General features: G+C 44.9%; 2 protein-coding genes across 2 annotated transcripts; both read right to left on the bottom strand.

Moving 5' to 3' along the window:
- Positions 1-2,360: 2,360 nt before the first annotated feature.
- On the bottom strand, positions 2,361-18,196 carry LOC307086281 (Y+L amino acid transporter 2). Its single transcript, XM_079751439.1, has 10 exons — positions 18,077-18,196; positions 17,234-17,971; positions 16,481-16,606; positions 16,226-16,370; positions 15,284-15,407; positions 14,919-15,022; positions 14,649-14,745; positions 13,948-14,097; positions 3,076-3,259; positions 2,361-2,645 (listed from the first exon to the last, which is right to left on the bottom strand). The coding sequence occupies exons 2-10, from the start codon at positions 17,733-17,735 to the stop codon at positions 2,551-2,553; spliced, it is 1,527 nt and encodes a 508-aa protein (XP_079607565.1). The 5' UTR covers positions 17,736-17,971; positions 18,077-18,196; the 3' UTR covers positions 2,361-2,550.
- A 1,330-nt stretch (positions 18,197-19,526) lies between these two features.
- On the bottom strand, positions 19,527-36,622 carry ripk2 (receptor-interacting serine-threonine kinase 2). Its single transcript, XM_079751081.1, has 11 exons — positions 36,231-36,622; positions 35,942-36,095; positions 33,962-34,117; positions 33,318-33,475; positions 32,757-32,806; positions 32,422-32,583; positions 31,759-31,844; positions 31,228-31,323; positions 30,807-30,900; positions 22,135-22,359; positions 19,527-20,850 (listed from the first exon to the last, which is right to left on the bottom strand). Exons 1-11 carry the CDS (start codon positions 36,428-36,430, stop codon positions 20,453-20,455), a joined length of 1,779 nt encoding a protein of 592 aa, XP_079607207.1. The 5' UTR covers positions 36,431-36,622; the 3' UTR covers positions 19,527-20,452.
- Positions 36,623-72,089: the final 35,467 nt, after the last annotated feature.

Below are 72,089 nucleotides of genomic sequence, written 5' to 3' on the forward strand. Positions count from 1 at the left end.
CTTCCTCTCCCGCTCTGGGTGGGGGGAGTGAGTCGGCGGCCGGATGTGACCCCGGCCTGTGTCGGGCGATGGGGGCGTGTGGGGGGACGTGCGACCTGAAGGGGGAGTATGGGCAGGTTGGGAGCGCACGGGATTGGCCAGGGGGATTGGACATGATGGCGAGCAGGTGTCTGCACTCAGGCCAATCAGGGAGGGTGTACTTATATGCCTGCTTTGTGTTGTAGTAGGGGCAGGAAAAACCAGGAGCACAGACCCCCGAGATCCCGCACGAGGGAAACCCACCCGAGGCCGGAGAGAGACATTGTGGGAACGGACCCCTTTTTCGTTTTGTGAGTTTTTGTGTTCTCGTTAAAAACAATAAAAGAGATCTCCCGCTGAGGGACGACACCCCTGCCTGCTCGCCTTTGTGTGTGAACCCGCTACAGACGTATATCTAAATTAAATGGCTGAAGAAAAAGAGCCCAGCGCATTAACCGCTGGTTAGGGTTCTGAAGTGACTGTAAAAAGGCCCTTCAGAAGGTCAGAGGATTATGGTCAGAATAGACCACCAGAGAAACAGCACCCCCCACATAAATGTCAAAATCTTGAAGTGCCCAAATTAACCCCAATGCTTCTTTTTCAATCTCAGAGTAGCTGAACTGATAGGAGAAAACTTCCAAAAAAAAAAACTGATGCCTTGCTCATCCTCTTCGTCAGATGTAGGCCTATAGTCGGCTGCGGTAATCAGACCTTTCGCACACAATGCCAACTTCAACGAAAATTTGACATAACTTTTAAGTCGAGTGGAAGGAAGTTCGATTCTATAATGGGAAGCCAACTGTACAGCCCTGGAGGGTTCTTCAACAAACCTTTGAACTAGTTGATCATTCCTCTAGCGATTGCGCAACAAGTGATGTCTTTATTCAAGTGCTTGTGCGCACCTCACCCGCTGCACGAATCAGACACAATTCCACAAAACCAGACAATGAAAACTAAACAGGAAAATCCAGCAATAACATAAGCAAAGACCATTCCAATTTTAACCAAATTTAATTAACTAAACGCAGAGCTTCAAACAGGCCCATGGTGGGATGAATTAAGCACTAAGCCCGCTGGTATGGCAAAACAACCAGAAAATTGGCGATTCCATTAATGCCTTGGAGGGCCCACGAGACAAATGCTCTAGCCACAGGAACTGTTCAAAAATAATAAACCACACGTCCCACAAAATACGCAAGCCTGAAAGGAATATTTAAAGGCCCCGCAAATAGATCGCTGAATTCACCATCCCTCATTGCCCGACATTCCTATGCAGATAAACGTACCCCCGCAGCCTAATGCACCAAGAACAAAGGCGCAGGTAACACAGACCTCTGTTTCACGGCGGAATAACCAGTTTGGAACGAGCCCCCATTTTTTACGCGGCTAAGACGTAACAAAGAAACAAGGCAGGAGACAGCGCGACAATCCACGTTTCTTGTTTTAATTGCGTGAAAAGCATGAATTAAACAGATCTTGGAAATAATAGAGCAAAACACAAATCAAATCTCCCGCCACCTTCTTTCGGAGGCCAGGCCCACTTTTATCAAGTTCAAGGGGACACGCCCCGTATGCGGGCACACCCCCATCCTGGAACATGAGGAACCAGGCCTAGGAGAGCAAAGGCACACAAACAAGTAGCACACACACAATGACAACTAAAAAGCCAATGTGGCCGTAACAATGTCTAAGTACAAATAGAAGACAATGTTTACTTTGGAATCCATCAGTATTTAAGTATAAGTACAATAACCTCAATTGGACTTGATTAAAATACTTCAGTGAAACGTCTCTCCGGCTCCCTTGGTTTCTGCCATTCGGAGGGTTGGGCTGACATGGAGGGTCACTTTGTGACCGCTCATAGTGGCTGTGCTGTGGCACTCTCTAATGGCACCATGCCACTATTATATCAAAAATGAAATGTGTTTATTACCAATCCATAACTGTTTCATATAATTTGTGGTATGGTACTATATTACTGTGTTTCTATAAAACTTTTGTATTCACACTAAATCTTTTCACTACCAACATGGGCATTTTAAGTTTATTGATTCATCCTTGGTTAAAGAAAAGTGCTGTGTAACTGCTGAAGAAACCTTCAATTTGGGCTGTGTAAACATCCAAAAGTACTTTAGAGAAAAAACAAGCACATATTGCCCCATAAGGATTATTTTGTAGCTGGTTTAACGGATTTAGGCTGCAATGTTCTCGCTCAGTACTGGACGAATTAAAGAAATTGTGGTCTGCATTAGTCCTTTAAACCCAAAATGATGGGAAAATAGTGTCAAGGTAGAAATATCCCGATGGTATCCTTTAATGAAACAAAATCATGCTTTGCTCCTCCTTCTCCTCTTGATGGCAGTTTGTTTGTTTACGTTATCAGGTCACTGAACTGGCCAGACAGTATGCTGCCATCCCACATCCATGATGATGATGATAATGAGGATAGCACCCTCCGATCCGCTCTATGCTCTGGGAGTGTCCAGGCACAGTGGGTGTTTTGTGGGGTGCTGCCGACTGCCCCCCCCCCTCTCACTGTGTTTCATCAACGATTTGGGCCCCGGTCTCGGTGTCCAACTCAGTGAGGCAGCAGTAACAAAGCATCTGGGTGTACCTGGTGAAGGAGGCTGGGAAAACATACCAGAGGATTAGTTTTTGTGTTTTTCTATATTTCTTTGTCTATGTGTCTATGTGTGTGAGTGATATAAAAAAAACAAGAAACAGGATATATATAGAGAGCCAGACGGTCACAGGCAGACAGATAGACAGACAGACAATGACCAGGGGAATTATAGCTTGGTACTCCTTGCAGTGATTATGTTAGTGTGTCCTGTAACGACACCAGAAACTAACCCATGGTGGTCAAGTTAGGCTTGATAAACATCCTATTTATTCCATCTATTCAAACAACGCAGCAACTTGAATGCACTGTGATAACAAATTACTGTTGAACTGGATTCATCATGTATACGTAGAAATGCTTTCTTCTTGAGGATATCATCTTAAAAGAAACACACACACACACACACAAGGCTGTGTTATCCATTTAAAACAAACCGTTCATTGTGCCGATGAGTTTGGGTCTGTTGTCCTCAGGCAGGTAAATGGCCACGTAGTAGACAGGGACCCCAGAGAGAGCGATCCCTATCCCTATGAGGGAGTTAATGGTGTCGCTGTAGAGTGGAACCACCACCAGAAACAGGCTACATACACAGTAGAGGATGGGGAAGACCAGAGACAGCTGGGAGGGGGGATAGACAAAAAAGGCACTGGTAATACACTGGTTCATTTGTGTTGGTAATACACTGGTTCATTCATGTTTTTTCTGTCTGGTCCTAAATCACTTATGGTTTACCTATCTGGCCCTCCGTCCATCTGTTTTATGCCCTACTTTGACCAGTGTGTATTTACTCTGTCTGTCTGCCTTTCTTGATGGGAGACCAACCTTGATGGGTCTCTGTTTGTCTCTCTGTCCTTCCCTTGACATATCTTGGGAGAGACGCTGTGATCGTTTGTTGGCCTGTGGCATGTGCCCCCGCGACCACTGACATATCATGGCATATGCCGTTCAGGAACGGTAAATGCCGTTCCCAACAATGGTATAAGACACCAGCACGCCCCGCCTTCTCCCTATAATTTCACGACAAGTATTGCCGTAAATGTGAAGCTTTATATATTTGGTCTTTATTGACACTATGTCACAACTAGGGCTGTCAAGCGATAAAAAAAAAAAATCTAATTAATTACAGGCTCTGTGATTAATTAATCTAAATTAATCGCATACTTACATTTTTCCGAGAAAGTATTTCAAAATAATTTCATTCAAGTAAATTATGGCAGATGATATATTCAATGAATGATAGACATAATAAACTTTAGAGTTCAATGTCTCTTTTATTTAAAACATGTGTTTCATTAACATACGGTGCATTTTAAGATCAAATTAATAACATTTCCATCTCACTCAAGATTCAATGCATCTCAGTCGAGTGTGGCTTGACGAGGCTAGCTGCTAGCACCAGATTCAGGGGCTGTGGCAGCTCGTACCTGCAAGCTTGCTACCAAATGTTTTGCGTTGAGGTGATATACAATGGTTGATGAACTCCGGTGATAGGAAAATTCCTTACAACAGAAATTGCAGAAAACGGTGTTCCTATCTACTGTTCCGTCTGTTCACGGGGCCGGGCAGCGTCTTCTCGTCTGCCTCCATTTTGTTTCAACACAAATGACGCACCGAGTCAAAGGGCACTATAGAAGCTGGATTCATCTGCGTTCATTTTTTTAACGCGTTATTTTTTCTGTGATTAATTAATAGCAAATAATGCGTTAATTTGACAGCCCTAATCACAACATAATGCCGTAAAAAAAAGGGATTTATACGTTTCTCTGGTCCGTTCTGTTGTTAGGATATGTGCCATCTGTTTGTTGTTGCTTTTGTAATGACAGATGCTTTTGAAAACAGCCGGACTTGCCCCGGTGACGGTAGTTAGCCTAGCCACCTAAGCAGATCTGACTAATCGATAAGAGATTTAGAGCTATAATGTCTATGGCTGTTTCTCAATTCAGGGGATGAATCCTTTGAAGGACGCGGTCTATGAAGGTGTGGCCGTCGTAGACCGTGAAGGCCGGGCCGAAGGCCGAACAAACGTTTTTTGAGGCGGTCTGGCCTACGGAGCATTTCCAGTTTGCTTAACAAGCCGTTAACACACTTTACCTTGCGGGACGACGCGCCGCTGATGTCACCTAGCAACCCTGACAGCTGCGGTTCAAACCAGACGGCGGAGGAGAAATATGGAGCCGTTATATAATAATTATGGCTTGTGTTAATGTCATTGAACTTTGACAATAAAGTTACAAATTTAAAATAGTCCCAACTTTATTTTAACATAAAAAAAGTTTTGACATAGTTTGGTCATTATATATGTAATTTGCTGCAACTGCCGCTTCTGCTCTCTCCGAGGCCATTTCTGAAAAAAATCCAACGCGCAATGAATCTTGGGATATGTTGGGCCTTGAAGGATCCAGCCGGTGGACCCTTCAAATCCGGGAAAAGAAGGCTGCATTTCTCGGACGCTTTTGAGGCAGCCTTCGAATGGGACAGCCTAAACGCGCCGCTGTGACGCAAGCGGTCTTCAAATGCAGCCTTCGAAGGATGCGTCCCCTGAATTGAGACGCAGGCTATGACTACAGAGGCAGGTCCCTATATCTACCAGGGGGTGGCACTGTAGCCTATTGCTAGACATTCATCAATTATTTCACTCGTGTTTTATCAAGGTGTCCTAGCCTACTGTATGACTGCTTCAGCTCATAACTATTCAATAGGCCAAATTTAAAATTTTGCATTTGTTCTTATTGGTGTTTAAACAAAAAATAAAGTAGGCCTACAGGTTCCTATCATTTAACACTGATCCAGTGTCATAAACCTTTCTATACCGACATGATCCAGTGGTATCATTGCATATAGGCCAACCGTTTTTCCGCTGGCATGCCAATTATGTTAATGGAAATGGCACTACCGTTTTTCCACTGGCATGCCACTCATGTAAAAATGGTTATTACCATTTCCTACTGGCACCTACCTTTTTTCCACTGGCATGCCACTCATGTTAATGGTATGTAGGGGAGAGCCGGGTTGATTGAAATACGGGACGGTTGAAACAGCAATTACCTCGAAAACCACGCAAGTCTTTCACGTCAAATATCACTACGTTCAGCACGCAAGACTGACCAACCCCGGGAAATTTTGTGTAATGACGCCGTTCAAATGTTATCCCCACAAACCTATTTTTGAGTGCAGCAAGTAAAATCTTCTGTGCGGTAGTTTTTTTGTAATAAACAGTTGTGTTTTTTGTTTCATGGCATAATAATATGACAATACAACAAATGAATTAATACTTAAACCTGTCCTAAAGTGTGCAATGTCAGAGTTTTGAAGTTAAGAGGCAAAAAAGGTTTAAGTGCCAGTAGTCGCTGTCGGGACGATTGAAACACTTGTTTCAAACGTCCCACACGTCACCAGTTAATTTAAAATAAATAACAGGATGTTCACCTATGTATCCCTAAAAATAAGTAAATTAAATGAAAATGTAGTTGCCCAACTGGTATAAAAGAAGAAAGGTGAGTTTTAATCGAAATGTGCATCTTGACAATTACGCACAGGACAAAAATATTTTTTGACCTATTTCTATTATGAGAAATTATGTGAAATTTTAGCAATGACGAGTACACTAGTATGTTGTCCGGTATGTTGCATAAAAACAAGAGCAAGGTCAATAGGTTCTCTTTGAATTATGCTGTTTCATTCGTCCCGCATATGTGTTTCAAACATCCCAACTAGGCGGGGTGTTTGAAACAAATGTCAACTTACGTTCAAAGTTAAAAAACAGCGCGATCATCCAACATATGTATTAAATTAAACTTGTAACTAAGAGAATACACATGTGAGTTGTTGATCACATGATGAAATTATTTGTTTACGTAACGTCATCTTTGAAAAGACAATAAACTGAAAAGTGTTTCAATCGACCCAGCTCTCCCCTACCATTCCCTACTGGCACCTGCCATGCCACTCATGTCCTGTGGTATTTTTCAGTTCATACTGGCACCTACCATTTTTCCACTGACATGCCACTCATGTAAATGGTATGTACCATTTCCTACTGGCACCTACCGTTTTTCCACTGGCATGCCACTCATGTAAAATGGAGTACTAGGGATGTGCATTTCTGGCAAAAATACTATTCAATATTGGCTGAGAAGTATTCAAATAGTTTTTGAAAATCGTTCAATCAAGAACCCCCCACGCACACAAGCACCTCGGATACACGCACACACAATGACACAGGGAGAGGCTTTTATGATTTGTATGAAATCAATCTGTTTATTTCAACAACTGCGTCATCAACATTTAACATCAAAATTATTATGTAGTCCAACTCTCCAATAAGAAACTTCTCTCGTCCGTTTCTCATTTGAAAAAACGGCGAGACTGCTATACTGGCAGACAAATCCAACTCGTCAAATGGCGAGTCAATAGGAACCCCTCTAATCCATTTTTCATTTGAAAAACGGTGGGAGAGAAATACTGGCAGCCAAATCCAACTCGCCAGCCGGCAAGAGGATATTAACGATGCCGCTTAAAAGAACACACCTATATTCTTAATTCTTAGAAGGGGCCCCGGACTCCAACACAGAGTGGCCGAGTGAGCCCCTGGACATGTCTAACATGTAAAAACGGACAAAGGGGCCAGGGGAAGACCAAGACGCAGCCGCGCAGATGTCTTCCACCGAAAAGCCGTTGAAGCGGCCACGCCCCGTGTCGAGTGAGCTTTAACGCCCAACAGTGGCGCTAAGCCCTGCCGAGAGTAGGCTAAACACCCTCACATATCCAGCGAGAAAACCGCTGTTTAGAGAGAGCGCGGCCCCTGCCAGCGTCGCTATAACACACAAACAACTGTTGTGTGGAGCGGAACGCTGCTGAGCGTTTCACGTACATAGCCAGCGCCCGCACTGGGCACAGGGGATGTAACTCCGCCTCCGCCTCACTAGAATGAGGCGGGGGTGAAAAGCCTTAAGCACAATATCTCTTGACCGGAAAGAACTATTAATGTTCTTTGGGAGGAACGCAGGATTAGGTCTGAGCAGCGCAAAGGAACTGTCGTTAAGCAACAAGCAGCTCGGGCTGACAGACAGAGCGGTCAACTCAGCGGCCCATTTGGCAGAAACCAAAGCCAATAAGAGCGCCGTCTTAAAGGACAGGGCATCCAAAGGGGCCTGAGACAGAGGCTCGAAAGGGTCCCTGGACAACCTGCGCAACACGACGTGATGTAAACACGGCCTAACACGTCTAGCCCCACGCACTAATCTCTTGACCAGTGGATGGCTGAAGATCGGTCTACCATCACAGCCTGCATGGCCAGCCGAAACGGCTGCTGCATAGACCTTGATAGTGGAGAAGGCCAAACCTTTTTCCAATAAGTACTGCAGAAACACAAGCACGCTTCCCACCTCGCACTGAGATGGGACAGCGTGTGAAAGCGCATCTGATCTGAATGGTACCGGCCACGGCGCCGCCCGTGAGAGTGCGCTAGCTCTGGAAACCACAGAGCTGAGCGGTTCTCCGGAGCCACTATAATGAGGGACAATCTCTCCTGTCTGACCCGTTCAGAGGAAGGATCAGCTGGAGCAGGGGAAAACGTATACAATAAAGCCCGCGGCCAAGGTGTGTGTGCCAAAGCATCCACTCTTAACGGGGGAAGATCCCAAGGGTTGAGAGAGAACCACCACCTGCAGTGTGTGTTCTCCCTGGACACGAACAGGTCCACCTCAGCCGTCCCGAACCTCTGCCAGATCATTCTGACAATGTCGGGATGCAACCGCCACTCGTCTCGGTGGGTACCGCCGCGAGACATGAGGTAAGCCCCGAAGTTCTGGGCACCCGCGATATGCAGGGCTCTTAGACTGAGGAGATACTGATGAGCCCAAAGCTAGAGCTCGAATGCGGTGGAGAGCAGAGGAGGAGAGCTTTCGGTGGAGAGCAGAGGAGCACACTCCGCCCTCTCTGTTTATGTACGCCGCCGCCGACACGCTGTCTGTCCTGATCAGAACATGGCGACCACATACCAGGTGAAAGAAATGCAACAGCACTTTCCTCAAAGCAGCGAGTTCCAACACATTTATTTGTGCTGTGGGGGGTGTAAGCCACTCGCCTCCGACTGAGTGGGAGAGGCACGTTCCTCCTCAACCCGTCAACGATGCGTCCGTGAAGACCACTACGTAGGACGTCACTCTGCCCAGGGGAACACCCCTGAGAAGGGCGGGGAGGTTTCCCCAATATTCCGATCTGGTGACACCAAACGGGGTACGAGGAGCAACCTGAGCTTGTATCGCATGGGGTCCAACCGTTGGCGAGCAAACCACTGCTGGAGTCTGCGCAAAAAGAGCAGACCCAGGGGAACCACGGGATGGGCGGCTGCCATCAGCCCTAACAGGCGCATGGTGGACAGTGCGGTCACGTTTCTGCGATCGCAAAAGCGGGAGAGTGCCAGAGCATCACTGTCATGGTGGCTGAGTCTATGCAAAGCCCCAAGTAGATTATTTGCCGGCAGGGGAGCGGGGAGCTCTTCTCCCAGTTGATGGCAAAACCCAGGAAAGAAAGATGGTTTATCACCGTAATGGTGTCCCTTCTCGCAGCTTCCTCTGAGTTGCTCAGAATAAGTAGGTCGTCGAGGTAGAAGAGAACCCTCTTTCCCTGACGCCTGAGCGGTCCCAACGCCGTCTCCACACACTTTGAGAAGGTGCAAGGGGCCAGGGAGTAGCCGAATGGCAGGCACTGGTACTCGTACGCCACCCCCATGAAGGCAAAGCGGAGAAGCTTCCTGTGCGCCTGCCGAACAGGCACATGGAAGTTAGCATCCTTGAGATCCAGGGATGTGAACAGGTCGCCCTCTCTCACACATCGGAGCAGCGCTCTGATAGTGAGCATTCTGAATTTCCTCGCGGCAACAAATCTGTTGAACAAGCGAAGATCCAGAATATGTCTCTTCTCCCCTGACTTCTTGGAAACCAGGAAGTAGCAGGAGTAAAACCCTAGGTGTGACTCGTGGGGGGGAACGGTATTGATGGCCCCTTTCTCCAAGAGACGGTGCTGCCAGAGCCGTGCTTGCCGCTGGGTCCTGTAGCCTGGTCTCCACCAAACCCATAAAGGGTGGGGGACAGCCCTTGAACTGTATGGGATGGCCCCATCTCAACGTGTTGTCCAACCACGATGGTAGAACGCACCGCTCTTGTCAACACGCATAGCGGTCGGAGAGAGGGCGAGCTGACAGCTGAGGAACGCTGTCAAGGTAAATACCCCTCGGCCCCTACCACCCCTACATATTTCCTCGGCCCCTACCACCTCCACACTGTGTGTGAACCAAGGGGGGCATCCCATGAAAGGGAGGGAGCTCAGCGAGCGTGGTAGACGTTACAGAGTCAGTCGCTGTACAAACAGCGAGCTGTCCAGACGCCGCGCTCGTGTCCGGTGAACAGGCAGCGAGCCGTCCAGCCGCTGCACTCGTGCCCGATGAACGAGCAACGAGTTGTTCAGCCGCCATGCTAGGATCGCCGCGTTGTCCGCTAGCTGTCACCACAGCCCCGTGGTGACAGGTAGAGGGGGTAGAGGTAGAGGGGATAATGTGGGGAACTAGGAGACTGGTACAAGCACCCGTATCTACGGGCTGGTGTAACGAGTCTCCAGTGCGCCCACAAAGCTCAAAGGGACGCCGCTAATTTGAAGCAGGTGAACCAGAGGTTATGTAAACACGCCGTCCGGCTGCCGCCCTACAGCCACCAGACTGAGGGAGGGAAAGAGGCAGCCTAGAGGAATGCACAACAAGCGTAGGATGCAGTTGGCCTAAGGAATATCGCTCTTTAGGAAGTATGTACTGCCGTTCGGCCGAACGGTCTTTTGAATCTTTATTCAATGGTACAGAAAAACCGGGAGCCAGCTTGCGGTACTTCTGGCTCTGCTGTACTGCTCCCCCCACTGGTGCTGGGGCGGCTGCGGTGGCGACGGCGGCATCGGGGTAGAAGGCGGCCCCCTGGAACGCTAGGACCTGGCTGGACCCCGCTTCCTCCCGTCCTCCTGGTGGGAGGAGCCCATGAGAATCGCCCCGAATCGGGAACGATTCTCACGGACAGACTGCTGCTGCGCGAGCACTTCCGAGAACCGGGGCCCAAAAAGCCCACCCGGAGCTAATGGGCCCAGACGAAGCTGGCCTGCTCTCGCTCCGGCACCGCAGTGTGGGAGAGCCAAATGGCCCGCTGAACCATGGTGGACCAGGCCATATGTCGGCCGACCGAAACGGCTATCGGCTGGCATAGCTGGAGGATGGTGCTGGAGAACCGGGAAACTGCAAGCCATCTGGCAGCTTCCTCCGGGCCGTAAGCCTCCCTGCCAACCGACAAGGAGACCAGGGCAGAGAACAGGGCGATGTTGTTGACCGCCGCCGCAGATTGAGAGGCACAAACAAACTCTCTGTCCGGCAGGCCGACAATCTGCTCCTGGAGGCGGTCGGGGGGCAGCAGCTTCTCGTTAGGGCGCCATTCGGCGCCCGGACAGAGAAGCGCTGCCAGGGGAGGCTCCAGGCGAGGGATCCCCCTCGCCTGAGTATCAGCCCACCCCTCCACGTTAGTAAAGTCAGTGAAGGCCTTCAGTGTAGAAGGGTCTCCAAACCGCAGCGGTGAAGAAATGCTGAACAGGTGGGAACAGGGGACACTGGGTAGCACGCCAGGAGGAAGACTGGGTGCGAAAGCACTCGCCCTGCATGTCATCAGACATCAGGGCGGGAGGCGGGGCTGGCATAGCGATGCCCTTGATGGCTGCTGCCTCGCCCATGATCTCCCCGAATAATTAAGCCATCCGGCGTGGCTTCTCTCTCGGGGAGACCATGGAGGTGGAAGCCCTGGAGTGGGAGAGTCCGGACGCAGAGTCCGCAAAGAAGTCGTCAATGGAGGCAGAGTCATCCACCTCGATGAGGTCCTCGTCTTCGACGTCCGGAACTCCGGCTTTAAAAATGTTGATGGCCTCAGAGAGGGCCACCGACGGTGAAAAGAAAAGGTGCCTGGAGCCCCTCTTCAGCCAGGAAGAGCAAAGAGGCCCTGAAAAGGGAATCGCTCTTTAATGGCCCTGAAAAGGGCCGTTGGTCCGTCACCTCGCCCACGCCGCTGCCACAAGGTTCTTGAAGTTTTGAAGTCATAGCTGTTGATTAGTACAAAGCTGAAAGAAAAGGGAGGATGAGCGGCGGTATGTGCTGACTTATATACACGGTGCCGTGGGAAATGTGGGCCGTGCCCACGTTGATAGGTGCATAGTTGAAAATATCCGTGACAAGCCCATAAGGCGAAGCCAAGGCGGAGTAGCATACATGAAATAGAACTATAACTTCACACGGTGTGTCTTTTTGCAATGTATTTGTTACCGAGGACGCTGGGGTTGATAAGTTACCGGACTACTTTTTCTGTCGTATCACTCCGCAAGTAGTCCGGTAACTTATCAACCCCAGCGTCCTCGGTTGCTAAGCGAAGTCAACGTCTTTGGCAGACTATTTCTCTGCTGACCAACACTACAAATGCTGGTAACAAATACATTGTAAAAAGACACGCCGTGTAAAGTTATAGTTTCCATATGCTAAAGACGTGTCTAGTTCATGCAGGCTGTGTTCAGTAAAATAAATAAATAAATTGTGATTTGTTTTCGGCGAATGTAGGTATATCTGCCTAAGCCCACGTTGAAATAATTGTGATGTTAAATGTTGATGGCGCAGTTGTTGAAATAAACAGATTTATTTCATACAAATCATAAAAGCCTTTCCCTGTGTCATTGTGTATGCGTGTATCCGAGGTGCTTGTGTGCGTGCGTGCATGGTTGGCCGATTTTCTAATATTATTCGAATACTTCTCAGCGAATATTGAATAATATTTTTGCCAGAAATGCACATCCCTAGTACTTACAATTTTAAATGAGCGGCATGCCAGTGGATAAACGGTAGGTGCCAGTATGAACTGGCAAATACCACAGGACATGAGTGACATGCCAGTGGAAAAACGGTAGGTGCCAGTAGGGAATGGTACATACCATTTACATGAGTGGCATGCCAGTGGAAAAACGGTAGGTGCCAGTAGGAAATGGTACTAACCATTTAACATGAGTGGCATGCCAGTGGAAAAACGGTAGGTTCCAGTAGGAAATCGCACCTCAATTAACTTAATTTGCATGCCAGTGGAAAAACGGTTGCCCTATAGCCTATGCCATGATACCACTGGATCATTTCGGTATAGAAAGGTTCATGACACTGGATCGGTGTTAAATGATAGGAACCTGTAGGCCTACATTATTTTTTGTTTAAACACCAATACGAACAAATGCAAAACTTTAAATTTGGCCAACTGAATAGTTATGAGCTGAAGCAGTCATACAGTAGGCTATATTGGCTACTAGGACACCTTGATAAAACACAAGTTAAAGAATTGATTAATGTCTAGCCATAGGCTACAGTGCCACCCCCTGGTAGATATATAGGGACCTGCCTCTGTAGTCATAGACTGTTTAGCTATAAATCTCTGTTATCAATTCATAACAGACCTGCTTAGGTGGCTAGGCTAACTACTGTCACCAGGGCAATTCCGGCTGTTTTCAAAAGCATCTGTCTCTTCAAAAGCAACAACAAACAGATTGCACATATCCTAACAACAGAACGGACCAGAGAAACATATAAATCCCATTATGTGTGATATAGTGTCAATAAAGACCAAATATATATAGCTTTACATTTACGGCAATACTTTTCATGAAATTATAGGGAGGAGGCGGGGTGTGCTGGTGTCATATACCATTGTTAGGAACGGCATTTACCGTTCCTGAGCGGCATATGCCATGGTGTCAGTGGTCAGGGTGGCACATTCCACAGGCCAATAAACGATCTCGGCGCACCGGAATCTTAGACAGGGGACAGCAGGTGTCTGCGCTCCGCCGGTGTGTCTTACTCGTCTGTCCTTTCTTGACAAAGAACTGTCTGTCTGTCTACCTGCCTTCCTGCCTGTCTATCTGTTAGTCTGTATGACTTTCTGTCCTACTTTTATCTGTCTTATTATTTCTCTTTTTAAGGCAGGTAAATGGCCACATAGTAGACAGGGACCCCAGAGAGAGCAATCCCTATCCCTCTGAGGGAGTTAATGGTATCGCTGTAGAGAGGAACTAGCTCCAGAAACAGGCTACCCACACACTAGAGTATGGGGAAGACCATCCTCTACCTTGACACTTCTGTCTGTCTGTCTGTCTGTCTGTCTGTCTGTCTGTCTGTCTGTCTGTCTGTCTGTCTGTCTGTCTACCTGCATCCCTGTCTGTATCTCAATCTAGTAAGTCTGTATGTTGTCTGTCTGTCCTACCTTGATGGGTCTGTATCTGAGCGGCTGGGTGTAGCGCAGGTAGATGAGGCCGGCGACGGAGAGGCCCACGTAGAGCCAGTAGCTGAAGCTGAAGTAGTTGATGAGCTGGAAGACGTCCTCCACACAAAGGAAGATCAGGCCCATCAGGCCCTGAGACCCCAACAAGCTCCATTAGGTCCACACAAACACAGACATAATAACGCACTACTATACACGCACACGGAAGGTTTCCATATCCACCCCTGTACTTAATTTTAAGTTTCTTGACACACACACAGAAATTCCACCTTTTTATTCTAAGCTTATTTTATCTTCACCTAATTTGCCTCCACTTCTGTTCTCACACCTGAATGTGCCTATATGATCACATCTAGGTTGATTTTACATGAGTGACATGCAATAAATTAAAATTTACAGTAGTTATCATTGTTTGTGATATTCACATTTTTGATTACTGTATGTGCTTTTGCCATATCCTGCATGTACCAAATAAAAATCTGCGCAGTTCGCCACCTTGCAACTTCCTTAAACATTGCTTTAATTTAGTATTCATTATAGTTTATGAATTTATTATTTTGTAATTATTATGATGCATTATTTTTTACTTTTTGAAAATATATTTGAATCACATGCATGTCTTGTTGTGTAGCTATTCTGTAATAAAAACATTTCATCATTGGTAAAAATGCATCAATGCTCACATTAAACAGCAGTGCAGGAATGGGAGTGTATCGCTCCATGTGGATCAGACTGAGGCTGTTTGGAAGGTGGCCCTCTCTGGCCCCCACGAAAAACAACCTGGATGACAACATTAGTTTAGAGTCATCAGCGCAGAGTTAACACAGTTATAGATCCTCAAATGAACACATGAATACACATGTGTTTACTATGTTAAAGCCTAAAGACACATTGATTCTGTGTAAGATGTCAGAACAGATAAAGGCATCATTAAATATTGGCTTGGTGATCACCGTGAGGCAGCGATGATGGAGGCGTTGAGTCCTCCGTAGCAGGACATGGCCACCGCCACTGGGATGATCCAACTGAAAGGGCCCAAGACGGCGTTCCCAAAGGTCTGCCGGTCAGATACAAAAGAGTTATTACACTAAATATCAGAGTGACTCAGCATTTGTTCATGCTAGCAGAGACATTTGTGGAATATTTATTGGGCAATAATATATTTAAAAAAATTACGCATCTTTAATTTACTGGGTCGTCTATCTTCAAAGAGCCCAAGGCGTTGTTCTTATTATGTTCTTATTTTCAGGGTTGTATATGCTTTATGAAATTTAACTGTTCTAAAAAGAGCCATGCTAAATATAGCCTAGTAACATACCACAGCCACTGCATCGCTAGCCAACAGGGACGGCATGTCCAGCACCACATAATACGCCACGTTGGTCAACAGGTAGATTATGGTCACTATGGGCATAGAGACGGCAATGGCCAGCGGCAGGTTCCTGAAACCAAACAACCACTACTGAAAATAATTACTATTACCATTAACAGTTTCAAAAACAAATTGCAATATTTTACCCAGACAAAATATTTAATTTATTGGCCTTGTGTTCTGAATGTCATATGCTGGGAATGGGAAAAGGCTATACAAACAAAATATATTTCTGAAAGTGTCTTTTATGCATCAGTGTTTTTTTATATCAGTGTTAAAATGATCAGTCAAGTAAGCCATATATTACACTTAACAAAGCCTAATAATACTATGTGTTAAAATACTGTATATATAATAATTGTATTTATCATGTCATCACCTATTCAGTAGAACAGTTTTAGGTTTCATAACATACTTCAACATATATTACCAAACCCGCAGCTGACAGAGGGTCATTTGGAAATGACACATCTGTTTCCCTTTTAAAAACAGGAAGCCGTGAACAGGCCGCATGAAACATTTAGATCAGAGGTTAGGTTGGGTGTGTAAGTAAACTGTTAGTTTCAGAGTGAAACTGACCTACAAATTGAAACCATGAAGACTGCATGCTTCTGTGTGTGCTTTCGTGTGTGGTGTACGCACTTGTTTGTGTGCATATCTGCCTGCGAATGCAGCAGGACGTTTTAGTGTAGTAGCTATGGTGAATTCCCAACCAGAAGTTACTGGGTTTGATCCCAGATGTTGGTAGCTCCGCCTAGCCTGTAGGAGTCCATCTGTAAGAGGCCTGCCCCCTATACATTCTCCTCAATCCCTTGTATCTGAAGTCAATGGAAGTTGCTTCCTGAATAAATCGTAGCGTAAAACGTGTGAGGGGGGGCAATGTCCTACCTCTCTGGATTCTGAATTTCCTCTGTGACGAAGTTGAGCGTGTCCCAGCCCGAGTAGGAAAAGAGTGCAGAGTACAGAGCCAGGGCAATGGCTCCGGGCTCTGAAGAAGACCCTTCGAACGGAGCGTCAAAGTTCCTGGTCTCCCCTGGAAGGAGACAAGAAGACCACCGTGGCATTAACAGGATGTGCTTCAACAGACACCGGTGTCATACGCCGCAACGCACTCAGATCTCCGTGTCTCAATGTCGATCTCACCTGAAGAGATCTTGAGGATCCCCATGACGATGACCAGGATGAGCGCCATGAGCTTTGCGTACGTGAAGATGTCCTGGACAAGCGTTCCCCACTTCACATACGCACAGTTGATGAAGATCAGTACACCTGGACCAAGCAATAGAATGAGAACATTGAGACAGCAAGAGGGCAGCTGATGAGGTCAGCTGGTTTCTAAACCCACTCTCCGTTGAGCCATGAGAGTGGGCTCCACTGTGGAGGAGAGGGGCAAAGGACAAATGTACAGCACAACTATTAATACACATCAGTTTGTAGAAGTGTGTGGCTCTGCTCCACATTGTCCTGTGTGTGAGTTGTGTGCATGCTGTGTGCATAGATAGACAATAGATAGCAATAGATAGATAGTTAGATATCTTTGGGTGGGGGGGCTTGAATAGAAAGTTGGAACAGAAATGGTATCATATTCATTAGGGGTCGGTTCAACACTGCTTACTTAGTCAAATTTTTCACACTGGGGCCTTAGCTCTTTAAATGGCGGCCTATTTTACAACCACTGGTCCTAAACTTGTATGCAGGCAGTCTAAAAGAAACTTCACACATGGCTCAAAGGCTTGTTTCTGCTCACTGGAGTAAAAATACTTACGGCTCTTAGCAGAACACACAAGAACATAGTTACCCATGAAAAATAACACTAAAATACAGTTTGAATAATATCCAATGAAGCATATGCTTCTGTCTCTAATCAGAGACAATGGGGGGGGGGGGGGACCTTACATAGACAAGCAGCAGCGATGAGTCGGATGGCGTCGTAGGGGGGATGGCAGGTGGGGTACAGGGCCTCCACCAGGTAGTTTGCGAAGGTGAGCGAGATGACGGCCTGGCTGGCAGGCTCGATCAGCAGGATTGACGTCCACAGGCGGATGAATGCTGGAAAACCACCGAAGGACTCAAGGATGTAGACGTAGCTGGCGCCCGACTTGGTGATGGTGGTGCCGAGCTCGGCGTAGCACAGCGCGCCGAACACGGAGAAGATGCCACCAAGGCCCCAGATGACCAGCGACAGGCCGTAAGAGCCGCTGTGCATCAGAACCCCCTTGGGCGACACGAAGATGCCCGAGCCGATCATGTTGCCGACGATGAGGCATATGCCGTTGATCAGCGAGATCTCTCGCTTCATCTGCATCTTCTCAACCTTCCCACCCGTCGCCTTGAGATCCTCGTCTGAGGGAGCCTGACGGGTACATAGCGCCCCCGAACTCTGACCCCCTTCCCCCATACCCTGCACCAACACACACTGTTACCGAGACCACAGTGCCACAGGTCAGACGTTCAGTTCAATACTCAAGAGTGGAGTGGATTGTGTTGTCTTTCTTTTATGTGACGGTTTTCAAACGCAGATTGTTGTTGTTCCTCATTCAAGTGTATGCCTTTAAATTGTGATTGAACACTTAAGTGTGTGAAAGTCAACACAACAGTTGACCTATATACGCTCCATATACCTTCAAGAACCACCTACAATGGAGAGTCAGAAAATATGTTGATTTATTAACACTTAAACATTGCAATATCACTGACAGGAAACCAAAAACACGTGAATGAAAACAAGACGGAACTCACCTTGTGTGTTCAACATAAAAAAAGAGAACAAGGAATCCTCTCACGCCAGCGCTACACTGGAATGTTTTGAAGTCAAATTGAGCAAGGCACCACATGAATCACATCTGAGGGGGTAAGCAACAAGCCTGCCAGTGTTGCAATCGCTGCCTCCCGGGACCAGCCAGGAGGGTTTTTCCAACAGCATACACTACTCAACACTACTCACCACATCCCGTCCCCCAACCGTCTATTTTGAAAGGGAGTAAGGCCCCTCCTTTTCTGAGTGAAGCCTTAAAAGGAACTGGGACAAATTACAGGCCTGATGCCTCGTCATAATACATTATTAGTATTCCCAAATCTGCAGCACAGCATAACACAGTATCACCATGAAATACCCAGAGACAGTACTTTTGACCTACAAGAACTAGGTTAGTTTCAGGCATTGCAATGGCAGACCTGTATCCAAAATGTCCTCTAGGATGTGCACTGAAAGCCTTCTCCTGTAGTCCTAAACACAATGTGTGCTCTGACAACATGCAAATGACACACAGGCCAGCCCTAACATGGCTCCATGTGCATGTACTTGTAAAGTCAATGCATTGCATGACTGCAAAATAAAGCACACACACACACACACACACCACAGGTCAGAAAAAATAAGGTGTTGGATAAGGTGCAACATTTTATAACACTTCCCTGGAAATGAGCAGGTTACCTCGGATTAACTCCTCCCAAGTAATTGCAATTACAACATCTTTCTATCGTGTCATCGTTTTAGACAATGGTAACTAATGGACCGCTAACTTTAAATGATAGCGGTCCACGAGGGTGCGGTTATGACGGTCAAAGGATTATGGCATGTTGTTAAATGTTGTGGGTAAAGTGGGCATGGAACAGCTTTGTTCGGATGAGCCATCCCACATGCCCATCCCACCCCTCAGCCGTCGCCTGCCCCCAGTAAGCCCGGCAGCCACTGAAGGGGCTTTGGCGGAGATGCAAGCTGCTGGCGTCAGTTAGTCTGTGGGCCTTGCCTGTCTTCATGGTGCCAAAGAGAGACAGGACTTTCTTCTGTGTCGTTTCCATCATATTCCGCCTGAATCTGCAGAGCAACTTCCTGCATTCGGCTTCGCCCAGCAGGCATTAAAGACGATGGCTAAGAGAGACTGGTTAACCTGCACTTGACCTGCATGTGCAGTTTGATGGACATCAAACATTGTGCCATAATGACAGCCTTTCGTGCTTTCTTCACAGCGATTGAAAAAAGCGAACGCCATGCAGAGGTTTGACTTTTGAAAACTAGAGCCAATCAAAATGTGGACAATAGATAGAAATGGTGTGCAGTTGGCATAAAGCGGGTCCTGAACCCATCTGCACCACAGCCAGTCTGTTTTAAAGATGAAAGGTGAACAGTTAAGAGCACCCCAAATTCAACCCACATTTAAAGAAAAATATAAAATCATACAATAATACATACTATGAACATTTTTATTCATGTGTAAAAACTTTTTCTGCAAATGAAAAGAAAAAAAGCATTAAACACATAACAAAAGGTTGCTACGGAGTAGAGACAAAGCAAGTTGATCCTGTCTACAGTTCTACTCTAACTCAACTGTCTCATGAATGGAAGGTATGCTTACTATGTCACCTGTAATAAATATTGGATGCTCCAACGGTAATAACACAATTATCCAGTGAAATACAGTCCAGGTCAATTATTTAGCTTCTCAAAAACGGCGATGTTTGCAACATTATGCTGAACATGATATATTATATCAAAGACACCATATATCCTACTGAGTAGAATATGGTTGAGGTGCCTCCTGTTAAGTCCAACACAAGCCGTCCTTCAACTACTGTAAGTTATGCACCTCAGTGACAGCATTACCTTAGTGCCGCACTTAATAACAAATCACAAACCATGAAGACTATATTTTGAACTGCCATGAAATGCAGTGAAAGAAGACACAGCTACTCTTGTTCTTCCATTCATACCTTACACAACTTATATACGTATCTAATTTAGACCAACTGAAAATACTTAGCATTTTTATAAATAAATGGCCATACAAAAAGACTTGTACAGAGTTATACATAACTGAACCTCCACAAAACTTTTTTAAAAACAACATATAAGCAACAACGGAGGCAGTCAACAGTATTCAACGCCAATTCCAAAGAATTCCTCATCTTCCCTGCGACTATTTCATACCGCTGTGCAACTTTATAAATTATGTACTGTCTGTCTGTCTGTCTGTCTGTGTGTGTTGGAAACCAAGAAACCAAGATGTCCACCAGAATCCCAGAAGTCTCCTTATTCGACCCATTTGTGTGGAAGCTCCCTTCACGACCTGCCCCATCAGTCCACTTCAAGGCAGCCCTGATCATCTTCTTCTGCTGCTACCTCCTCTGGGGGCCAGTGTCACCAAGGGAGAGCAGCGGGGCGCTGGGCCCCGGCGTCACCGGGGACACGATCACGGCTGGGTATGGCTGCAGTCTATTCTGCTTGTTCCTGTACAAAGTGTGCACTACCAGGCGGCAGCAGTCCTCGCTGTGCCGGTGGGCGGTGTCCAGCAGCTGGCGTACCTTGGCCGTGCGTGTGGGCTGGTTCACCACCAGCTCATAGTCCTCGCGCATCAGGAGGCTGCGGGCCAGAAGGGCGTCAAGGCTCTGGTTCAGGCACGCCTCCGTCATGTTCTCCACGATCTCCTCACGGCGAGATGTGATCCAGCGGCCCACCGGGCCCTGCTGAGGCCCCGAGGGAGTTCCTTTGAGAACCAAGGCCGGATCTGGAGCCCCTGGGGGAAGGAGAGGGGACATTATTTTATTGACATACAAAATATTTAGTAAAGAAAGTGTGTGTAGGTCTGTGTTAGTGGGGCCTGATAATAGGACCCCCTTTCCACCGCCCCTCTGACAGATCTGGGCTAGAACACTAAGGAACGGTAACTATCAGTGAAATAGGCCACACACTAGAATCTGTTCAATGCCGTTTTTCACATAGCCCATTCATGGGATGTTTTCCTATTTTTATTGTGAAAACACATCCTTCAGCTCTACCGGATAAATCATTTAGTATCAAATAATGACGTCAGAGTAGTGCAGCTCTTGGTCAGCTGTTGGGGCGTGAAACAAAACCTGGGATATGTGGATTTAGCTTTCCTCAAAACACACTCAACACTGTGCCCCCCTACACTTTGACTTCTTACTTTGAGCAATCAACACAAAACTTTACACAATATCCCTGATGGGCCCACCAAGTAATCGGTCCCTGGAGTTCTCCGAAAAAGACCTGTGATTGATTGAATGATGACAGCTAATTTGCATAATCATATTTGTGCATAAAACTGTCATTACTGTTATTTTTTAACAGAATCAAGAAAATTATGATGAAATAAAGTAGGGCATTATCAAGGAGCACGTAGACGAAATTCTGGGTCATTTTATAGATTTTTTCAAAAACCTTCAAGGTGCAGCAAAATCTATCTAGACGGACGTTATGGGTCTTCGATTCAGCACATCAGATAAGCCCCAAAGGCCCCATTCACTTTCAATATTAAATAATAATATTATAAAATGTTATAAATAAGATAATTAATAAAAAACAATTTATCGGTCTGCAATTTATTATATTATTATTATTATTATTATGTTATAAAAAAAGTTTCACGAAAATGTCACTGTACAGCAAAATATATGTATATCCTGACTGACATTATGGGTCCATCAGCCAAAAATGTTCAGCATGCCAAATAAGGCAAGACCATCAAGTTTCAGATTTTTTCTGTAATCGGGGCGGATATGCCGAGCATTTAACTTGACCACGAATTATAGCGCCACCTATGGAAACTTTGGCACCAAGACACATGCAATCACACACATTATTTCCACCTTTCATCATTACTGATAGATGCTCATAGATGTTAAGCGATAGCTCCAGTACCGCCTAACATACCACTCTACTAATGAGAATGAAGAACTCTCCAAAACCTGTTAGGCTGTGTTACATTATAAGGAGGATACATTATGAGTAAATTAGACATTACGGGATGAAAAATAACAAGATAACTCTTGGCCCCCACCTTGTTCATGCAATTGTCCGGTGGGCATGACGGGGAAGTTGTCCGTTGTCTGTTGTTTGAGGGTCTCGCACATGGCGACCCCCTCGTGGCAGTAGGCCTGGCCAGGGTCCCTCATGGGCCTGGCGGCCGTGGCGTGAGTACAGTTCATGTCCTGGACGGGGCTTGGGTCCCTCAGGGGCGCCGGACTGTCCAGGGTTGGGCATAGGAATGACGCCTGAACTCCGTCTGAAGGGGGGTCCAAAGGTCAATAGGAGGAACAACAAAATGAGGGTGAATCTTCAGCACGGTACAGAGTAGAACTGCAGTGGGGGAATTCCCATGTTTGGTCAGGACTAGGGATGTCACCATACCAGACATTTAGTAGTTGATACCAATACCAGTGAATTTCCACGATTCTCGATACCCAATTGGATACCACGGTAAAAAAACTAAAACAAAACAATAAATCCCATGTATTTCAACATAAACTCATTTATTAAAAACATTTGAACATTACAAAAAACAGTGGCACTGGCTTGTAGCCTTCAAGTAATGAATAAAAATAAACCACTATAACATTACAAAAAAAGAACAGTGACAAACAATATAAAGTGCAAACTGAGACATTATTCCTTCTTCTTTTAAACATGGATAGTAAATAAAATAGAAAACCTGTGTCCAAAGGAAGCACAGCAGACCTGGATTAACAACTTTAAATTACTTTATGTCTGCATTATCTGGGGAGAGTGTAGAGTCTACACTCTCCCCAGGCAATGCAGACATCCATCTGCATTGCGCGAAATAATCGTAGCGAAATACAGTTTCTGTCGTGTTTTATTTGGCATTTTGTAAATCCATTGATTTCTGTTGGAAGACTCATTGCTCTTTGACCCAAAATGGAAAGGGGGGCTGGTTGTAGTCTTTTTGCTCGGTTCTAGCCCTACTGTTGGAACGGAGAACCAAGAGAAAAGACTACAACCAAACATAAATAGGATTCTGCATTCCCATAGCCAGCCATTCTGAAGCAGGCAGGGGCGATTCGAAATGAGCCTATCCCGAGACAGGATCAATAGTCAACATTTCGGTGTCAACCACTATATTTCACCCGAGACAAACCAGAAAGGGGGCTCAATGTGGTACATACAGGAATTGTCCTTTAACATGCGCCGATGACGTGGACGGACAACTTTTTTGTTTTTGTTTTTGCATAGCCAGCCGATCCGCGGATCACTTCCGCCCCTAACCATGAGGGTTGATCCGTACGGATCATAAGTCATCCGTGAGCCGTTGTACCACTATAAACGAATGAATGTAAGCGTTGCGTTGGATATACAAATTAATGCATTGTTGACGGCGTGAAATATGTATCATGTTGAGTAAATAGTGGATGGATAAAGTGGATTAAACTGAGGCATTTGGTGGTTGTTTGTAGAGTGGCGCTATGTGTGTATGCAAACGGTAAACGGGTAAACGGTAGGCTCTGTGGAAATGCGACCCTCGCTATTCACAGTGTATTTCAGGAGAAGGACAACCAAGATAACACTTTGGATACATTGCTATTTTAACGTTAACATGACTTGAAACTCACTCAACTTGAATTCTTTGAATAAGTCTGTCTTTGAGGTGCTTCAATAAGTTGGAAGTGTTTCCTCCTTTCTTTTGAAAAGCTCAATGGCACCATTTGCATATAGGTTTTTGCAAATCTATTATTAATCCATGATCATCGGCCTCAAACGCAAGGTACTTCCAGACAAGACTCTTGCTATTATTTTTTTCGACAAGGCGGAGCTGTCGCACCTGCTACAACTTGCAGTTACCATCTTCCGTGTTCCTTTGGCATTTGATGGCAGACTACAACGGTATTTACGGTACCTACGGTACTGTAGAAAAACGAGTACCGTCACGTTTTTAGAATTGTCGCATCGACTTGTTACCGAAGTGTCAGGACGTATGCAGACAGGTATCTGCAGCTTGTTTATTTTGCAAATGTGCTAATTCCAGCTAATGATTCAACGTGTACATATATAAAGAGAGACTAAGAATCACATGTATCTACTCTATTGGTGCCAACTCAAACCTGCACCCTAAACAAACTGTAATTCTACTGCAAAGATCCAACAAGTCATTTGTTTCATCAGGTTAAAACTGAATGACCATTCTGGTATTCCAATAGCGCAGCCATTAATGCCCCCCATTCCCGTTTAGAATTACCTTTTCTAAACTAGAGGGTGCATTTCCGAACAAAATTTATGATTGCATGTTAGTCCATTAGCCTTTTTACATGCTGACAAGATGACATCTGAACGAGGCCATATGCAATACCATGCCTGCTAAGGCACGGTAAATGGTATAGCATATGGCCTCGTTCACACTGCAAGCAAAGGCGGACATAATTTACTGTGAACATTTGTGTTCCTATATCAGATACAGGTCCGATTTTTTGAAATGCAAACTTTGTCTGAACACTCACATTGGAGTTCATGCAACTTTTCAGTCACTGGGTCAATTTGTCACCACTCTGAACACATTGAATGCAAACATGGAAAAGAGCTGCTAATGAGGTCACTGGAGGGACAAGTGACAATAGCAGTGAATAGTAGTAATGTCTATAAAAGCAGTAATGAAGATAAGATAATAGCCCTTGACAATGAAAAGAAACAAAATCTTTTTTTTTTATTCTTTTTTTTTTTTTATCCCGCCACCATCCCCCCCCCTCTTCGGAGGGCTTTTTTATATTTAATGAAGCAATATATATATATATATATATATATATATATATATATATATATATATATATATATATATATATATATATATATATATATATATATATCGCATTTACTATTTTCCTACCATAACAATTCACCCTGTTTTTAGTAAGGTCCTGAATCCATAAAAGGGGAGGGGGGATTATAGCCCCACGATAAAGTGTAATACATAACACATACAATGGGACACGGTGAGAGACAGACAACAGACGACAGAGGGAAACGATACAGGACGACATCAGAACTGACAAAACGTGACCGGACAAGACAATTGACAAACACACTGTGATGGTATTAAAGATTGGGGGGAGTTGTCTGTGGTTCACATTAAGTGGTCACGGTTAGGGAATAGAAACGGGTTGGTCATGTTATGCGTGAGTGTGGAAGGTGTGTGCCTGTGTGCCTATGTGTATGTGTAAAGTGGTAGTTGCAGGGACAAAAGAAAAGGAAGAGGAAGAGAAAAATAAAATAAAAGGAGAAATATAAATAAATAAGCTTTACATAACGGAAGAGCGATATATGCAGGTGGTAATATACACGGTTTGTAGTTATGTTTTTGTTGAATTTATAAACGTTAAAAATGAGGACCAGGTGTCTTCAAAGGTTGATATTTGCTTCTTTCTGTGTGCATTGTATTTTTCCATTGAGATGTATTCTGAGTTTAGATTTGTCCAGTTATTGATGTGGCAAGATTTCTTTGATTTCCAGTTTTGGAGGACTAATTTTTTAGCGACAATTACGGAGATAAGCACCGGATTCCTATGTTTCTGCGGGATGTATATTTCGGAAATGTCACCAAGGAGACATAGTGTAGGGGATGAAGGGATTCTGTAGCTCAGGATGGTGGATAGAGTCTCAGTGACTGTGATCCAGAAAGAGTGAACCGGATGACAGAGCCATATGGCGTGCAAATAGGCATCTGTGCTACCTACATTGTGAACAGATACCTGTGTTGGCTAGGCCCATTTTGAAAATTTTACTTTGGGTGATGTGAGTTCTGTGAATGACTTTATATTGTATAAGCTGCAGGTTTGTGTTATCGGTCATGGTAAATGTATTTTCACAGATTTGTTCCCATTAATCAGGGTTGGGCGAGAAGGCCAGATTAGTTTCCCACTTGGCTGTTGGGAGTGTTATTTTAGTATTTAAGTTGGCAATCATTGTATATAGCTCGGAGGTTAATTTTTTGAAGTTATTGATTTTCATAAGTTCTTCTATAAGCTGAGAGGGTTGTAATGTGTTGCTGGTAAGTCCGGTTTTATCTTTAATTTTAAGTCTAAGTTGTTGATATTGAAGGAATTATTCTCTCCCAACCCCATATTTCTGTGTGAGTATTTTAAATAACATGAAATGGTTGTTCTCAAATACGTGGTGAAGATGTGTGATTCCTTTTTGTGCCCATGTGGCGAAATAAAAGGTTTTTTTCTGTATCATGAACACTGGGTTGTGCCAGAGTGGGGTGAACTTGTTAATTTCTAATGATGATTTTGTGATTTGGTTAGTTTTCCACCAGGTTGTCAGAGTTGAGTAGATGGTAATGCATTGGCAGAAGTTGGATTTCTTGATTAATTGTGAGAGGAAGGGGAGGTCTGCAATTGAGATATTTGTACATTGGTTTTGTTCCAATTCCAGCCATGGGTAATTGTGCTTGTGCATATTAATCCATTTAACTAGGTACTGTAATTGATTTGCCAGGAAGTAGTGATGGAAGTCTGGTGCCTCAACCCCCCCATGTATTTTTTTATTTTGTAGGGTTGTGAGTGCTAATCTAGCTTTTTGTTTTTTCCAATAGAATTGTGTTGTTAATGAATTGAGAGTTTTGAACCATTTGTCTGTAGGAGTGATGGGGATCATAGAAAATAGGTAGTTAATCTGGGGTAGGGTTTTCATTTTGACTGCAGCTATTCTACCGATGAGTGTGAGTGGGAGTTTAGACCAGCGTTTGTATTCGTCTACAATTTTCCTGAGAAGAGGAGTGTAATTGAGTCTAAGAAGCTCCCACAGCCTGGGGGAAATCTGAATCCCTAGGTACTTGATGTTGCCTGTGTGAAAGTGGAGGGAAGGGTCCTGGGCTCCAGAATCCCAAGCATCATCTGAGAGGGATAGTAAAATTGACTTGTTCCAGTTGATAGTGTAATGTGAGACAAGGGAGAATTTGTTGATGATTTTGAACGTTTCTCTAAGTGATACTTGTGGGTTCTGTAAATAAAGTCAAAGATCATCTGCATATAAACTAATTTTGTGTTGTACGTTGGCTACCTGAATTCCTTTGATTGTGCTGTTTTATCGTATTGCTGCTGCAAGAGGTTCAATAAAAATGGCAAAGAGGGAAGGCGAGAGGGGGCATCCCTGTCTGGTTCCCTGATGTAGTGTAAAACTCTGTGAAGTGATTCCATTAGTGGTGATGGTGGCCCTGGGTGATGTGTACATTATTTTAATCCAGTGAATGAACGATTCTCCAAAACCAAATTTGTGAAGTGTATTAAATAAAAATGACCAATTTATCTTATCAAAAGCTCTTTCTGCGTCAAGTGAAATGATAATGGTTTTCTGTTGTCTTTCTTGTGATATATTGATTAGTTTGAAAAGTCTACGGACATTATCTGTGGCGTGTCTATTTTTTATGATGCCTGTCTGATCTGAATGAATGAGTATAGAAGTGACTGTTTCTATTCTGGTTACTAGTGCTTTGGTAATAACTTTCAAGTCAGTATTCAATAGTGAGAGAGGTCGTGTGAGATGGATGAGAGGGGTGAGATGGATCTTTGTTGGGTTTTAGCAGTAATATCATGGCTGCTGTATTCATGTGTGTGGGTATGGTGGAGGAAGTTTTTATTGCTACGATTACTCTGTTGAATAGTGGTGATAATATGTCCCAAAAGTGTCGGTAGAATTCGGCTGGTAATCCATCTGGTCCGGGAGACTTGTTGCTAGGAATTGTATCGAGTGCTTTGGTGAGTTCATTAAGGCTAAGGGGTGCGTCTAGAATGTTAGTTGGTTCTGCAGTTAATTTTGGTAATGTCAAACTGTTTAAGAAGGTGTCGATTTCTGATTGGGTAGGTTGGTGAGTGGGGGAGTAGAGGTTGCTGTAGAAATTCTGAAATATATTATTTATATCCTGTGGATTTTGATTAATGTTTCCTGTGGGGTCCAAGATGGCTGGGATGATTGATTTCTCTTTCTTATGTTGGAGTAGATTTGCTAAATATTTACTGTTTGTTTTATTACTGTATTGAAAACCATTATATTTCAGTTGCTGAATTTGAAATTGTATTTTTTTCTGCATGATATCATATTGTGTTTTCAGTTCCTTTAATTCATTCTGTTTTGGTTCACTGGGATGGCAGGATATTTCATTTGTTATGAGTTAGATTTTTTGTTCTAATGTATTCTCCAATTGTTGTTGCTGTTTTTTCCTGTATGATGAGTACGATATGATTTTTCCTGATTACAGCCTTCCCATTTTCCCACAGAAGTGAAGGTGCGGTGTCTAGAGATTTGTTCATCTCCAAAAAGAATGCCCACTCTTGCCTTATAAGGGTTGTAAAGTTAGGGTCTTCTAACAGTGAGGTATTAAAGCGCCAAGTAGCTGAAGTTTTAGTATGTCTTTGGGTGTTTATAGACAGAGAGACAGGGGCGTGATCACTGATTATAATTGGGTGGATTGTCTGATATCTTGGATATTAGCGAATTGCTGATGATAAATAGGTCAATTCTAGATGAACATTGGTGAACTGTTGAAAAATATGAATATTCCCTCAAAGAAGGGTTCCTCATCCTCCAACTGTGGCAAAGGCCAGAGTCCTCCATATATTGCTTTATTATATCAGTGGAGTGCCAGTTTTTTAAGTTGCCAGAGGTGCTTGAGCGGTCAACTGTGGGATTGATGACAGTATTGAAGTCTCCTGCTATGATAAGGTTGTTTGAATTTGCTAATATGGAGAAGAGATTATGAAAGAAAGATGGATCATCACTGTTAGGGCCATAAATGTTTGCCAGTGTAAATGTTATATGATTCAGAGTTGCATTAATGATGATGAATCTTCCCTCTGGGTCCATGATAGATTGGTTTAGTAAGAACTGAATATCTTTATTTATTAAAATAGAGACACCTCTTTTTTTGCTATAGTATATTTTGTCAAATTGTCTAAATTTAAGATGCTGCAATTCTGAGTCTGTTAAGTTTGTTTCTTGTAGGAAGCAAATATCAGCCCTTAATTTTATTAGATGATTAATTACTTTAAGTCTTTTGGATTAGTTACGGAAGCCGCGTATATTCCATGTTATCAAGTTAAATGGTTGTATGTTTGTAACTTAAATGTGTGTATGTCAGGTGTATCAGAGTTGTGGACTAGTACGTATATTTGGGTTATGAAATGATAAAGAAAAAGAGAGAGTGAGGAAGGGGAGAGAGGGATGGAGGGGTACGGTTGAGGGAATATGCCGTGTGTATTTTTACCGTCAGTGTTGGGTGGGTGTGTGTCATATCTCGCATAACATGTTTTCCAGCATTTTTACTTGGGGTTGAGCTGAGCGGTAATAGTAGTGTTGAACAGCAGAGCGGTAATAGTAGTGTTGAACATAATCTGTTTCAGTGAAACCATCATTGCACATGCAATGATGGAAGCGTGCCATATGACCTCTTTGTTATTGATCTTTTGCTCATGCGGGTCCGTCGGACTGACCAGTTTGATCTGGAATCTGATATTGGCCACATTTTACTAAATGATGTGAACAGTCAAACAGTAATGTTAGATGTGGGCATAAATCTGAATTGGGCACCAAGGCCCGTGAATAGCTGACATGAGGTAAGGAATGTCTGGCATCTCAGAATGTCTGGCAGACATCAGCACTTGGACAACGTCAACGGAAGCTTAACCTCAAAAAGACTGAGCTCCTCCTTATGCCAGTGAAAGATTGCCCTCACATGGACTGACTGACTGACTGGTCACAGTCGAGGAGATCGCTGTATCCCCATCACCAACCGCAAGAAACCTCGGTGGGGTACTGGACAATCAGTTATGCTGCGCAACGAACATCACCGTGGTGGCCCGATCCTGCAGATTTGCCCTCTACAATATCCGGAGGATCGGGCCCTCCCTCACGAGGGAAGCAGCTCAGCTCCTGGTCCAAGCGCTCATCATCTCCCGTCTCGACTACTGCACCTCGCTCCTGACTGAACTCCCTGCCTCCGCGATTAAACCTGCAGCGTATCCAGAATGCTGCAGCACGCCTCGTGTTCAACCTACCTAAATTCTCCCATGTGACACCCCTCTTCCGGGAATCAGCTCGTATTAGATTAAAGATGATGGTAGTCACCTACAAGGCGGTCAAAGGAACTGCCCCCGCCTACCCCCAGCTGTTGGTCAAACCACACACCCCAGCACGAGCGGTCCACTCAACTACTTTAGCTGGCCATTGCCAAGAGCAAGCAAAAGTCGATCAAAGTCACAATTCTTCTCTGTTTTTGCACCACAGTGGTGAAACAAGCTCCCTGCCGACGTTAGAACCACAGAGTCGCTAACCAGCTTCCGCAAAAGACTCAAGACTCACTTGTTCAGATTTCACTTAGACTCTGCATAGCCACCCCTCCCACTACTTAGTGTATGTTGTTCGTCCTGGCACTTAATGTACACACTTATTGTTTGTCGCACTTCGTTATTGTACTTAGTTGTGTAGCATTTTATCCTCACTATCTTTGTTGTATACGGTGAATGGGTTAACCTAGCGATTGTTAGTGCTTGGCACTTGGTTCTATGAACATCCTTAACGTACTGACAATGATGTATTGTTGTTTCACTTTCTTATGACAAATGTACTTATTGTCAGTCACTTTGGATAAAACTGTCTGCTAAATGCCCTAAACATAAATGTTAGGGGGCTAGCCCGCTAGATGCGTTGCATCATACCAAGTGGCTTTATTACCTTTATTTGGAGGGGCGTCGATGCTGGTGAGGAGCCCTGGCTGAGATATTTCAGTTTCCTGAGAGGAGGCGGAGCCTGAGGAGGTGGAGGATTGCTATTGGAGGGGCAGACACATGCTAAACACACCGGCAACACTCAACACTCCTTGGAGTTGGCATTTGAAAACATTTTAAAATATGTAGATAGTAATTATAGAAATTATTGTGGCAGGTTGATAATTCCTTCAGATCATTTAATTAGCCACTTAAGATCAGACATTTGACTTAGTCCAGTCTGGAAATGTGGAATAGAACACTGCAGAAGTACAGGCCAGTAATATATACAGTAATATTCAAAAATAGTGAACGAATGTCAAACAAAAAGGTGAAAATAAACTAAATTTCCATGTAATATGGTGGTTGTGTTAGAGCAGGATACATACTGGCCAAGGCCTGGGGCTTTCCTTCAGAAAGTGCATGGATCTCTGTGCCTCCTTCTGGCAGCCTGCCTGGCCCGGAGAGCAGCTCACACTCCTCCTCTAAGGAGGGTCCAACACAAGAAGATAGGGGGTTCAAAGGGTCTTTTTGCGTGATGAATCATCCTTCCAAATTTATTTTTTTTGTATTTTTTTTGGTGAAACTTGATAAATGCTGACTAATGAGACAAAAAGAAAATACTATTCTAATAAATAAAAGATGTGAAACTGAGGCTGGAAAGAGGAAGGGTATTTGCAACAGGAAAGGAAATTAAATACAATGCGTCTTCAAACTCTATGTCACGGCTCTTGCACAAAATGATCTCCAATATGAGTCTATATAACGCCACACCATGCAACGTTACGCTGTACACAGCGGTTTGAGCAACCTCACCTAGCCCCAGAGACTAATCAGTTTGACCTGACCAGTTGAGGTTGCTTTAAAACTAGCCTTCAACCACACACCCACAGACCCAAAAACTCGGATTTCTGACCAACCTCTGACTTCTTGATTTCAAAGACGGCCTCTAGGAAGTCAATGTCGTCATATCTCCTCAGCATGGGCTCCAGCTCCATCAAGCACTCTTAGAGACACACAGTACACATTCAAAGTGTGAGTGACTGAGTGTGTTAGAAATGTGTCCCTGGATTGGGGCCTATTTTGCATTTCCTCTGCAATTGACTGAGGTTGATCAATGAAGACGTTTGTCAAGTGCTAGGATGTTATAGCAGAACTTCTAGAGAGAAACGGGACTGAGCCTATCCAGGAACCAAAAACTTAAAGAGGCAGGGTTACGCCTTATTTTCCGTTTGTTATATGGATATTCTACCGAAGAGAAAGTAATTTGTGCGAGTGGGCGAAGCTTTCAGAAGAGAACTTTAAGAACAGTTTATCTAGAGGGGCCAGTCTACAGTGTGTTGTTAGATTAACTAGATGAGGTTCACCTAACACCTACCTGCTTCTTAATGGCTTTTATTATGTAAGCATCTCCTATATCCATTAACAAAATAGTAAACACTATTTGCTGTAACACATCTTTTACCAAAGGTGTCGCCGTCCCTACGGTGTCACTGGAACGTTTTTGTTACCCTGAGCTTTATTTACCAAATCGAATGACCTGCAAGGCCCTTTATTTGGGGGGCCCTGTGTTGTGTTCTTACGGAGGAAGGTGGGCCGGGCGTCAGGCTCGCCCGCCCAGCCGCAGGTCATGAGGTGGACCAAGGTCTCTCTACTGGGGGTGTCGTCCGGCAAACTGCCTGCACCCGTGTCGGGGCGGGTCCCGTTTATCACACAGAACATAATCTGCATGGGGTTGATCGTGTCTGCCACACACACACACAAACACACACACACTTAATGATTAATTAGTATTGCTACGATAATGATAGTTAAATGCACTTTGACAAGGAATCCATTTCAGAGTAGGAGCTGTTGAACTACTTTATTCAATGTGAATTAAAAAATATACTTCCATATACGCCATCAGTCTGGTTACCTTCAAACGGAATCTGCCTGGACAGCACTTCCCACATGATGATGGCGTAGCTACAAAGTGAGCATAGAGGGGTGAACCAATGAGGGACGAAGAGCATGGTGTCACTTATGTAATTCCCCTTGGCAGGACAAGAATTCCCTTTTCTTTAAAATGCTTCACCTTCTGAGAGCTGGCTGTGGGTTGGATTGTTCGGTTGGCAGTTACTTAGCCATGGTGTTATCCTCTATTGCATCTTGTCTATCGGTATGCTGAAAATCCGGTTCAACAAATTTCCAGGAAGTCTGCCTCAACGCGGTGTACTCCTTTAAACCAGGGCTTAAAACGTTTCCGTCTACAAAAGCATTTTTTGTAAAAAGAACTGTCTACACTTCTTGTTCCTTTTTCGCTAACATCCACTGTTATGGATTGTGCTTTAATTGTCTTCAAAAAGTTTATTCTTGCACATGTAAAGGACTTTGAATGGCCTTTGCTTTAGGAATGAACTATGAATGAGTATGTTTCTGATTGGACACGGAAGAAAATCAATAAGTATGTTAATAGACATGGTGGCCTCTCTCTGACCTGTACATGTCGTACTTGACGTCCGTCTTGCGGATCCTGTTGGGATGGTACTCCTCGGGGGGCATGTAGATGATGGTGCCCCCTATCTCTGTAGGTTTGGACCCAGAACCTTTACTGATGGACAGCTGCCGCCATTTGGACAGGCCAAAGTCCGCAATCTGAGCAGCCGAACATGAGCATTACAAGTTTAATGAGAAATATATTTCTTGTTCTTGTTTCACTCAGTTAATCTAAATAGACTAAATAGACAGTTTGTTGTGCTCTGCAGATTGTCTATGATCCATCTTAATTCTTAAGTAAGGAGACCAATGTTGTTTTATAAGGAAATACATTTCCATAATACATTAAGCAATCACATGCATTTTTAGTCCAGCACAAGATGTCTTTTTGAATGACCCTGGGTCATTTGAAAAGAAGAGCACTAGCCTATTTAAGGGATTCCACAACAGATCCAACAGGACCCCTGAGCCATAAACTGAGCTGGAAAGAAAATGACAGCTCATATTCAAATCCACTCCTTCCCTGTTTTTCCTCACTCATAAAAAAAGGTTTAATTAAAACTGAAAAGGCTGTACGCTACTCAAACTGTATTTCCCTTATCATGCGTGCACCACACACACACACACACACACACACACACACACCTTGACGTGAAACTCCCCGTCCAGCAGGATATTCTGTGTCTTGAGGTCGTGATGCAGCAGTGGCGGGGTCATGTTATGGAGGAAGTTGACACCGAGCGCGATCTGGTAAAGGATCCTCAGCCGCAGGGGCCAGTGGAGATGGGGATACAAGTCCTTCTGTAAAACACATAGACCAAGACTCACTTCAGCAATTATCGGGATCAACCTGTTGTTATTTATCCATCTTCACTTTGGTTATACTTGTATACACTGTTGTGCATTATCGTTATCATTATGTTCAATTAAGAGCCGACTCCAGGTGTGTGGATCCCAGTGTGTATGTGTTTCATCTCGGATACTTAGCTGAGTCAGTGATATTGATTTATTGTTTTATATTGTATTGTTTTATTACAATAACTGCTGTAAATATAAATCACCAGATTATCCTATGGTGTGGGGTCTGTTAGGATTGGATTATTCTTCCCCAAACCTGACAGGGCAACGCCCATTCGCAATCATAATATTGAACATGTTAAATATGATCCTATATCCTGTGGTGAGGGGGAGCCCAGAGCTGGCCGGGTCCGCAGGGCTAGGATTGTCACCCTGGAGTTTTGGTTTTCAGGAACACAACTGGCTTGTTGGGGAATGAAATAGGTTAGTGCCTGGTTAGTGCCTTGTTAATGCCTGGTGTGCTGTGCAAAATCATTGCCACACTTAAAGACCAAAACAGTTAAATGTATCTTCATATTGTTTGGTTTATAGGCAGGTGAGGTTTATAGGCAGGTCATGTTTTTTTGTTGAAGGTGGTTTCGAAAAGCACAATTTAAAACTTTTTCCTCATTTTGACAAGACTTTGGGATTAAGACAGATTTGTTCAATGAGATGATTTCTATGATCATGCTTCACTAAATAATTAAAATAGCTATTGTGGGCACATTGCAGTCAGTGACCAATTGAGGAAAGTCCATGAGGGACTTTCCTGAATGTTTCTCGGGGGTAAATGATGTTGTCACAAGCTACTGTGAGATAAAGAATTGAGAAAAGTATTCTAGATTCTCTTTGGCCATAGTGAAACTTCACCCGATCAAAAGCAGGAGTTGAAATTACTAATTTCAAACACTGGGGCCAAGAATAAATAAATAAATAAATAAAACATGAGATGTATACGGGCTTGAGAACTATTCAAAACTGTCATCGGAAAAAAATTGATAAGGAACAGACCGATGTCAAACATGTTGGCACAAAAATGTCGAATTAATAAAAGAGAATAATTTGTACAAATAAATACAGCAACTAATAATAATAATAAAAATTGATTTTATATAGCGGCTTTCAGGATACTCAAGGTCGCTTCTCAAGAGTGGGAGGTGAGGGTGTATGTGTAGGCAAGTGAGGGAGAGTGCAAAATGCACAAGGCGCTGGGTGGGGTCGTGAGTTAGAGGCCATAGGCCTCCGAGAAAAGGTGTGCTTTCGTGTACTTTTTGAAAGTTTCCACGGAAGGGGCACAGCGGATGTTGGGGGGGAGCTGGTTCCACAGAGTGGGGGCGGACACGCAAAAGGCCCTGTCCCCAAAAGTCTTGAGCCTCTTGCGGGGAATTGCCAGCTGGTCCTTGTCAGAGGACCTGAGGGACCGCAGGGGGCTGTAGGGGTGGAGGAGGTCAGAGAGGTAACGGGGGCCCAGAGCGTGAAGGGACTTGTAGGCTATGTGAGTAATATAATTTTGAATTTAATGCAGAACTTGACTGGTAACCAGTGAAGCTGCATCAGGGTGGGGGTGATATAGAAAGCGTTTACTTTTTACATGTAGTTGCATTCAGGGAGACATTACTAAAGAATGAGGAACCACGTGATCACTTAGTTCTCCTTTATGTTAAAAAAGACCAGGCCCCATCAATAGGTGAAGGTTATGTTAAGCTTGACAGCAGCAAATCCCTACACAATAACCCACGCATTTACCAACCACTGCAAAATCCCAGTAAGCCTAAATAAGGTCATTACCTCGTGGAGCAGGCGGTCCAAAGAACCATTGCACATGTACTCCGTGACGATACAGAAGAACTCTGGCTCGTTGCACACACCGTAGATCTGGATGATGTAGTTGAACCTGGCTTTGTGGAGTACCTCAGCCTCTTTCAGCAGGCTACTTCTCTCCCTGCAACACACACACACACAGTCCGTAACCACTATGATTTAAGGAAGTAATATTAAAGATTACTGCGAAAAAAATCAGTTTCGTTTGACATAAGAAGGAAATGCATCACGGGGGCTTAGGGGAAAAATAGCGTACCTTTCGCCAACTGGAGAGTCGATTTTCAGGCACTTGATGGCTACAAAGGTTCGCCAGTCCGAGTGCTGAGCTTTGAACACAGTGCCGAAGCCTCCTTTGCTGAGGTAGTGTAGATCAGTCAGCTTCTGGTAGGGGATCACCGGCAGGGTGCTCGTCAGGCTGCCCATGTTCACGCAGCCAATGTGTGTGTTGAGGTCCATACTCTTCTACACGTCTCGCCGATACTCACTCCAACCAAGTAATAACCTAGCTACTGGATGCGCTATTCAACATTAGGACTAGGCTTACTGTTAACACATAATACGCCTTTTTTTAAACCGAGTTCAACGGGGAAAGCAGCCGCTCATTTCCAGTAAAGCCCGTGTGCTCAGGGTCATCACCCCTCAGTCCGTCTCTGGTTCACTATGTCTGTCTTTCCGTCTCGTCAGACGACAGAAGTGAAAGCCATTGAGGGGGCGGGCTGTGTGGGGAGGTCTGATTCGTTCTTCCGGTAGCTTACTCAATAATGTAGCTGTTATTGTATCTATAATTTGGCTTATTATTAATTTATTGTGCGCTAAATGTATGAGCATTAAATTACCTTATCAATTAATTACCGTTTGTCTGAGTGTGTGAGTCAGTCAATAGTCCAGTCCGTTCAAGTTATTCCACCAAAAGCAAAAAAAAACACCTTTAAGCACCTTTTAACAACAACAACAACAACAACAACAACAAACAACCACAATATTGCCATTATTTGTGAATAAATTTGGTTAGTTATATTTTAAGTTTGAAAGACTTAAGGCATCTCATTATAGCCCATGTGGGTTCATCCGTCGGCTCCTTCCAGACCTCCTTCAAGACAAGTGGCGAAGTCACGCCCTTTCCGGTAGAGCCCATGGGACCTATGAGATCGAAAAATATGAATGGGTTTCAATGGAGAGAAAGTAATTATTTTCTGGTCCCAGTCTTTATATGCCCCGGATTACACATGTTATGTTTGTTCCTTATGTATGACAAACCGGGCGTAGCAGCATGTTTAGTTCCTAGCCATGTTTTATTGCATAAGCAGTCCAACAACTGTACACGCTCATAGCGCTCGCGTATGCTATTTCCCTCCAACCAGCGCTAAGCCTCATGGGTAACGTAGTCCAATAAACCTTATCAACACATCTCCTTTCCTTTAGAAGTAAAGCATTTTCTTTCTAAACAAATGCATTCAAAAGTAAGTAAAAGTAAGTAACTGCATTACCACATAACAACAAATAAACAACATTTGTTTAAGTAACACTTTAGCTTAACCATAAGCATCAAACTTTGCTTTCTCAGTATAAGATATTCAAAACCAAACATAAATTATACTGCCATAACCACAGTTACAAACATTCACTTATTTATTTCCAACCCTTTTTTTTTTATACATATTTTTCCCCCCATAGTGCATAACTCCATCAGCAGGATTCTATCAGTCTCTCACAGTGTTGGGCAAGTAACTTTAAATTAGTAACTTAGTTTCAGTTACTAGTTACTTCTTTCAAAAGTAACTCAGTTACTTTAATTTACTCGTTACTTTCAAGGTAACTAGTTACTAGGGAAAGTAACTTTTTTTTTCTAAATTATCTTATTTGTATCTTATGTGTTGCCTCCCTAACTGGATAGCTAGGGAGGCTGACAGTCCTCTGGCTTGCTTACATGTAAGTCCTATCCTACCACAAGAGCAATGCGCCACTAGTGACCTGAACGTGCCATAGCAGTGTAGTAGTGTGAGTGCAAATGAATGAAATATTTCCATTGTTTCCAACTGTTTCCAACCCTCTACAAATGCACACACATTATTTTGGGGTTGATGTGGCATAGTGTTTGACAAAACAACTGCAAAATTTGATCATTGTACCCAGTATCACTACGATGAAGCAGTGGATCAACAAAACACAACATACAGTATGTTTTGAAACTTTTGATAGGCATATTTATCGTAGCCATTGAAACAGGTACAAAGTATAGTTTTGGCAGTGCAAAAATTAAACTGTGCCTCAGACCATTTAGCAACTGTAGGAATCAATAGTGCAAAACTGATACAATAGATGTTTTCAATGTAAACACAGTGAGGTTTATCCGTTCTTTGTAAGTTAACCTTAACTCAAAACAGCTAAACTCCACCAACTGGAGACCTCATCATCAATAATGATGGGCAAACTTAAAAGTATTTTCAGCCTCACAAAGAGAAACTAAATAAATAAAAAGTACTTTCAGCCTCACAAACATAGTTAATGTTTTTAAAAAATAATATTTCCTCCACTCTGGCCGTTTCGATAAATAAAACAACTGATGAAATCAATAACGGAGGATAATGTGCTTTAGTAGTCTATGTTAGTATGTCTACGTCTATATCAGTCTTTGTCCATACATCTCCATCATTTGTTTAGCTGTGTCTGGGTTATAGACTGTGCAACAGGCTTTGTAAAATCAAGCTTTCGTTGTTCGGCTGGAGTGGCTTCTCCTTCAGCGTCGGCGGAGCTGACGTTAGCAGCAGCATCACCTGTGTTACCTTCAGGGTCTTTTTCAACTAGCTTGGTAGATGCCTGTTGTTTCTGAAGATGTTTCATCAGATAAGAATTGCTAGTTTTTGATGTGGATAGAGTTTTCGAACCTCCACAAAGATGACAGGTCACCAAAATATTCCTTATGTCTTTTACTGTCAGAAAGGAAACATAATGTGCATATTTCCATGAGAGAAATACAACGCCTGGACCGTCGTCGACTGCCGCCATTGTTTTAGTTCATTTACTTGCGCGTCGCTGCGTCACGTGACTCACGTCCGCTTCACGTCCACCACGGAAACTGTAGTTCTGGGTTATGCATGTGAAGTAACGAGTAACGAGCCTGTTTAAATCGCAGTAACGATAACGCGTTACTGATTTTGACAAAGTAATTAGCTACAGTGCTCGTTACCGCAAAAGTAACGTAGTTACTGTAATGCGTTACTTAATAACGCGTTAGTCCCAACACTGGTCTCTCAGGTGGTTTTACCATCCTGCTGGGTCTGTGTTTCACCGCTGGTGAACTGGGTACGGTTTGACCAGAGTCAGTAGTATTCAGGGAACTCGGACAGTCTCTGTTGCCCGTAGTGGTGTTTGTCACTTCTGGTGGCTGTGTGACAGTCTCGGAGCAGTTCGTTTGTAGACGGATGTCCACACGATTTCTCCTCAGGGCTGATCCACGATCTGTCTGGATGAGGTAAGAACGAGGTGCAACCTCCTGTTGTACAAGTCCCTACTGTGTCCACGTTCCTGTCGAGTAGTCCAGAAGGCGGACTCTGTCCCCCGGCTTTAGGTAAGGCAGCTGTTTTGCACTTTTGTCATGCCTTTTCTTCTGCTTCACTTTTTCCTCCTCTTTGGCTTGCCTTACTTTCACTGCTCCCTTTGGTTTTAGCAGGTTCTCGTGCATGGGCAGATTAGTGCGAATGCGACGTCCCATCAACATCTGGGCTGGTGACAGGCCATTTTGCAGTGGCGCGCTCCTGTAGATTAACAAACTTTTGTGAAAGTCCTCATTTCCGTCATGTGCTTTCTTCATTATTCCTTTGATGATCTTAACTGAGCTCTCTGCAAGTCCATTTGACCTTGGGTAGTTCGGGCTTGACGTGTGGTGATTAAAACCCCACTCTTTAGCGAATGCTTCAAATTCGAAGCATGAAAACTGTGGTCCATCATCTGAAAACAGTTCATTTGGGACTCCGTGTCTCGCGAAAACAGTCTTCAGAAAAGCAATGACGGCTCTGCTGGTTGTGGACTGTAATGTTGCAACTTCTGGATAGTTAGAGAAGTAGTCCGTAACCACAATATAATTTTTTCCATTGCAATCGAACAAGTCAACTCCAACCTTGTAGTATGGGTATTTCGGCAATTGGTGTGGCATCAGCGGCTCTGCCTGCTGTTTGGGTCTGTATGTGAGACATACTTCACAAGAAGCTGTAGTATGGCTGATGTCTGTGTTCATTCTTGGCCAATACATAACTTCTCGTGCCCTCCGCTTGCATTTTTCTTCTCCCAAATGTCCTTCATGTATCTTTTGTAACATTTCCTTTCGCATTGCAGGTGGAATGACAAAGTTGTATCCTTTGTATATGATGCCATCCATAACAGTGAGTTCTGTTCTACACATCCAGTAGTCCTGTATTGCAGCTGGACATGTTTGTCTTTGTTCAGGCCATCCTCTCAGGATTGCCTCTTTTAGTGTTCTCATGGTGTGCTCTTTCTCTGTCTCTTTTCTGATCTGCTCTCTTCTTTCTTAAGAAACAGGCAGGGATGACACTATCATGTCCACATAAGCCTTTATTTGTGCATTTCCCGTTTCATCTGTCCTTTAATTTTTGTCAACTGCACGAGAAAGCGTGTCTGCAGCGAACATGTACTTGCCTAGTGTGTAGTTCATAGTCACGTCGTATTTTTGCAGCCGTATCATCATGCGCTGTATCCTCATAGGACAGTCGTTGAGTGGCTTTGACATGATTGACACCAGTGGCTTATGGTCCGTTTCCGCTTCAAAAGCTTGACCATATACATACTGATGGAATCTCTCACATCCATAGGTGCTGGCTAGTAGCTCCTTCTCGATCTGTGCATATCTAGTTTCAGTTGATGTCAACGCTCTGGACGCATAGGCGACAGGTTGCCAGTCTTTGTCATGCAACTGTAGCAATACTGCCCCTAGACCGTACTGTGACGCGTCAGCTGTAATCCGTGTGCTCTTCTCCGGGTCATAGAACTTGAGCACAGGCTCGTTGGTGAGTATTCTCATCAAGTTTTTAAAGCAGTCTTCCTGTTCATGTGACCATGTCCATTCATTTTTTTCCTCAAGGAGATGCCTGAGTGGCGCTGACTTTGTTGACAGCTGAGGTATGAACTTTGCAAGGTAAGTTACCATACCTAAAAACCTTCTGACGTCATCCTTATTTTCGGGACGTTCCATGTTCTCGATGGCTGATGTTTTCCTTGGGTCTGGACTAATCCCTGCCTCAGAGACTACATCCCCCACAAATGTCAATGACTTTACTCCAAACAGGCACTTGTCTTTGTTGAGTTTTAAGTTTACTTGCTGTGTCAGGTCGAGCACCTGTCTCAGTCGCACATCATGTTCTTCTCGGCTGGACGCCCACACGATGATGTCATCCATCATGGTATCCACTCCTGGTATGTGTTCAAAGATCATGTGTATTTTCTTGTGGTAGACTTCTGGCGCTGACAGGATCCCGTATGGCAGACGTAAGAATCTGTAACTTCCCTCTGGCGTGTTGAAAGTACAAAGCTTGGAGCTTTCCTCGTCTAGCTTCATTTGCCAGAACCCCGACGACGCGTCCAATTTACTGAACCACTTAGCTCCAGCAAACTGTGCCATGATCTCTTCTCTTGTCGGCAACTTAAAGTGTTCTCGTTTGATTGCTTTGTTAAGATCCCTTGGATCCAAACACGTTCTCAGCTTTCCGTTGGGCTTTTCCACAGCGACCAGTGAGCTGACCCATGATGTAGGTTCATCAATTTTCTTGATCACTCCTAGTTTCTCCATTCTAGTTAACTCTTCTGTGAGTTTTCCTCTCAGCTTGAATGGTATTTTTCTGCATGGATGAACTACTGGAGGCACATTTTCATCAACTTGAATTTTGTATTCCCCTGGTAAACATCCAAGCCCCTCAAAACATTCACTGTATTCCTCCATGAGTGAGTCATGATCATTAGCAGGTTTAGATGAGACTACAAAGACTCTCTTTACAAGGTTTAGTCGTTGGCATGCTTGTAATCCCAATATTGGCTTGACACTCATATCAACAATCAACAGCATTGCTTTTACTTGCTTACCGCTGTGTTCGAATGTTGCAATGCAGCCTCCTTTGACCGGCACTTTTTCTCCAGTGTATCCAGTCACTTTTGTTTTCACAGGGAATATTTTGCTTTTCACAGTGAGTTTCTCATACTCATTCACAGATATGAGGTTGACTGAGGCTCCCATGTCCAGTTTGAATGGAATGATAGTCCTGTTAACAGTCAATGGCACTATCCATTCTTCTTCATCTTTAGCTTCCTTTATATGCACCGCATCCACAAAGAACTCCTTAGGTTCCTCTTCTACTGCATGTACCTTCTTTTTCTTAAAGGCGTCCACTTTGCAGTATTTTGAGAAGTGGTTCTTTTTCCCGCAGTTACGACACTCCTTGCCATACGCTGGACACGACATTGGTTTGTGGCTTCCTCCACATTTTCCACATTTAAAGTCTGTTTTAGCCTCTCTTTGCGACTTGTATTCATTTGGATGCTTGGAGTACTGTTCTCCCGTTTTTATCGCATGTACTGCTGTCTCTTCCTTGTGCAGCTCATTGGCTTGAGCACGTGTGGTTTCTGCTGCTCTGCACATGTTAATAGTTTTGTCCAATGTCAAGTTTTGCTCCCTTAACAGTCTTTCTCTGAGTCCATTATCGGGTATTCCACAGACAATTTTGTCTCTAACTAGCGAGTCTTTCAAATTTCCAAATTCACACGTCTTACTCAGTGTGTGCAACTCAGCTAGATACTGATCAAAACCTACTCCTTGTTTTTGATCACATGAGAAAAACTTATATCTCTCAAAAGTAATGTTCTGTTTTGGCACAAAGTACTCTTAAAACTTGTCCATTAGCTCATCCAGGCTCGCATTATCGTCAAGTTGGAAACTGTTGTATATATCCAATGCATCCTCACCTATCACGTGCAGCAAGATAGACGCTTTTACTTTATCGTCCTTTGCTCCACATCCACTTGCAGCCATATAGATGTTGAATCTCTGCTTAAACCTTTTCCAGTTATCAGCCAGATTTCCTGTTAGCGGCATAGGTGTTGGTGGACTTAGCTTATCCATGTTTCCTCTCTCCCGTTGCCTTGAGGAGCCGACACCTGTTGCTAGCGTTAGCCTCTTCTGCTAATCCTTGTGTAACCAGTACCTGGTGTCTATGGGCCAGATCGTCAGAAGATTCTAGTGTTCGTAAGGAGAGATATGGTACTGTCTGCACAAGAATGACACACGGAAGCAATGGATATATTTCAAATATATATATATATATATTTGGTTTATTGTTTATGGCCACTTTGCAACGAGGAAGCCTCTAATTATTCAAGAAAAATAAAGAAAAAGATTCTGGAAAAGAGTCCACCCTTACAAAACAAAAAAAAACAAAAGAAAAACACAAAACAACAGGATTTAAAACACCTCTGACTAAATTAAAACATCCCTGAATCACACGTCTCAACAAAACAAACAGTACACAGCAAAATTTAGAACAGCCTACTCCAAAGATCTAGCTTCACTCAGACCATGTGGAAAACCACTCCGGTTTGGTCCGTGCGATTAAAAAAATAAAATAAATAAATCAAAGTCTCTTGCCCCTACCACACTGCAGAAACAACAACACCTGCTCCTACCGTTCAGGGTTCAAAAGGATCGCTCCGATGGGAGTACCTCGCCAGTCTGTACACCGCTGCCGACCTCCAGGGAGGGCGAGCAGGATGCAGACGATCCAGGATCCAATCTCAATCCACACAACAAAAAAAACCCGGCCAAGGGTTTCGATTTACTGCACAGGCTTTTCGGGACTTTTAGTGGCGGGGGAAATCTCTCTTCTTTAGGTAACTATAAAAAACAGTAGTCTATCGTCGAATCTCATCTGTGGCTCGTCCCGAAAAGGACGAATCTCCGTAACTGCTATCTGCTGACGCTAAAAAGAGGCGGGTCTAATTTCTGATTGGCTAACTAAGCCAAACCAGTTGCCATGCGACTTTGTTGAGTTACAGGTGGTTTAACAAATCACGCCATACTATTTAGATTCAATAATTTAAATGCATTCATTTGCATATTTTCCCAATATATATCTTTATCTCATTCTGTGGCACTATTTAGAACGACAATACACAAGCCATGTATTTTTTTACTGATCAGTAACAAACTTTTAAAAGGGGTTGTGATTTAAATCAAATTAAATGAAAAGGTGTCATGTAAACCTGGGTTACACTTGCAGCGTGCAGAACTCCGCTTCCACTTGCGGCGAAAATCCTCGTCTGACACCATGTTATGTTTGTTCCTTATGTATGACAAACCGGGCGCAGCAGCATGTTTAGTTCCTAGCCATGTTTTATTGCATAAGCAGTCCAACAACTGTACACGCTCATAGCGCTCGCGTATGCTATTTCCCTCCAACCGGCGCTAAGCCTCATGGGTAACATAGTCCAATAAACCTTATCAACACAACACATATGTTGTTTGTGGATTTAAAATGATAATTTTTCATGTCAAGAGTTTGACCGTTTATTTTGCAAGGGTTCAGTTAAATGCTGTAGAGAAAACGCAATGAGGAAGACATGTCTCGTATGTGACGTCACGCTCCCTGCGACTGGCGTGGACAAGACCGACAATCCCTGTATCGGTCCCAGAGACTTGTCGTGGAGGAATGTATTGTAACGTTCACCTCACGTGGTGCAGCGTCGAATAAACAGTTGATGTCCGGCTTGCAATCCTGCTCTTTATTTGGTAAATCCAAAGTTTGTCTCCGATCACTGTTGGCCGTGACCACTCGTACATTAAGCCGTAACACAGTTCTCACTACAACAACCCGTCGCTTCCGGACCCTCCCTCACGTTGTCCCCCCCCCCTTCTCGCGAGACAATCCCTTATTAACCCCCACTAATAACATTAGTGCATAACCCAACACATGAGAACATTTGTATTGCTGCTGAACGCATAATAACAGAACCACATTAACCCAGCTCGTTACACAGCTCCCCCCAACAAAGTCCCTCGTCCTGAGGGACTACACAAAGTCTCTGAAACGGGCCGGCCGACGTCCCTGTCTCCGCGGCCGCGTTGGGGACGAAGGTGCTTCTGCTGGGTGGTTGGGGCAACGCCCCTGTGCAGTGAAAGGTAACTGTGGTGTGAAGGGGGAAGGAGGGATGTGAACAGGGGGTTTAGTCACTGTCTCTGGGGAGGTATGTGCAGGGGAAATGACACTTCGATAGGGCTCGTGTGCCCCTGTGTAGCCGCGTGCAGCGGCTGCGCCGTCGCCCCTCCGGGCGGACACCTGGGACTCTGAGCTTTGGGAAGGGAGAGAATCCCCTCTGGACTGGGCCAACCTGTCTCTGGAGCGCAACCTTCTTTCTCCTTCCTTGCAGCTGGAGCCGGTACACTACTTCACCCAGCCGCTCCACCACCTGACAAGGCCCCTCCCAATGACAGTCCAACTTGGGGCACCGTCCCTTCTCCCTGCGGGGGCGATACACCCACACCAGCTCTCCAGCTTGGAAGTGTCTTCCCTTCGACCTTATGTCGTAGTTCCTTTTTTGTTTCATGCCCGCTTTCTCCAGCTGGTCTCCGGCAAAGACATCGGCTAACTCCATCTGATCCTGGAGTCTCCTGGCATACACTCTCCCTGGAGGAACAGCAGGGGTGTCAGGGGGCTTGCCAAAGGCCACCTCCACTGGCGTCCGTATCTCCCGCCCCAACATGAGGAGGGCAGGCGTGCATGAGGTGGACTCCTGAACAGCAGACCTGTAGGCCATGAGGACGAAGGGCAAGTGCGTGTCCCAGTCCCGTTGATATTCCGCTGTGAGGATTGCCAGCTGCTTTCCTAGGGTCCTATTGAACCTCTCGACGAGGCCGTCGCTCTGGGGGAGCAGGGCTGTGGTCCGGGTCTTATGCATGCCCATGCGCTCACACATGGCGGTGAAGACCCGCGACTCAAAGTTCCTCCCTTGGTCACTATGGATGGTTTCTGCCACCCCGAACCTGCTGAACATGCCCTCTACCAGAACGTCAACCACCGTCTCTGCTTCCTGACCTGGTATTGCGTACGCCTCAGGTCATTTTGTAAAATAGACCATGGCGACCAAAACGTACCGGTTGCCTGCGTCTGTGCAGGGGAATGGGCCCATGACGTCCACAGCTACTCTTCTCATGGGAGACCCCACCGCCTGTTGTTGTAGTTGCGCGCGGGACTGATCTGGGGGTCCTTTGTAGGCCGCGCAGAGGTCGCAGCAGTAAAACCCCTGACGAAGCCGGCGGAGTGTTTTTGCTACTCCGAAGTGCCCCGCTCCTGCAGTCCCATGGGATGCTCTCAGCACAGCATCTCTCAGTGAACTGGGGACCATCACCTGCCAACTTTCTTCTCCCGTAGCAGGTTCCTTCCAGGCTCTCTGCAGCACTCCATCCCTCACTCTCAGCGCCTCAAACATAGTCCACATGCCTTTTGATGCAGTGGAGCTCCCAGACACCTCCTCCCAGGGTGGTCTCTTTCCTGCCTCAACCCACTGTCGCACCGGTTGTATGTCCATGTCCTGCTCCTGTTGTGTCTGTCACTCAGCCGCGTCAACCATCTGCATTCCGCGGCAGACTGGTCCGGCCCCCTCGTGCATGGGGCATGTCTCCTCCTCGATACAGAGCTCTCTCTCACGTGCTTCTCTCCGCTCATAGTACTGGCACCCTCCCAGTGTGCAGGGGCCGCAGGACAAGGCATCGGCGTTGATGTGGCTGGCTCCGGCCCTGTGTACCACCGTGAAGACATAGGACTGCAGCGTTTCAATCCAGCGCGCAACTAAGCCTTCTGGTTCTCTGAAGGACATCAGCCACTGCAGTGCCGAATGATCTGTCCTGACAGTGAAGGGCCGGCCACCGAGGTAGTACTTGAAGTGCTTAATCGCCGCAACCATGGCGAGGAGCTCTCGGCGTGTGATGCAGTAGCGGCGCTCAGCCTTGTTGAAGGTTTTGCTGAAATACGCCACCACTCTCTCCCCCTCTGGCCCCGCCTGAGCCAGCACTGCACCCATGCCCAAGTTGCTGGCATCCGTGTCCAGAGTAAACTGCAACCCGGGGTCCGGGGGGTGAGGACAGGGGCCTCAGTCAGTGCGTTCTGGAGGGAGTTGAAGGCTTGTTGGCACTGTGGCGTCCAGGTGAAGTCCCTGTCCTTCTGCAGCAGGTGGTGCAGGGGGGCAGCTATGCAGGAGAAACCTCGCACAAACTTTCTATAATATGAGGCCAGGCCGAGGAAGCTCTTCAGCTGTCGTTGGTCAGTTGGTGTCGGCCAGTCTCTCACTGCATGCACTTTCTCCTCCAGTGTGCTGATGGCTTCTCCCCCCAGTCTGTGACCCAAAAACTCCACCTCCTTCCTCATGAAGCGGCACTTATTCGGGTGTAATTTTAGGCCCGCCGCCGCCACTCTCTGCAGCACCAGCCTCAACGATTTCAGGGCCGTTTGGAAGGAGCTCCCATGGGCAAGGATGTCGTTCAAATCACCAGACATCTCTGACGGGGGATGCCAGCCAGCACCCTGTCCATGAGTCTCTCGAAGGTGGCCGGGGCGTTGCACAGGCCAAAACTGAGGACCCGGAACTGCCACAACCCCCTGTCCGTACAGAAGGCAGTCTTTGGTCTTGCTTCAGGGCTGAGGGGCACCTGCCAGTATCCACTTCGCAGGTCTAGTGAAGAGAACCAGGAAGAGCCAGACACCAAGTCCAATGACTCATTGATCCTGGGTAATGGGTATGAGTCCTTTCTTGTCACATTGTTCAGCGGTCTGTAGTACACACAGAATCTCATCTTGGTGCTCCTTTTTTTCGACACCATCACCACTCCCGAGGCCCAGGGGCTGTCCAACGGTTCAATAATGCCATCTCTTTGCATCTCTTCAACCGCTCTGTCTGCAGCCTCACGGTGAGCCATGGGGAGACGCCGGGGACGCGTCTTGATCGGCCATGCATCCCCAGTGTCTATTTCGTGCTGAACCAGGTGTGTCAGGCCCACTTCATTGCTTGTTAGTGCAAAAATGTCCATAAAGTCAGATAACACCTTCCACAGCTCCTCCTTCTGCCATTGCTCCAATTGGCCACAGTTCTGTCTCCATATCCCTCTCACCGCCGACAACATGTCCGTTTCCCCCACCGTAGTTGACTGGGCTGGGGAAGATGATTCGGCATGTGCAGAGGGGGGCAGACCGTTGCTGGGGGCATGGGGCACTAGTGGCAGGAAGCTGCTAACAGGGGGAGTATTTCTCTCTACTGGGGTTTTTGTGTCATGGCAGTGTGTCTCCATGGCTGTCCTGACCAGGGGGTGTGGCTTTGGGGACTGGGTGGGCGGTATCAGCTTAACACTGGGGCCCCCGGGAAATGTCAATGTGTTCTTCCCCAGGTCCAGCAGACAGCACGCATCCCTCAAAAAGTCCAGCCCCAGTATGCAGGGGTCCTGCACCTGCGCCACCCATACAGTGAAATCCACTGACAGACCTCCCACATTCAACGTCACCCTCCCCTTACCAAGCATAGGGGCCAACTCACCAGTCACTGTCCTCAGCTGCACTGTAGTCTGCTCCAACTGTGTCCCCGCCGGAACTACATCTGGCCTCATCAGTGTGCCTGTGGAGCCCGTGTCCACAAAGGCTGTACGTGGGGCCCCGTGTATGGTGACGGGAACATGGCAGAAATTCCCAGAATGAGTCCAACCCACCACCATCGTGGATTCTGTGTTATCGTCTGCTTCAGGGGGGAGTGGAGCCCCTCTCCCCAGTCTGTGCTGTTGGGCCCCTCCATCATTTGCGGCAACAGCACAGGACACCGTGCCCGGGGTCCGACTGTCCCATCTATACGGGCCCCGGGCCGTTTCCCTGGTCTTTGGAATGCTTGGAGCACTGTCTGAGGAGGTGGCCAGGTTGTCCGCATCCCCAGCAGACCAGGGGGCGTTGGCGAGGTCGTGTGGCACTTTGCGGAGAATACATGGAGACAGCCCGTATTAATTCGGTAATTTCAGCCACCCATGCAGGCTTTACTTCGGCTGCATCAGTGCATGCAGCGGTTCTCACTGTAGGACCACTCTCCTCAGGGCTGCCTCCCCATGGTCCCGCCCCCCACAATCTCGCTCTCCAGAGCCAATTCCAGCATTCCTGCAAGGGCATAACCATAGCTCCCCTCCTCCTCCTTAACTTTCGGCCGCGCTCCGCTCCGTTGTCAGTACAAACAGCAGCACCCCGTGGTGGGTCCGCAAGACGCTAGGATAACGGCGAACACCGGAGAAGAACCAGTCCTTCGTTTTACTTCTGACACCAGTGTAACGTTCACCTCACGTGGTGCAGTGTCGAATAAACAGTCGATGTCCGGCTTGCAATCCTGCTCTTTATTTAGTAAATCCAAAGTTTATCTCCGATCATTGTTGGCCGTGACCACTCGTACATTAAGCCGTAACACAGTTCTCACTACAACAACCCGCCGCTTCCGGACCCTCCCTCACGTTGTCCCCCCCCCCCCCTTCTCGCGAGACAATCCCTTATTAACCCCCACTGATAACATTAGTGCATAACCCAACACATGAGAACATTTGTATTGCTGCTGAACGCATAATAACAGAACAACATTAACCCAGCTCGTTACAGTATATTTTATACGTGTTTATGTGTTTGGTTATTCATAACTACTTTAGGTTCTTTATTACAAATATTGTAAATAGATACAATATATGCTAGTGAAATTAATGTAATTATTGTAAGGTAAATGTTTAAAAAACTTATATTATGCTTGTGACGTAGTACGTCACGGGACCTGTCTGTTAACACAGGAAGTAGATCGCGGGTCAGACGTAACGGTTGTAAAAGTATGTTACGGCTACAACAATTCTGTTCATGGTCCAAGAGGCGCACACGGTAATTGGTTTATTTACAGTTGTACGATCAAGTCAATTTCTGTGTAGTTAATCATGGGATTTAAATATTGTTTATCGTCCTTTTGTAGTTTTCACGGTGTCAAACGGTGTACGAGGAGAGCAATAAAGACAAAGACACCAGTATGAAGCGTGGCCATTATTCCATTGGACCGGTGCAGTAATAGTGAAAACGTACCGCCGGCATGGCCGACAGTTCGAAGTAAAGGTAAAGAAGAGAGAAGGGAAGCACTATCGCGGAGCAGCGTGTAACCGGAGACAACGGAGGAAAAGAGACTCGCTGGCCGATTCACTGAGAAAACGACAGCGTCGATTCTGGGGTCATTGAGGACAGTTGCGTGATTTTGCCACCAGAGGGCAGCGCTTAACAGCGTAAGGTACAGCTTTGCAAATAATTCCCCATACGGACTTGATATTAGTTTCTGCGTCATTCCAGCGCTGTCTTTGGACGAGAGCGAGAGACTCTCTCAGAACATGTACAATGTCAGTTCAGTTAGAGAGCAAACTCAGTATCTTCATGAAGAATTGTATAGACTACGTGAACGATTACAGTCACAGACTGACAATATTGAAATAGAAAGATTAGAGTTACTCATAGGTGACATTCATGCCCAAATTGAGATATGCAAAATAACAGAGATGGAGCATACCGGCGCTACTTCAGCTACAGTAGAACCTAGGGAATCTTCACGGGAGAGAAAGTTAACCCCAAAGATTTAGGAGATAAAGCAACAAGAGACTGCTCAGAAGGAGAATGTATTCAGTAGACTGTATGAAAACAGGAAAGAACAAGTTAGAGCTGCATGCACTACACTTAAAGAAGAGTGCTCTGACCGAGTTCTTAGTGTCATGATGGATGATGTTGAGGAACTTGAGACTAAAGTGAGAGGTGTGTATGAGGAAATACGGTCTCAGTCAGCACCCTCTAATGAGATTAGAAGAAGGATGGACTCTTGCACAGCAGTAACGTCAAATTTGATGGGGCTAATGAAAGTGCGCATGAGTGAAGTGGGACTAGGTGAGTTTGATGCTAAGGCAGAAAATGCAAGACTCCGTACGCTACTAAACAAAGAATATGCACAGTCAATATTTGGGACCACAATCACCAAATCTACTGTCAGAAGCCGTCTCTCAAACTGTTCATCACAACAGCATAGCATTACAACCAAAAGAGTAGAGTGTGCTGCACAGTTGGCCGAAAAGAAAGCTGAAATGCAGATGGAAGAGGCAATTGCTGCCCAAAAGCAAGAGCCTAAGAAACTGGAAGATCAGAGAGATCTTCAAGTAATGGCTGCTAAGCTTAAGGCCTACTCTGAAGCCGACTCAGGTGAGGCCTGGGACGAAGAAAGCGTGCAGTGAAGTGGCCAGTTGTCCTCCAGTGCGCTGCAAAGAAATAAAAAATCAACAAACATGTAAGAACAATAACAGAGAACAAGCCATCAACAATTACAATGAAGCATCATTAGCAAAGGCTTTACATGACACAATGGTTCTCACCAGACTCCCTACACCTGAGCCATCAGTCTTCTCAGGAGACTCACTTAAGTTCTTGGAGTGGAGTACAAGCTTCAAGTCCTTTATAGAACAACAATGCACAAATCCATCTGACAGATTATTCTTTCTGCAGAAGTACATCAGTGGTGAAGCTCTATCAGTATTGGAAGGAAGCTTCTACAGAAAGGATGATGAAGCCTACGACCAAGCATGGAAATCTTTAAATACTAGATATGGCCACCCCTTTGTAATTCAGCGTGCATTCAGAGAAAAATTGAGCAGTCGGCCAAAGATTGGCTCAAGAGAGTCAGCGAAGTTGAGACAATTTAGTGATTTTCTGACTTGCAACAATGCCAAGCCTTACGTTAAAGGGCTACAGGTGTTAAATGACTGTGAAGAGAATCAAAAAATGCTCCAGAAACTCCCTGATTGGATAACCTCATCCTGGAATCGCTTTGCCTCGAAGCAGTTGCGACAGTCTGAAAAATACCCCAGTTTTAAAGAGTTCACCAATTTTTTGGCAGAAAAATCAGAAATAGCATGCAATCCTGTGTCATCCTTTCAGGCCCTGAAGCCTACTGAAGAAAGGCCCTTTAGAGACATAAAGTAGCCAAAGGCTACTGCATTCATCACAAATGTGGAAGCATCAGACAGATCAAATACAGCGATGAAATCATACAGTTCTGCCGATAACAGTGCAAATCCTTCAATGGGATTCAAGGAAGCCAACAGCTCAGCTTCATCCTCAAACCAAGTCAAATGCATGTGCTGTGGAGAAAGCCACTCCATCCACAAGTGACAGAAGTTTGTCAATAAACCTGCAGAGGGCAAGAGAAAGTTCATATTTGACAATAACCTGTGTTTTGGCTGTCTTAGAAGACGACACATCAAAAGAATGTGAGAATAAAGCTACTTGCAGCATTTGCAAAAAATCTGATCCAACGCTACTTCATGAAGACCATCCGACTTCTACTGCGCACATATCTTCTCAGGCCAGGCAACCAAAGGAAAACTCATCCTCCCTCTCTTGCTCCGTGGACGAAGGCGATGGTGGGAGTACATCCATGATTGTGCCTGTATGGATTTCTTCAACTAGTAATCCTGAAACATAGACATTAGTGTATGCCCTATTAGATACTCAGAGTAGTAACACTTTTGTTGACCAAGAGGTATGTGTAAACGGGGGCAGAGTTAATATCAGTGAAGTTAAGGCTTACCACTATAATGGGAAAGGATTCCATTGTTCAGAGTGAGAGAGCTAGTGGTCTTAGAGTTAGAGGATACTCATCATCAAGCTTTATTAACTTGCCACCTGCCTATACCAGAGATTTCATTCCCCTCGAACGTTCCCACATTCCTGTCCCTGAAACTGCCAAAAGGTGGACACATCTAAGCAGCATAGCGCAGGAAATGCCAGGACTGATGGATTGTGCAGTTGGACTCCTAATAGGCTACGATTGCCCCAGAGCGTTGGCGCCAAGGCAGGTTCTCGCAGGAGGCGACGATGAGCCATACGCCATCAAGACAGATCTGGGATGGAGCATTGTTGGCAGCTCGTTGCGCATAGCAAAGTCAATAGAAGTGACAGGTGCCACCGTGTATCTGTCAAGGAACTGCCTCTATTGACACCAGCCGCAGTCATCAGAGCCCTTGAATCAGATTTGAAGGATACAAAGCCAGGGGAAAAGAGCATATCGCAAGATGATATACAGTTCATGCAATTTCTAAATGAAAGAATGAGTCAAAATGCAGAAGGACACCTTGAAATGCCCCTCCCATTTAAGTCACGCCCACAACTTCCCGAAAATAAGCAGCTGGCTCTGGTGCGGATGAGGCACCTAAAGAGGAAACTTGAGAAAAATCCCAAGTTTAAAGAAGACTATGTTAAGTTTATGCAAGGTGTGTTCAAGGATGGAGATGCAGAGAGAGTGGTGGACCAATCTAAAGCAGGGAATGTATGGTTCATTCCTCACCAAGGGGTCTATCACCCCAGAAAACCAGAAAAAATCAGGGTTGTGTTTGACTGCTCTGCCAAGTATGATGGAACTGCTCTGAATGATCACCTACTATCTGGACCTGATCTCACAAATGGGCTGACAGGAGTACTCTGCAGATTCCGTCTACACCCAATCGCAATCAGCTGTGATGTGGAAAAGATGTTCCACAGGTTCCATGTAAAACAAGAAGACAGAGATTACTTACGGTTCCTGTGGTGGGAGGAGGGTGACACAAATTCAGAACCAAAGGAGTATCGGATGAAAGTCCATTTGTTCGGAGCAGCATCCTCTCCTGGCTGTGCAAACTATGGAATGAAGTATCTTGCAAGCCAAAACGAAAAGGAGTACCTTGGCAACTAACTTCATCACAAGGAACTTTTATGTTGATGATGGTCTGATCAGTGTAGAATCTGTGGACACAGCCATTCAATTAGTAAGAGAGGCCCAAGATGTGTGTGCAAAGGGGAAACTACATCTCCACAAATTCATTTCTAACTCCAGAAGTGTTTTGGAGTCAATTCCTGACAGTGAACGAGCTAGTGAAGTTCAGGATGTGGATCTCAGATGTGATGAACTCCCAGTCCAGGCCATATTGGGAGTAAAGTGGAGGGCGAACAATGACACCCTCTCCTTTAAAGTCACCCTGGATAAGAAACCAGCAACACGGCGAGGCATCCTCTCGACTGTTGCCTCTGTTTTCGACCCACTAGGATTTCTAGCTCCTTTCCTCCTGCTGGGAAAGAAAGTGCTACAGGAAATGTGCCAAAAGGGATTGGATGGGACGAACCACTGCCTGAAAAATTGAAGCCAAGATGGGAAAGTTGGCTGAAAGACCTAGACAGTTTCCAAAATCTCCAAACCCCACAATGCCTTGTTCCTGAAAACCTAGGGAAGGTACAGAGAATTGAGCTGCATCACTTCTCAGATGCGAGCAGCTATGGATACGGGCAGTGCTTGTATCTCAGAGTGGTCAGTGAAGGGCAAAGTGTATTGCTCCTTGGTCATAGGGAAAGCAAGAGTCACACCCACTAGTGTTATAACCATACCTAGGCTGGAATTGACAGCCGCACTGGTATCCTCAGCAGTCAGCAGTATGCTAAAGGAAGAGTTGGACCTCAAGATCGACCAAGAGTACTTCTGGACAGATTCACATGTCGTCCTGGGCTACGTTAACAATGAAGCCTGAAGATGTCATGTTTTTGTGGCAAATAGGGTACAACGAATCAGAGAAACAACAAACACAGCAAATTGGTACCATATTGACACTGATAAAAGTCCAGCAGATCACGCTTCCAGGGGCCTCAAGGTGATGGAGTTGATGAATTCCAACTGGCTGAATGGACCCAAGTTTCTGTGGGAGAGAGAGATAGTCACACCAATGTCAAAATCAGAGCTTCTAGTCGGTGATCCTGAGGTCAGAACACAAGTACTACAAACAAAAGTAGTGCAAGGGAAAACATTTTTGGAAAGACTTAAGGGGTTCTCAAAATGGCACACAGTGCTGAATGTTGTTGCTCGGATCCAGAGACTAGCAAAGAGAACCAAAATCGCAGAATCTTTAAGTGTTGAAGACAGACGAAAAGCCAGTGTTGTGCTCAATAAACTGGCACAAAGGGATGCCTTCAAAGAGGAAATGCAAATACTGAGTCATGGTAGCCTGCCATACAGCAACCCATTGCTCCGGCAGTAAGTATTGCAAGATGGAGTTCTCCGGGTGGGAGGACGTTTAAAGAGAGCTTCCTTATCTCACGACGTGAAACATCCAGTAATCCTGCCGAGAGATGGTGTGATCACACGACTGATCCTGGATTACTGCCATGAAAATACTCAGCACCAAGGCAGAGGACAGACGCTCATTGAGCTGCGAGCAGGCTAGCTTTACTCCCACCAACAACCCGGCTAATGGGTTGTTGGTGGGAGTAAAGCTGTGGCAAACCACATTAAACAATGTGTCACATGCAGGAGAGCTCGCAGGCCAACTGAGACACAAAAGATGGCAGATTTACCAGCCAACCGGGTTGATCCTTCGCCACCTTTCTCCTACTGTGGGATGGATTGTTTTGGACCATTCTACACGAAGCAAGGTCGAAAAGAGAATAAGCGATACGGTCTCATATTCACCTGTCTGTCATCGAGAGCAGTTCACTTAGAGCTTTTGGAAGATCTAATGACTGATGCCTTCATAAATGGCTTGTGGTGTTTCATAGCAATCCGTGGTGCTGTTAGGCAAATCAGATCGGATCAAGGGACAAACTTTGCTGGAGCGAATAATGAGCTCACAAAGGCTTTAAAGGAAATGGATAAAGACAGAGTGGCCTCTTACCTGGCTGAGAAACAATGTCACTACGAACATGCCTGACGCCAGTCACATGGGAGGGGTCTGGGAACGGCAGATTAGGACAGTAAGAGGAGTCCTAAACTGGGTCCTTTCAAACAGTGCTGGAAGAGTGGATGACGCTTCCTTAAGAACCTTCTTGTATGAAGCCATGTCAGTTGTAAATAGCCGCCCACTCACCACAGACAACATTAATAATTCCGGAGGTCTAGAGCCCCTTACACCAAACCATCTACTTACCTGAAGACCTCTGTCCCACTGCCTCCGCCGGGAAAATTTGTGGCAGAAGATCTCTGTCTCAGAAAGAGGTGGCGCAGAGTTCAATATCTGACAGAGCAATTCTGGAGTAGATGGAGGAAGGAATATCTAGCAAACATCACCAGCAGACAACGCTGGCATTCTTCAAGACGAAATGTGAAGATCGGAGACATTGTCATTCTCAAAGAGGAAAGTACTCCCCGCAATGAGTGGAGACTCGGAAGAGTCCTTGATGTCGCAAAGATGAAGATGGCTTGGTGCGAAAGGCAACAGTACAAATAGGTGAGGGGCAGGGCATTGACATGCTAGTCCATCCATTCTTGAATGACCTATTCATAAGTTAGTTGTACTTGTAGAAAACAATTAAGATGTGTTCAGAAGAACTAGTCTTTAAATACCTATGTGAAGAGTTTAAAAATATCACTGACTAAGAGTTAAGTCAAATGTTTGGTTTGAGAAATTACTTGATTTATTCAAATGTTGTATGAAGGTTGTCATGAATCAATAATTTGGTGGGAGTGTAACGTCCCAGAGACTTGTCGTAGAGGCAGGGGCGTAGGAATGAGTTTAACATTGGGGGGGGACACATATCGGAAACCTGACAGATCCGTTAATGGTTTGAACAGAAATATGTCATAAATGAACTACACTTAAAAAATTCACAAATATATTTTATTCTACTAAAAAGATACATTTGTAAATGTAAAGGAAAACACATTTTGAATAGCAGTAATGAACTGATAAATATCAAATCAATTATTTAATTGCACGCTCAATCATCCAGTTTTTTAGAATAAGAAGCGGTGACAAGACGCTGTGTTGCGCTTTCAAAATAAAATGAAACATTTTTCTCCCCCGGGTATAATTTTTAGGTGGGACAAATGCACCTGTCTCCAATATTGGAGGGGACATGTCCCTTCCGTCCCCCCCGCTTCCTACACCCTTGTGTGGAGGATTATATATTTTATACGTGTTTATGTGTTTGGTTATTCATAACTACTTCAGGTTCTTTATTACAATTATTGTAAATAGATACAATATATGCTAGTGAAATTAAAGTAATTATTGTAAGGTAAATGTTTAAAAAACGTATATTATGCATGTGACGTAGTACGTCACGGGACCTGTCTGTTAACACAGGAAGTAGATCGCGGGTCAGACGTAACGGTTGTAAAAGTATGTTACGGCTACAACAATTCTGTTCATGGTCCAAGAGGCGCACACGGTAATTGGTTTATTTACAGTTGTACGATCAAGTCAATTTCTGTGTAGTTAATCGTGGGATTTAAATATTGTTTATCGTCCTTTTGTAGTTTTCACTGTGTCAAACGGTGTACGAGGAGAGCAATAAAGACAAAGACATCAGTATGAAGCGTGGCCATTATTCCATTGGACCGGTGCAGTTATAATCCCCATCGGCATAACTGAAACTCTCCACATGCCCCGACTTATAATGGTTTTCACCTCTTTTGATGCTTTTATCGGTGAAGTGGAGCAGAGAGATCGCCATGTCTGTACCGGAGTTCCAAGTGTGGATGGTGACGTATATCAATCGCGTCGAGAGCAGCGAAGAACTGTAGTTCACAAAGCGGCCTCACACAAAACCTAACATTATCAAACTTCGCGAAATTCTTTAGTTTTCTTTGCATGAAAAATTATCATTTAAAACCACAATCAACATATGAGTAATCCAGGGCATATAAAGTCTGGGACCACAAAATAATTACTTTCTCTCCATTGAAACCCATTCATATTTTTCGATCTCATAAGAAGGGGCGTGACTTTGCCACTCTATAGACTTTACTTTCTCCAAGGGACAGTTCCTTTGGGAGCTGATGAAAAGGTACCTATAGGAATCAGTCCCTGGCATTAACAATCAGTTGGCTAGTAAACGTCATTCCTAGTTATCTCAAACTTGTTGCTGAATTAATTCAGTATCCTGTTGAACCTTTCCTAAACACCAGAGGGGTCCATCAAAGTTGCTAACAAAGGCAGCGCTTAGTTGATTAAAGGCACGTTTATGGTCCTGGTGATATGGTGCGGTGCGTTCACATCGCTGGAAATTATGGGGAAAACATTTTCGTGACGTCAGAAAGTTCTTGTGAACGACACCTCATGACGCTCTTATGATTCTATCTCCGTTCGGCAACTGGGGCCAGAGTTTGGTAACAGAGTTGCCCAGTTGGTGACGTATGGTTTACTAGTGACGCGCATGAACATGAAAGTTTTAGTCAATATTAAAGATTGTTGATTGACGTTGTAACCGTCTGTTGGCATCGATTTTGCTCAGTTTTAAACGTTGTGTACTGGTAAACCAGCTCTAGAAAAGGGCAAGTGTTGCCTTCCATACAGTGGCAATACTGTTTGTGCTTCGAATAAATAAAAGCAAAAGGATAGTAGGAGATAGGCATCAAGGAAATAAAGGCATGCAAACTTGAAACTGATCCTACTAAGTTTGGTTTAGATCTGACTGTTCTTTAATCAGATAAAAAAAACCCTACTGTGAAAAACTCAAGTTTGAATGCCTTTATTTCCTTGGAATCTTCACCTACTATTCTTTAGCTTTTATTTATGAGAAGCACATTGTAATGCCACTGTATGGAAGGCTACACTTAGCCTTATCTAGAGCTGGTTTACCAGTACACAACATTTAAAACTGAGCAAAGTCGATGCCAACAGAGCGTCAATCAATAAATATAACCGCAAGCGGTGATTAACGGGGTCCGAGCAAAATGAAAAGTCAAGAACACACTAATGGAAAATATATAAATATGACATATTATTATGAAGGAAAGATGTTGATGTTCCCCTTAATGCCATACTGTGCCTCGGCTTACAGGTGACTGGGCTGCAGAGCAATGGCCGAATAGGCATTATCCCATTGAGCCACTGACATTCCTGAACTGCATGTAGCCTCATTCACATGGTGAAAATGTCTATTGATAAGCACGCAACATCAAGAAATCTCAAAGCACACATTTCACAAGAGAATTAAGGGCTTTCTTAAAAGAGTATAGATCTGAAAATTGTCACTGTTAATGGTATCCACCTAATGATAGCCGTATGGTAGTTATACAATAACAAAATGGTCATATAGGAAAAATAGGTTAAGATTTGGCTTTTCTATGAAATTGTGGGAAAAGTAAACATTTTTAGAGCAGAAGACCAGGGTGAAAAGATACATATACAATTACAAAATGGTCATATAAGAAAAATGGGCTAACTGCTCCAACTTTATTAGCCAATATTTCTCAGATGGAACTAAAAAAACATTCTGTTTGATGATTTTTGTCTAAAGATTTTATGTGGCGATTTTGGTGAATTTTTGATTATTTTTGTAGCCTGTCAATCTTTTTATCATGTTTGGCTTTAATATGAAATTGTGGGAAAAGTAAACACATTTAGGGCATAAGACCCTAGAGGGTTTTATAGATGCATCTGATTCTAGAGATTAATATTCTGAAAATAATTTGAGTACAGGTCAATCTGGTGAGGAGAAATAAGGCTAATTCATGATTTTTTACAATAGCGCCACCTTTGGGTGCAGTACCACAAATTTGGGTTTATGGGTAGTGGGGGTTATCGGTAACCATACCTGAAAATTTCAAGAGTTTTTGACTTACGGTATAGGCTGCAGTATGACTTTTACAGAATTTGAAGAAAAAAAAAAAACGTTACAGAAACAATAGGGGACCAAGCAGCTTCACTGCTCGGACCCCTAATAAAGTATGTGATATGATGGTTGAGTCTTTTATATGGAGTAAAACTTTCATTTTCTGCCATATTCATGCGCGTCACTAGTAAACCATACGTCACCAACTGGGTAACTCTTGGTGTGATCCAGATGCCTCGGACACCAGCCTTCCGAGTTGCACAGCAAGACTGTCCAATGCATACATTGGTGACCGGAACAAAGAAGCAATGTAATCAAGTGTGTAAGAGCATTTAAAATCGATGTTAAAATGACCAACTGGTACAAATTACGAAAATAAGAAAATAAATCTCTTTACGGGCACAGCCATTTTAGTTTAGAGCGTCATCACTGAACTCGGTATATGCCGCCTTCAAAACAGCTCGGAGGTTCGTAAGCTCTTAGGTGTTTTTACATAAACCTACCCTTCTTCCGAAATAGGAGTGTTCAGGAAACGGCCCCCAGAAGATCATAGGCTATGACATAAAACCGGAAAATCAAATCATTTGCGAGACTAGATTTCATAACAACAAGAAGTATGGATGCCTGCAGGGACCTCTTTGCGCTTCTTTGCGGAAGCAGATGAATCAATGAAAATGTTAGAATGGGTGTTAAGTTTCCCCCTTAGAGCTTTCCACATGAAACTAGGCGGCAATACTCTCAGAATTCCGAGGGGGCCCGACCAGAAGAGGGCGTGCCTCTGTGAAATGCTGCACGAAAGCTGGGAGATCATTCCACTTGCAACTCAGAAGGCTGGTGTCAGAGGCATATGGATCACACCATCTGAATATGGCCCCAGTTGCCGAACGGAAGTAGGATCCTAAGTCATGAGGTGTCAACGAGAACTTTCTGACATCGCGAAAATGCTTTCCCCATAATTCCCAGCAATGTGAACGTACCATAAAGTCCCACTATGCCATGGACCTATAAAGAAAAGGACAGCAGATTAAAACATGGTACCCATTCATTCCTATGAAAACTGCTCATTGGCGCAGGGCAACATTAAGGATAGAATTTGTTCTGCATCTTTGAAGCCTAGCCACGCCCTAGTGCATGACGAACTTTGTACATCTCATGACGTTCCGGATGTTGAAATATTCTCGTTCTCCTATGTAACCTTCTGGTGACCCTAAGAGGTGGGGTATCTATGCTTAAAATCTATATCTAAGTTTGTATCAGGTTACTTAAGATTCTAAGTTCACATTTGTTTGGTAAGGAGTTTGATTGTAACTTAATACACCGTAAGATTAATGAGACCTCCGACCCACACAACAAACACGTGACCACGACTTGAGAGAATAAAAGTTATGTATTTATGAAGATACTTTCAAGAAATAAATTGTATTCGTTCTCTCAGCAATATAGTAAACAAGATAAATATCGATCCAAAAGTGAAATTAAATAGTACCTTAGTTGCACTAAGTGATTCAAATAAACCAAAAATGTTTGGTAAAACGTATACTCATGTAAGGCATCTCTTTCAGTCAGTCTCCCTTTTTCTCTTCTTCTGTTCGTCCAACATTTGGTTTCTCTCTCTTTTTAGTTGGCTGATACATGATAAATGTAACAATCCCTTTGCTACTTTTTATAACGTCCCAACTAACGTCAAAGCTAACGTCACCGTGCATGTCAGGGCTAACGTCAGCGCTAACATCAACGCTACCACCACCGCTGCATAAACTTCGTAAAAAGTAGTCAAATTCGGCGGAAAAACCGCCCAAACCGCTCTAACCTCAACGTAAATCAAGGATAGTTTTAAAAGAGTTGAAAGACACCATGAGTTAGCCTTCTCTCGTTAAGAGCTGGACGTTTTGATAGTTGAATGTTTTCTGTAGCTGAAAGTATGCAGGAGCAGTTAACTGCACAAAAAAAAATCAAATGGAATAAAAAGAACTTATGAAGAACAGTAGTGAGTAGCAACCACCTTAACTACCGCCAACTTCCACTTGATGTTAAAGCCATTCCATCAAAGCAATTCATTTCAGCCGCGCCTTGTTCAGGTTAGTTGAAACCAGGCAAACGTTATCGTGTATTACGGTATCACGAGATATGTCCACCAGCCCAGAGCCGCAAATCTCGAATAAAGGATCAAATGTCCGAAAAGGACATAGCGGGATCTTTTCCATCGGCGAACAGAAGCTGCTTGCAGGGGTCTATGAGGAGTACAAGCCTATAATAACTCAAAAAGGGAACACCATAACCATTTAAAAACAGGGAGGCCGCCTGGAAAAAAATCACTGATCTGTTGAATGCGTAAGTAGTATTAAGCGTAACATATTTTAATTGAATATTGACCAGTTTCTAAATCAGGGAGATTGTCTTGAGGTAATGTGTCAGGCACCCGGTCGTCTGGGGTTCAATCCCCACGCAATTAGTAATTTAGGATGGATTAATGGAGAAATTAAATAAATTTTCATGCCATTTATTTTCCATTTCTTTGAAGAGATAGGCATAGTAATTCCAGCCAGAAAATAAATATCCTAAGTTGACTAACCAAAGTATTTATCTCAACAGAAGTGGTCTCGGCGCTAGACCACTCGGGTGAGGGCTCTAGCGCTGGCGCTGGTGGGCTCTAGCGCGGGAACTGCTGGTTCTCGATTACGGTAGAATACATAGATTTGTTTAAAAATGTGTTGAAAATACTCCACGATAACAATAGATAGCAATTAATTTAATTATTTTATTTATTATTTAATCTTAGACCCTTAGTGAAAATATAGGCTGTTTGTACTTCATGTAAGTAAATTTGACCAATTGTGTTCTTTCACTTGACAAATTCGTGAGGACAAGGCTTGGCGGAACCTTCTGATGGTACACTTGTTTCCGACAAATGGACTTCTCTGAAACACTGCTCAAGTAAGCCTGGTAGTTAGCCTACCACGGACCAGTTAGTTTGGTCGGATAAATTCCCGTGGTTACTTAGCGAGAGTCCTTAATCATCAAATCCCACCGGAGGGCAAGTTTTACTTACACCACCCCTTCCCCCCAACCTGCTGGGTCAATTTTCGGAATCATAAGGTTGAGTGATATAGTCATATCACTGTCATACACCGTACACCGTTTGAAAGCTTATAATCTCAGGAATGTCAACTAATGTCAACAATTCGGTGAAATAAATATCTTTAGCGAATATAGATCAAATATATCCTAGTGTCTTTGGTCAAAATAGCCCCCCTCACCCTCCTCCTCCCTTGGTGCATTCTTACTTCGTACTACTCGTTGAGGATATCCTTAGCAATGAGTTGATACTTCATGTTGGGTCTTGAAATGTTCATGGGAGTGCACAGAAATCGAATATCAATATTATTTTAGTCTAATTACATTGTGTATATGCACTAGCCATCTTATGCAAAGCAGGCAAAAAATAGAAAACCGAAACGCTGCAATGGTTTTTGTAGAAAACTGCGATTTAGGGTTTGAATTCCGCTATTGTCGTCTGATTCATGGTATCCGCTGTGTTCGGCAGGGTCTCACGATGACGTAGAGCCCTCACACATGTCTGTAAGACCAACAATTCCTTGTAAACAAGCCTTACAAGCCAATGAGGCGATCACTATCAAAACGGGGCATGTATACTTTGATTGACAGCTACACCAGCAGACAGCAAGTGTCGGGGACGGGCCTTAGATATCCTAATAGGATATCTAAGGCCAGATGAAGAGACCTTTCTGACGATATCCAGCATGTCAAACACCTACTCACGTGTGGGTGAGAAAACAAATGCGAAGGGGTGTGCGTAAAGTAGCAGGTCCACATTCACATGGTCAAAATGTCTCTCTGGCACTTTGAAGGGTGCCAAGGGGGCCTTGGTATGACGAGTCAACTTTGCGCACTGGCACGCCACACAGACAGCAGGCCAGGCCCTGACGACCCTCCGCAGGCCCGGCCAGACAAACTTTGCCCCCACCAGCTTGGCAGAGGCCTTCATCCCTGGGTGGGAAAGGCTGTGGATAGTGTCAAAGACCCTACGCCTCCAGCCAGCAGGTACCATGGGGCGCGGTTGGCCATTGGAGACGTCGTAGAGGAGTGTAGCGTTGGCCACGCCAAACACCACATCTTCCATGAGCAGCGCCGTGGGGGCCATCCTGTAGGCTTGCACTGCAGAGTCCGCAACCTAATCCTCAGCCATGGCTGTGTAGTCGAGGCCCAAGTGGACGGACCCAGTAACCACCCGGGAGAGGCCGTCGGCTACAAAAATTGCCGGCCACGTGCTGAATGTCAGTGGTGTACTCGGAGATGGCGGAGAGCTGACGCTGCTGTTGACCAGACCATGGCTCCCAAGACTTGGCCATGGCGAACGTCAGAGGCTTGTGGTCAACGAAAGCCGTGAACTGACGGCCCTCCAACAGGAAATGGAAATGACGGGTGGCGAGGAAAAGAGCCAGGAGCTCCCTGTCGAAGGCGCTGTATTTCCTCTCGTTGTCAAGGAGCTTCCTGCTGAAAAAGGCCAGCGGTTGCCAGGCTCTGTCCACCCACTGTTCACAGACAGCCCCCATGGCGTAATCAGAGGCGTCCGTAGTAAGAGCAACAGGGGCGGTCGGAGACGGGTGCGCCAGCAGAGCAGTGTTGGCCAGCGCGGTCTTGGCAGCATGGAAGGCATCAGTCATCTCTGGGGACCAATCCAACACGTCAGTTGGCCTCCTGCCCCGCAAGGAGTCGTACAAGGTTTGCATGAGTTGGGCCGCATGGGGGAGGAAACGGTTGTTCACCATGCCCAGGAACTCCTGCAGGGACTTCACAGTGCACGGGCGTGGGAAACTAGCGATGGCGTCCACCTTGGCAGGGAGGGGAACAGCCCCCTGTGGGGTGACATGGTGGCCGAGGAAAGTGATGGACGACCGGCCAAACTCGCACATGGCCGGGTTGACGATGAGACCCTGCTCACTGAGCCGACCGAACAGCTGCCATAGATGCGTCAGGTGGTCGTCTGCGGACGCACTGGCCACGAGAATGACGTCCAAGTAAACAAACAGGAACGGCATGTCCCGCAGCACAGAGTCCATGAGGCGCTGAAACGTCTGCGCCGCACCCTTGAGGCTGAAAGGCATCCGTAGAAAAGGCCAAAGGTTGTGATGACTGCCGTCTTGGGGACATCCTGCAGGCGGAAGGGCACCTGATGGTTACCGCGCACCAGGTCCACCTTCGAAATGATGGCGGCGCCGGCCAGGTGGACGGAGAAGTCCTGAATGTGTAGCACTGGGTACCGGTTGGAAGTGGTGGCAAGGAAAATCCCGTCTGCCTCCACAGCCAGCATCCGGTAGTCCATGGAGGAAAAGAGGGGGGAGCTGGCCAGTGCGGTGCGCACCGGTGCTGGAAGCTGCCACAGGAAAATGTAGGCGAAGAGGAATGAGGGATCTGCTGAGCCCAGCACAGCAGCGCATGGACAAATTGCTGCCTGTTGGTGAGGAAAATCCTGTCTGCCTCCACAGCCAGCATCCGGTAGTCCCTGGAGGAAAAGATGGGGGAGCTGGCCAGTGCGGTGCGCATGGGTGCTGGAAGCTGCCGCAGGAAAATGTGGGCGAAGAGGAATGAGAGATCCGCCGAGCCCAGCACAGCCAGCACAGTGGCGGCTCCTGACAAATTTCTCAGGGGGGGCAAAAGTTGTGATGATGGCTAAGATGACCCATTCAATGGGAAGAAGAGGAAATGACACACTGCTATTATTATGAACATAACTGTATTTGGCTGGCAATATGCAATCAATACAACTATTTACAATTCAACATTTGGAGAGTACAACATAACACATCTCACCATCTAAGAACACACTCACTCAACACTTGTATTGAAATTTAGCTCGCCTCTCTTTCAAGCAAGCAAAGCGATCAATCACCCTCTCGTTGTAATCAGGCATGTTCCTCACCAGCTCTCTCTCCATGGAAAGCATGCCCAATGCATTCAGACGTTCCTGTCCCATTGTATTTCTCAAGAATGTCTTGATCCTCTTTAAGGTGGAGAAACACCTCTCAGCTTCAGCTGTTGTCATCGGAGTGGTTATGAGGATGTTCAACAGCGCCACAGTCTCAGAGAAGGTTTCCTGGAGGTTGTAGCTCTGTATAACCTGATACAGAGCCAGTGCACCGCAGCTGCCCCTGAAGTCTGGACTTTCATAGATGAGAGAAAGCTCAGTCCTGAGCCTCTCCTTGTGTAGCATGGGGTATGCTCTCACGGTGGTATTCAGAGCCTCTTCAGGGAATGTTGTCCGATGCCGGTCAAACAGCTCTGCCTCTAGCAGCACGGCACTCACAAGGTGGCTGGTGAAGGAGAACCTGGCTTTGGCATGGCCCAGGATTGTGTCACAGATCTGTTAAAATTATAAAAATGTATAGTCAGTAACACACAATTGTTTAAAAAAAAAAGAAAAAAAAATCTACTAGTGATGGCATGAATGTGGCCATGATCTACTGTATCTACTGTCTCACAGTTCCAAAGTATTTATTTTGTTATTCATGCAGACTTATTACTGTATCCTTGTGTGCGTATAATGGACAAGTAATGGGTGAGTAATTACTGAATCCAACTGTAAAAACAGAGGCTGTGACTTTATCACTTGGTTCCAACACTTGAGTATGCCTACATCATTGGTCAGTAATGAATGCAGATACCTCTTTTGACATCCTCTGCTTCTCTTGTTCTCCCAAGGCTCTCCTTGATCTTGTGGTACCTGGGGCTTCTTGCTGCTGCTGTTGAGAGGAGCTTTGGTCCCTGAAGGGAGACAGATCAAAAGTGTTAGAATATGAATGAGACAGTATGTCAGTGTCATTATCAATAATTACTATCTTTAAAAAAAAATTATCTTACCTGATGGCCTGAATACTGCTGGTGAAGTTCTGCAGGGCACGTTTGATGAACACCATGTCAATGTCCCTCTTCTGCAGCTGTTGGTACATCATGTCAACATGAGGCATGATTTGATGAAACTGCTGCAGGAAAAAAACAAAATCTTCATCCTGCAGCATCCTCAGGAAGCCAGACGCCTCCCTCACCGTGGTGCTGTCAAAGGTGCTGTCTGACCTGATGGTCTCAAAACACTCTAAGAGGTCGCCCAGGTTCTCATAGACAGTGCTCACGATCCTGCTGTTGAAGTTCCATCTTGTGGATGATGCTCTAGGCAGCCTTCGTGCAACAATCTGGTCGAGAAGGGCTGTGCGTTTGGGTGACCGGGTAAAAAAACTGGAAATCCCACCAAGGTCAGAGAAAAAAACTCTCACTGCTGAGATGTGTGAAGTGGCCTGCTGCATGATCAAATTCAGCTGGTGTGCGTAACAATGCAAATAATGGGCATTTTTGTACTCTTCTCGTACCTTTTGCTGCACACCAGCTCTCTCTCCTCTCATCACACTGGCACCGTCGTAGGCTTGCGCAATGAGTTTACACTTATCATCAGTGAAAACGCTGTTCAGTCTCTCCAAAATTGCATCGGCAATGGAGCTGGCCATTGCTGACAAGATGGGGACAAATTCAAAGAACCGTTCTTGCACAGCGTGTTTTCCATCTACGTATCTCAGCACCAGCACCAACTGAGTCTGTGTAGAGACGTCAGTGGTTTCATCTGCTTGGATTGCCACGAATCTTGCTGATCTCACCTCCTCCACAATACGCTCTCTGATGACAGATGCCATGCAATCCAGCAGCTCATTCTGCACCGTCTTTGATGTGCCCTTAAAGACTGTGGCCGATCTTAAGCGCTCCTCAAACACCTCGTCCAGCGACGCCACTAAATCAACCAGTCCACGAAAAATCCCCGGGTTGCTGGACCCCTCACTCTCATCCTTGCCTCGCAGAGCTAACTCAAACACGCCACAGAATTTCACACAGTCGATAAGGCGGCCTAGGATGTGCCGGTTCTTGCTCACCTCATCGTTGTGACGGCGCACGGCTATCCTGTAGCTCTCATCCAGCTGTGTGGCAATGTTCACTCTCCCAAATGCCGACAGTTTTAGGCAGCTGCCCATATGCATCTTCGATGCTTCGTGTTTCTTCACCTTTTCTGAGAGGTGGTGCATATCAGTAAAACCCGTCTTTGTCCAGGCAGTGTCAGTGTTTGCATCCGTTAGCACACAGGGGTAGCAAAACAGAGCGTTAGCCACTTCACAACCTGCTAGCCATGTCTTCCGCTCGTACCAGCTCCGGGAAAATCCACGACTGTATGTTTTCCCCGCTTTTGTTGACACCTGCTTTATGTTTAAATTTGGTCTGGGTGGTCCCAATTCTTTAACAGCCAATTTATCCGCATTGCTTCGACGACTGAACGGTAATTCCCTCAGGGAAACGATGGAGTTGCAGTTGCCAGCCATGATGATTCAGCGGTCTCCGCCGGACGCGCGCGCTGTACGTCCAAGCCCGCATCAGTGCGTATGACGAATTCACGTTAGGGCAAGCCCCTCCGAAGCCCATAGAAATGCATTGTATCGGTCCAATTTTGAAAAAAAGAGTCTCAACATGTAAGTCTATGAGAGCGCCTGGGGCTATTTTCAATCTGACTGATATCGCCCCAAGGGGGCGGGGCTACTGGTTGGACAGTGACAACCAGGCTGCTGATTGTCGCAGCGATATTCAGGCTGCTGTTTGGACTATACTATTAAGACTTAGACCGGCAAAATAAACTCTTTTCGCTCTCTTTTTTTCCGTTTGGCTTAGGGAGGGCGGTGCACCATCGCCCACTATGGGCCAGCCGCCCCTGAGCCAGCATCCTCTCCATTAACTCGGACGGCTTGCTGTAGCCCAGGCCGTTCAGAGAAAGCAGGTGGTCTGGCTTCTCCAGCTCCGACAGTTCAAAGAGGTTCAACAGGAACGTTTTGAGTGCGTCATACTTGCCGACAGCTGGAGGAGCCTCCGACCGCGCCATAGCCCTGGCCGTCGTCGAGGCATCTAAGGCTGCTACAACCTGGAAATACTTTGTAACGTCCTGCTTTATTCCTCTCAGCTAGAACTAGGCCTGGATGTGTTGAAACTACAGCCGTGGGTTGTGCTGCCAAAAGTCTGGTAACTTGATGGTGGCAGCGTAGATAGCACCGACGTAGATTGCGCCGCCAGCACAGCCGGCGCCGCAGCAGCAGCATGTTCACCACCGTCGATGTGAGACATAACCCTAACCATAACCTTAATCGTACTTTTGGGTCACCACACTGTAACATTTTTTTTTTTCCTCAAATTCTGTGTAGCCCTATGGAAATTGAGGCCTAACTATTAAAAGTTCATTGATTAATAAATAGTATGAATAGAAGTAGAATATAAGTAGAATAAGTTCATTAATAGAATAAATAGGAAATAAAAGGTTAAAAACTATGCATATGTCTGATATGACATATTGAATAGAGGTTCATACAGTTCATGCATTGTTATTTACATGATGTAAATTGTATTTTGTTTTTTTTTATCACTATGTTCATGATGCTGGGAATGTTTGAAGAATCTTTTATTTTAAATACCATATAAGAAGCAATTCAAATGTTAAGTTTGCATTTTATTTTCTAAGCCAATGAGAGACGAGTGTAAGGTGAAGGGTCATGAGGAAGTGTGGGAAACAAAAAAAAAAGAACGAAAGGGGATGAACGGGAGAAGACATGTTGAGATGAGCTCCATGACACAGCTATACTTTACTTGGGTAAAACACTCAGTAAAGCATTACTGTTGTTAATGATGTTAGACGAACGACTAGTGACTCTTATGAAAGCATTGTACAGTAGTGTAGTTGTGTTATGTACTTTAATTCGAGAACTCGGACTGAAACACTGAAGAGCATCAGGAAGCTAACGCGGCTAGAGTTAGTGTATTAGTCGTGGACTTTGCTGAAGGTGTCCAGCTCGGACGTCTTTAATGCGCATCGTTTGGACTGCTCGGCTTGACGCACGAGGACCGGGGGACAGAGGAGTCCAGCGGACAAGGGACTATTCGGGTCGCCGGACATCTCGGCGGCCAGTGTTTCTGGCGGACAGTTTAATTTGTTCTCGGCGCATTGGCGCGAGCCTTTGTGTTTGTGGCTTCTACGATCCCGAGCTTCGTATCAGGCCTGCACCATATGGCTACATAACTCATTGGGTACCCAATATTATTTAGTTATATTTTCCGGCCAGTGTTGTGCCTGAACGCGTTCACTGAACGAAAGTTCATGAACTCGTTCATATTTTGGGCGAACGTGAACTGAACGTATTGTATTACTGCCTGATGAACGTTACTGTGAACTCGTTCATTCTGGTGTCAGTGAACGGCACGCTCACTCGGTTTAACTTCGTTCAATAGGGGGGTTATTTCTCTATCAACACGGCGGATGCGCGCGCAGATCGCCGTGTTGTTTGACCGGTTGCCATGGTAATCTCCGTGCGGTTCATTTGCAGTTGAGGTGTTGCCAGCTTACTGTTACATTAAACTGTAATCAGAAAAGGTGGTTATATGCTATAGACCCTATAGTATCTGTCATATAAAGGCTGGGACGAATTTCATATTATAAATATGTACACTTTATTTTGAAAGTATAGACCAGCGCGATTCCCATTGAAACGAATGGCGCGGTGATTATTCTTCAAAACGAGAGCTGTTAAATTGTGGAAAATGAATTAAACTGTAATCAGACAAAGCGGTTATATGCTATAGACCCTAGAGTATTTGTGGTATAAAGGCTCAGACGAATTTTGAATTATAAATATGTACAATCCATAACGTTAGCTCTCTGGCTCATAGCTCAGCGGAGTAGAATACCTCCTAGAATCATTGCTTGTTGGCCGGAAACGGAAAGGGGGGCTGTTCACGTTTGGTTGTAGTCTTTTCGCTCGGTTCTCCGTCTCATCAGTAGGGCTAGAACCGAGCGAAAAGACTACAACCAAACGTGAACACCCCCCCTTTCCGTTTCCGCCAACGAGCAATGAGTCTTCCAACAGAAATCAATGGGATTTACAAAATGCGCTAAATGTGCAATAAAACACGATAGAAACTGTATTTCGCTACGATACTTGATTCAACCACTCTATTTCATCCTAGACAAACCACAAAGGGGGCTCAATGTTCAAAATACCGGAAAAAATGAAAAGCTCACAGCAACATATTGAAAAAAAGAACTATGAACTAGTTCATTTTTTGGAACTGTGAACTTAGTTCAAAATTTTGAATTATGAACGTTTAACTGAACTAGTTCATTTTAAAATTTGTGAACTGAGCATTGAACTAGTTCACGAAGAAAGTGAACTTTCCCAACACTGTTGCCGGCTATAGGATTTAGAGTAAAGGGTAAAGGGTTTTGGAATTCTGTTTCATTTAATCTGTGTACTATTGGGTGTGGTGGTCAATGACCAATACTCGTATTTGAACTGTGACTATGTTTTGCTAATTGATATTGTTGTACCGATGTAACTATAGTTTTCCAAGTAAATACTTAAATGGACCTGCATTGTGTTTCATGGTTTATTAGGCTTAAGGCATGTGCATAGCTAATAGGTAAAAGATAACAGTTTAGTACATTGTGTGACTGAAATATAGTAATCTAAGTTTAAAGCAAATTATTTGGAAGGTGAGTAATTGTCATTGAGTCTTCATAATATTGATACTTAGTTCTTATTGCATTCAGAGAAAGACAAAGTAAACACAAACAATAATAGTTAGAGATAACATTTTATTTAAAGAATTCAGGTTAGCCACCCCTATTATTTGCCAAAAACAGTAAAGGGGCGCTACATCTGTAAAAGTCATACTGCAGCCTTTACTGTAAGTCGAAAAGTCTTGATTTTCAGGTATGGTTAATAATAACCCCCTCTACCCATAAACCCAAATTTGTGTACATCAATATCCACGGTGTCCGTGGGTATGACCGCGAACCGCGCATCTCTACTACTCTTTACTTTACTAGTTAGTTCTTTACTAGTGGAACAGCTGGAGCTCACTACCCGTGAGCTCCAGCTGTTTGTGGGATTCCGTTCATGTCAACAATGGATACGTCATGCGATTCCCCCAAATCTCTGGCATGCCAGACTTTCGTTGGGGGTTTTCGAACGTCACAGACGAAAAAATTGCAGATCACAAGCATGTCACATTACAAGACCTTGTCTCGTCACCGACTTCTCAAAATCGTGTATGACTCGCAAATTTGTCTGCGACGAACGAATCGGGGCAAAATCGGGCGGAAATGGTGTAGTCTGAACCAGCCATAAGCAAGCAGCAGCAGCGCCATTGTGAGAATTCCCTACTAGACCAAACTCGTAATGGTAGGTAAAAACAATACTTTATTAAATCATGCAATTGTGATGTAGACAAAAATGAAAAATAAAGTGCTTGCATGATATTGAAGCCTACAGCGAACTTGTGTGGTGGTTGTTATGTGCAGATCTGCTCCATGTTTTGCAGTGCTCCTGGAGCTCCTCCTTCAGCCCCTCCTTCTCCTCGTTACCTGGCACCTGCTGTTG

The sequence above is a fragment of the Pollachius pollachius genome (genome assembly GCF_949987615.1).
Source record: "Pollachius pollachius genome assembly, chromosome: 14".
NCBI lineage: Eukaryota > Metazoa > Chordata > Actinopteri > Gadiformes > Gadidae > Pollachius > Pollachius pollachius.

Excerpts from the sequence above, each read along its gene's own strand:
- LOC307086281 (XM_079751439.1), bottom strand. The coding sequence starts at position 17,735 with ATGGGGGAAGGGGGTCAGAGTTCGGGGGCGCTATGTACCCGTCAGGCT. Across the intron at positions 15,023-15,283 it reads CTAGCGATGCAGTGGCTGTG|ACCTTTGGGAACGCCGTCTT; the intron begins GTATGTTACTAG and ends TCTGACCGGCAG. Across the intron at positions 3,260-13,947 it reads TCAGATACAGACCCATCAAG|CTGTCTCTGGTCTTCCCCAT; the intron begins GTAGGACAGACA and ends CCCCCCTCCCAG.
- ripk2 (XM_079751081.1), bottom strand. The coding sequence starts at position 36,430 with ATGGACCTCAACACACACATTGGCTGCGTGAACATGGGCAGCCTGACG. Across the intron at positions 34,118-35,941 it reads TGGACCGCCTGCTCCACGAG|AAGGACTTGTATCCCCATCT; the intron begins GTAATGACCTTA and ends TGTGTTTTACAG. Across the intron at positions 33,476-33,961 it reads ACGGGGAGTTTCACGTCAAG|ATTGCGGACTTTGGCCTGTC; the intron begins GTGTGTGTGTGT and ends TCGGCTGCTCAG.